Source organism: Pongo pygmaeus, chromosome 20, assembly GCF_028885625.2.
Source record: "Pongo pygmaeus isolate AG05252 chromosome 20, NHGRI_mPonPyg2-v2.0_pri, whole genome shotgun sequence".
Classification (NCBI taxonomy): Eukaryota; Metazoa; Chordata; class Mammalia; order Primates; family Hominidae; genus Pongo; species Pongo pygmaeus.
This window is the reverse complement of record NC_072393.2, coordinates 57,586,875-57,657,685: the sequence shown is the minus strand read 5'-3', so window position 1 is coordinate 57,657,685 and position 70,811 is coordinate 57,586,875. Positions and strand designations below refer to the sequence as shown.

The 70,811-nt window shown below is 48.3% G+C and overlaps 3 protein-coding genes across 4 annotated transcripts; 2 read left to right on the top strand and 1 right to left on the bottom strand.

Moving 5' to 3' along the window:
- The first annotated feature begins 18,926 nt into the window (after positions 1-18,926).
- Positions 18,927-29,223, top strand: SIGLEC12 (sialic acid binding Ig like lectin 12). Its single transcript, XM_054465294.1, has 8 exons — positions 18,927-19,420; positions 20,432-20,812; positions 21,016-21,294; positions 21,515-21,562; positions 22,466-22,735; positions 23,308-23,404; positions 23,777-23,873; positions 28,622-29,223. Exons 1-8 carry the CDS (start codon positions 18,994-18,996, stop codon positions 28,808-28,810), a joined length of 1,788 nt encoding a protein of 595 aa, XP_054321269.1. The 5' UTR covers positions 18,927-18,993; the 3' UTR covers positions 28,811-29,223.
- A 587-nt stretch (positions 29,224-29,810) lies between these two features.
- Positions 29,811-41,779, bottom strand: CEACAM18 (CEA cell adhesion molecule 18). The gene is given in 7 exon segments (XM_054465304.1): positions 29,811-29,876; positions 35,294-35,429; positions 37,118-37,280; positions 37,283-37,396; positions 38,750-39,022; positions 39,728-40,075; positions 41,728-41,779. Coding segments are annotated over 7 exon segments (1,152 nt in total).
- Positions 41,780-58,578: 16,799 nt separating this feature from the next.
- On the top strand, positions 58,579-65,427 carry LOC129020342 (sialic acid-binding Ig-like lectin 8). 2 transcript variants are annotated; one of them, XM_054464527.1, is made up of 7 exons: positions 58,579-59,032; positions 59,227-59,505; positions 59,735-59,782; positions 60,747-61,016; positions 61,649-61,745; positions 62,114-62,210; positions 63,796-65,427. In XM_054464527.1, exons 1-7 carry the CDS (start codon positions 58,579-58,581, stop codon positions 63,982-63,984), a joined length of 1,434 nt encoding a protein of 477 aa, XP_054320502.1. In that variant the 3' UTR covers positions 63,985-65,427. The 2 variants fall into 2 exon arrangements, with proteins under 2 accessions (XP_054320502.1, XP_054320503.1); XM_054464528.2 differs by lacking the exon at positions 59,227-59,505 and having other exon boundaries at positions 63,796-64,164.
- Positions 65,428-70,811: the final 5,384 nt, after the last annotated feature.

Sequence of the window (70,811 nt, the reverse complement as noted above, 5' to 3'; positions counted from 1 at the left end):
CATGCTCCACCGTGCCCAGCTAAGTTTTGTATTTTTAGCAGAGATAGGGTTTCACCACATTGGCCAGGCTGGTCTCGAACTCCTGACTTCATGATCTGCTCACCTTGGCCTCCCAAAGTGCTGGGATTACTTATGAGCCACAGTACCTGGCTAGGCACATACTTCTTTAGGGTGGAAAACAGGTCTTATGTGACCTATATTTACAGAAATCAGCACTCTGTGGATGTGATGAGTGAGAAATGGCATCACACAATGACACATAGAGGGATCCTGAGGGTCCCTAGAGCATGGCCAGGCTCTGTCCCCTGCATCTCATCCTAGGAGGGACCTAAGGGGACTGGGCACTAGGTCTGGCTGGGGGAAGACAGCTGCCTTAGGCAGAAGATGAAATTAGGGCCACACTTGGGGTCCCCACCTGCAGAGCCTGGGTCTCTGCCTCTCTCCTCCCCAGCTGTGACTCAGACACTACATGCACATCCAGGAAACCCTAGAATCTGGACACTCCAGGAGCATAACCCCATAGTCCCATAGGCCTGTAAGAGGGAGTACTCCCACCTTCTCCAGGATCTGGGGTGGCCTCCACCTCTCTGGGCCCCAAGACTCCCCACTCCTTGGTGCTCACACTCAACCTGGGCTGCAAGACCACAGCACCAACCTCACCTGTGGAGAGCTGTTCCCCAGCGCTGGTGTGACTGTGGAGAACCACCCAACACAATGTGTCCTGACAGTGCTGGGTCAATATGCGGGTGTCCCTGAGGGCAGGGGATGCCGGGGAAGTGGAGCAGGGCCTGTGATTCTGAGGAATTCTTCTTGGGGGACTGTTCTTAGGGGCCTGGCTGGGGTCTATGGGGAGGGAACACTCAAACTCCACCCCCTTGCTCAGGACTGCCCATCACACAGCAGGTGGTCAGTTACTGATTTCTACTCCAGTTGCTCCATGGAACCTGGGCATCCATGTCTTGGGGACGGCAGCACGGGTGGGAGAGGCCCTCAGCTCTCTGAGCGGGGTGGGTCTCTGCCAGCCCTGGGGAGAATTGAGGTCTTAGGGGTCCAATAGGGGAAGGTCATTGAGTGTGACCAACACAGCCCCTCACTCTCAGGCTGTCCAGTCTCGCTTCTGCCCCCTCTCCAGGCAGGGGCTTTCTAGGGTCACTGTGACTTCCCAGCTAACAACCCACTATCACTGCCGGTTGTTGGGAGCCCAAAAGACCAAAGGGATTGTGACCAACTCAACATTCCTCTGGAGGCTATATGATCAAACAGCAAACTGTTTGTCATGAATGCAGGATGTGGGCAAACTCACACTGCACCTGCTGAGGGCAATCACTTCCTGGTGCCAGGCTCCTTGAGCTTATCTACTGGGACATCTAGAGCCTTTTGTTTGAGGAATGCAGTCTTGCAAGCCTACTCTGGATCAAGCAGCAGACCAGCAATCACCCCCCTTTCTTGCTGTCTCCTTTACCAATAAATACAAAGGGCTGTGGAAGATCAGGGCCCTTGTCCACTAGAGGCAAGGTGCTCCCTAACCCCTTCTTCCAAACATATTCTTTTGTCTTTTGTCTTTATTCCCACATTTGTCCTCCTTTGTTCAGTCCAATACAGGGTCATGGGGCCCGTAACAGCTGGTGCTTCCTCTCCCCCGTCCTTCCCTCTCCCCTCACTTTCCCATGACAGCCTCCTCCTGGTTCCCTGCCACTTCTCTAGCCAGGCCATCCCAGTCTCCCACAGGAACCTTAAGTTCAGCAGTTCCCGCAGTGGGGCCCCAGCCTCCAGCCACTCTCTGCATGACTCCTCCAGGAAGCTCCTCCACCCTGGTGGTCCCAGTCCTACCTCTGCCCTGAAGACTCCCATAAATCTCTGTCTGGTTCAGCTGGTGCTGAGTACGTCCCACTCTCTTGGGAGGCCCCTCCCACCTGAGTAGCCGGAGTCAATATCCTGGAAGTCTCTTTGCACATCCCTGTATTTCCCCAGTACTTCCCATGAGTTGGTGAGTTTTGCAAACTTGACTTCCGGAAACTGTCTCAACTCACTCCTTTCCTCCAAACCCACCTCTGTCCTCGCTCACCTGGACTGGGGTGACGCCTGGACCTGCAGCAGCCTCCCTCCTGGCCTAGCAGCCTCCGGTCTTGCTCTCTCCAGCCCACCACAATTCAGACCCCAAAGAGGAGTCTCTCTCTGACAAGATCTTTCCCTGTCACATCCCTACTCAGCTCCTCCCTTGGCTCCTGTGGCCCCAGGAGAAAGACCAAGTCTGTCACCTGTCTTGGTTCTTCCAAGTGGCCAGAACTACGAGGGTTAGCACCCTCCATGGTTTTGCACATCAAGGCTGGTCATCCCAGGACACTCTCTCCATGTCCTGGTGCAGCCAAGTCCTCCCCATGCTTCCATGCCCCTGTCCCAGGATCATTAAGGTGCCTCCCCACTCCTGTATGCTGGGGGTCTTTGCCCCTACTTGCCCTTGCTTGCAATGCTTCTCTCAGATATGCTGTTTCCTTTCCTGAGTCTAGAGGGAGGACACAGGGAGAGAATGGCCTCTCAGCCCTGCCCTTCTGGCTCTCTGGGTCTTCCTCGTCCCACAGGTCCTGGGCAATGCCCACTCCTGGTGGGTGCAGGAGGGCAGTCCCTAAGCCTGGTCTGTGCTGACAGTAGCCCCCTGCCAGGCTGAGCTGGTCCCAGCACAGCCTGACCATGAGCCCCTCCCAGCTCTTGCATCCCCAGGTCCTGGAACTGCCCCAGGTGGTTTCAGGGGATGGAGGAGAATTCACCTCCTGGGCTCAGCTCTTGCTGGGCTCCTACCCCATCTTCCAGAGCCTGGCTGTGCAGGGTGAGTGTTAGGAGAACACCTGCTTCCAGGGAGCCATAGGCAGGGGAAGTGTGGACTCAGGAAACTCCCACCTCTTTCCCCCTCCAACTTTTCCTATGCCTGGTACCCCCTATTACTGAGCCCAAATCTCTGAAGAGGAGTGAGGCTCCTGACCTCTGACCCTCACCCTGCTAAAGGAGGCCCTAAGTGGGGGGCGGGGGGTAGCTTCTGTTTAACCTGTAGCCTCACCTGGATCTACTGCACCAGGGGAGAAGCTCTTCTCAAGGTGTCCTGGAATTTGAGCCCCCAAATTTTGGCTGATCTCACCCATCTTCTTCTCCCCAGAGGAACCTTCCACAGCGCTGGTCTCCCCTCTCAGAACTGTGTTTACCCCGCAGGTTCAGGGTTTCCCAAGGGGCAGTACTGCTCTGGGTGACAGGAGCTCACTCCTCACGGCAGGGCTGAGGTCTGGGCTTCAGAGCACGACAGGGGTGAGGGTCCTTCAGACCACATGTCCTGAGACTTACCCTGCACAGGGCTGGAGCAAAGAGCTCCTGGGTGCTCCGGCCCCGCCTCCCATGCAGAATAACCTCTCTCCACCCCTCACCTCTGTTCCCCATGACTCTTCCTTATGGCTCTACAGGAGCGGTTGTCAGGACACGTGAGGAAATAGATTGATATGCTTTACTACAATTTCAATTATTCTTCCTGTAATACCTTGCTTCTGTGTGCTTACTTTAATGTGGGTTTCATGAGCTCCAAATTCATTCCCATAACATATTTTTACAAATTCTGCAATATGTTTATTTTAAACAGTCAATTTTTAAGTAGATTTTTTATTAGGAAAATAAACTATTTTATGTTTATCCACATAGTAAACATGTGTTCACTTCAATTGTTCTTCATTACTTTGTATACAACCGAGTTTCTCTATGGTATCATTTTCCTTTTGCCTGAAGATCTCCTATATTTCTTCAAGTGTAAAGATGGTGATGAATTCCCTCAGCTCTGGTTTGTCTGGAAACATTTCATATACATTCATTTAAAAATATTTTTATTGAAATTTTTATGGAATTCCAGGTTAACATTTTTCTCTCCAGTAATTTAAATTGTTTTGGCTTGTGTAATTTCTGACGGGAATTCTGCCGTAATTTTTATCATTATGCCTTTGTTTATAGTTTGTGGTTTTCTCTGACTGCTTGTAATTTTTTTAAAATTAGAGGTGGAGTCTTACTCTGTCACCCAAGCTGGAGTGCAGTGGCCCAATCTTGGCTCACTGCAACCTCTGCCTCCTGGGTTCAAGTGATTCTCCTGCCTCAGCCTCCTGAGTAGCTGGGATTACAGGTGCATGCCACCATGCCTGGCTAATTTGTGTATTTTTAGCAGACATGAGGTTTCATCATGTTGGCCAGGCTGGTCTCGTACTCTTGACCTCAAGTTATCCACCCACCTTGACCTCCCGGAGTGCTGGGATTACACTTTTTTATGATTAACTCTAACCCTTCTCAAAGTTTTCTGAAAAATAGAAGAGGAGAGAATATGCCCTAACCCATTCTATGAACACAGTATTGCCTGATAATAACAAAGACATCACAAGAAAATGCAACTACAGCCCAATATCACTTATGAATATAGACACAAAAAGTCCTCTAGAAAGTGCTAGCAAACTGAATCCAGCAGTGTATAAAAGACTGTACAGCATACTGAGTGGGATTTATCCCAGGAATACAAGGGTGGTGTACATACGAAAACCTATTGATGTAATACAGTAACATTAATAGAATGAAGAAAAGGCATAGAATCGTTTTCAATTGATGCAGGAAAAATATTTGGCAAAATCCAACACCCTTCCATGTTAAAATGATTAGCACACAAGGAATAGAAAAGAACTTCCTCAACATGATAAAAGGCATTTGTGAAAAACCCAAAGCTAACATTATGTTCAATGTCGAAAGACTGAAACCCTTTCCTTCTAAGATCAGGAACAAGGCAAGGATCCCTACTTTCACCACTTCTAGTCAAGACTGTGCTGGAGGTTCTAGCCAGAGCAATTGTGCAGAAAAAAAATAAATTGTATCCAAATTGGAAAACAAGAGTTATTGTAATATATAAGAAATCTTAAGAAATTCACAACAATCTACTAACCTAATAAATTCAGCAAAGTCGCCAGATACAAGATCATCATACATAATTCAGTTGCACTTCTATACACCAGAAATGAAAATCTGAAAAGGAAATTAAGGAAACAACTCCATTTACAGTAGCAACAAAAAGAATAAAACACCAAGGAATAAATTCACCCAAGAAAATGCAAGACTTTTACACTCAAAACTACAAATAATTACTGAAATAAAATAAGGAAGACCTAAATAATGGGAAAACATAGTGTTCATGATCAAAGGACTTAATATTAATTTATCAACGTTCTCCCATCTAGAGATTCAATGCAAACCCTGTCAAAACCCCAATTGCCTTTTGCAGAAATGGAAACACACATCTTAAGATTCATATAAAGTTGCAAGAAATCTGAATAGCCAAAATAATCTTGAACGTAAAACCGTTGAGGGACTCATATTTCCTGGCATCAGAACTTACTACAAAGCTTCAGCAATCAAACAGGGTGGTACTAGCACTGATCAATGGATTAGATTTTAGAGTCCAGAAGGAAACCCATAAGTGTATGGCCCGCTAAGTTTTTGGATAAAGGTACCAAGACCATTTAATGAAAAAGAATAATCTCTTCAACAAGTGGTGCTGGGGCAACTGGAAAGCCATATGAATAAGAATAAAGTTGGACTCCTTCCACACAACATACACAGTACACAAATTAATTTTAAATGGATCAATGAACTAGATATAAGCACTATAGTTATGAAACTCTTAGAAGAAAACATAAGCGTACATCTTCATGGCCTTAGATTTACATGGGTTTCTTAGATATGACACCAAAAATACAAGCAACATAAGAAAAAAATAGATAAATTGAACTTCATCAAAATTAAAAGCTTTTGTGTGTGAAAGCACGTTACCAAGAGACTGAAAAGAATGGAACCAGATATTTGCAAATTATGTATGCGATGAGTCAAATATTAAAACATACAAGAACTGTTACCGCTCAACAGCAACAAAGACAAAAAATGCCAAATTAAAAATGGGCAAAGGATTTGAGTAGACATTTATTCAAAGAAAATACACAAATGGCCAACAAAGCCCAGAAAACAATGCACACACACATCATTGGTCACTAGGGCAACGCAAATCAAAAGCGCAATAACAGAAGGGAAAGCTTTACCGTACAACCCCTAAGATGGCTATAATCAGTGAAACAGAAAAAAGAGGTTCTGGTGAGTTATGTGGAGAAATTGGAGCCGTCATACCCTGCTGCTGGGAGTGTAAAAGGATTCAGTAGCTGCAGAAAACCATTTGGAGGTTTCTCAATAAGCTGAACATTGACTTGTTGTATCAACTACCAATGACATTCTTTGGAATATATCCCTAAAAATTTAAAATGGATGTTCAAACAAAAACTTGTGCATACATTTGTGATTTGGACAACGTTCATGTTTATGTCTGTGTTGAGACATGACTGTGGAGTGCTGTTGTTCATGTCTTGACCATCATGGTAACCAAGTGTCCTTCTCTGGTGTTGATGTGCTCTGAAATAATGAACAACTGGAGTTACAGCAAAGCCTGGCTGTGGGTGCCAAGCCACCTTCTGCACATCAGGGGCTGTGTTATTCTTTCTCAGAGGAACACTTGAAAAACACTGGAGTAAGAACAGATGGGGCTGGAGAAGCCAACAGGCATCAGATCACAGACAACCTTGGGTTTTGACATAAAGAACTGAAAGTTTATTTTGGAAAATAATAATTCACAGAGTGTCTAATCCCACTCACACACCAATGAGTAATTATTACATTTGATAATAAAGTATCGGACTTGCACAATTTTTTCCTCACTAAAAACTGGGGTGAATCCAAGTTTCTCCTCTGGTAATATGACACTCTCCTGCTTGCCTTGTAATGTGCCATCTCGACTTGAGGAGGAGAGAATGGAGGCCCAGCTAGGAGCTCCTGCAATAATATACATGACCCCAACCCAGACAAAGCAAAAACGTCTGACCTGAAGAATCATCCAGGAGCGTATTTTCTCATGTGGACATCTCATGTTTAGTGTGCCTGGGTGGAAATTATTTGACAATGATGCTGTACTATTGAAGGGCTTTATATTTTGGGGAGGGTGGGTTTGGGGTGAGGGAAGTGGGGTGACCGTGATGACGTCGTTTTTGCTTTCATGTGATTCCCCTGGAAGAGATTTGGTTCTATCGAGGTGCAGTGAAAAGTAGCCTTTTTGAAGAGTGCTGTCTGCAGTGTGTCCAGAGTCTGGGACTCGTTCCCTTGGGAGCCTCCCTTCTGCAAGACCATGGACAGCGCGGGCTCTGGGGCCTGGGACTCCGCGGTGCCGCCTGCTCTGGTGGGTGGAGCGCTCCCTGGGGCGGCGTCCTGAACTGCGGCACAGCTAGAGGTGGGAGGAGCCCGGGACCAGGTCCGGACCCCAAAGGAGCAAAGACACTGGTCAGGGAGGTTTCAGATCCCCTTTCTCCCGGCAAAGCCTTCTGGGCTCCCCCGGGGTCTCAGCTGCAGCCACTCCTGGGCTCTCCATCCTCGCCAGGACCCTGGCACTCGCCCTTCCCTCCTCAGGAAGTGGTCCTCAGGCCACACCTGTGCCCCCCAGGGCGGGATCCTGCCCCGACCCCTGTCAGACACCCTGCCTCTCCCTCCCGCACCTCCTACGGTCACCGCCCTTCCTCTCAGTGCCCGCCTGTGCCCTCGTGGAGCTCCGGGGTCTGGAGTTTGGGTCGAGCTTCCCAAGCTCTTCCGTGTGGCATTAAGGACGAAGAGTAGGCGCGCACCCCCCGGTGAATGAAAGAGAGGAGGGGGGCGTGGGGAGCTGGTTTCGGAGGGAAGAAGCTCAGGGAAAACTCGACCTTTCTCAGGCCAGAAGACAAGAGTGAGGCTGAGCAGACACGAGTCCTGGGGCCCCAGGCAGTCTCTCCCGTTCTGCGTGACCAAGGCTGGGAGGGCGTCTTGGGCGGGAAGGGCTGGGAGCAAGTGCAGGCGGCTGGGGCTCTGGCTTTGCTGGAGAAGGGGACGTGATGAGGAGGTCACAGATACTATAGGAACTCAGAAAAGTGAAGAGGGGGATGATGAGAGGGAGTAGCGTGGTTTGTAGGACCAGGAAGGCGTTTCTGAGGAGACGGCCTCTGAGCTGAAACAGACAGACGGGGCCGCCTTGGGGAGAGCATTTCTGCAGGAGGGACCTGCAAAAGCCATGCACCTGGGGGAAGATGTCTGAGAAACTCGGTGCACACCGGTGCAGGGAGTACAGGCACACAGTGAGGGGTGAGGTGCCTCTGGTGAGGTCCGCAGGGGCTATGTCCTGTGCAGCTGGGTAGGATGGGGAGTGCTAGGGTTTTCTTCTACATAAGAAGAACAGCTATAGAAATGTTTTAGCGAGAGAGGGATTGGTCTGATTCGCAATTCAACAAAGGGCCTGGATGCTGCTTGAGAGGACACTGTGGAAGGGATGGGAGGGTCACCCCTGGTCCTGGCTTCCTGCGTATGAGTGAGGACGGCGGTTGGACCAGCACGGGCATTCTCAGTCGGAGACATGTTTAATTCTCACAGCAGGGATGGGAGGGAGCTCCTGGCATCTGGTGAGGAGAGGCCAGGGAAGTTGCTCAACATTTGCCATGCAGGGAAATCCACAGAGAATCCTCTGGCTCCAAAGGCCAACAGTTCTGAGATGGAAAATCCTGGCTAGGACAGTGCAGTTTGGGGTGCAGATACCTGGATGGAATTTTAAAAGATATTTTAAAAGTTCACAGCCGGGCGTGGTGGCTCATGTCTGTAATCTCAGCACTTTGGGAGGCCAAGGCGGGTGGATCACCTGAGGTCAGGAGTTCAAGACCAGCCTGACCAACATGGTAAAACCCTGTCTCTACTAAAAATACAAAATTAGCCAGGCGTGCCAGCATATGCCTGTAATCCCAGCTACTCGGGAGACTGAGGCATGAGAATCGCTTGAACCCGGGAGGCAGAGGTTGCAATGAGCTGAAATCACACCACTACACTCCAGCCTGGGTTACAAGAGCAAAACTCCATCTAAAAAAAAAAAGTTTAACTGACAGGCCGTGTGGATAGATTGCATATGGGAATTGGAAATCAGGATGACACTGGGATGCAGGCAGATGCAAACAGATACCACTTGATACTGATGCTCAGACATCCCAAAGGGCCAGAGGGAACGCCCCCTGCAGGAAGTTTGAGGAGAGAAACACTAAGCGCTGCCTGGAACATGTGAGGCTGGAGACGCCCATTTTATTTCCCTGAGTAGATATCACAGAGACAAGAAATGGTCAGGGTTTGGCATCCAACTTTACCAGTCATCAGCGAGTCTCTTGGCTGTCATTGTCACGTGCCTTCATGGTCGTTTTTTGTTTTTTTGTTTTATTTTTGATTTGGAAACAACTATAGATTCATAGGAAGTTGCAAAGAAATGTACAGGGAGGACCCACACACCCTCCCCTCAGCCTCCTTCACTATCATCATAGGATACGAGAATATGATGATCTGAAAATCAAAGAATTGACATTGGTAGCTTGTGTTTTTAAAACAGTATATGAAATAGGACCCTTTTCATATTTCGCGTTTCAAATAGGACATGTTGGAATAGGATGGATTCCAACACTTAGGTGTCAGGAACAGAGAAGGAACACTTAGAAATATAAGGAAGATGGTTAGGAAGGTAGAAGGAGGCATGAAGCTTCTAGTATGTTACATATAGTTTGATCCAGGCAGGTGACTTAGGAGTATGTGTGTGTTGCCCACGACTGGTGCAAGGTGGCAGCTCTAGGTGGCCCAGAAGCCAATCTATGAAGTGTTTGAAACTGGAATGAGTGACTGAGCCTAATGCTACTGAGAGGGAGGCATCAAAGTGAGATGAGAATAGAAATCGTGCAGGTGGTTCAGCACTTTGGAGGTCGTTAGTAATCCTTACCAGAACCGTTTGAATGATGTGGTGGGGACAGAGCAAGATGAAATAGAGTGGAGAGGAAATGAAGAAAGACATTTCCTCAGAGAAATACTCCTGTGAAGAGAAGAGGGAACCCACAAGGTTGCAGGGAGAGAGGCACAGGGGCTGATGCGCTCAGAAACTTTTCCAGAACCCTCTTGGCAGCACCTCCAGGAGCGAGAAGGGTCAACCCACAGCAGAGCCACTGAGGGCCCCTGACCCCCTCTCTCCCTTTCTCTTCCTATCAAACCCAGCTCTGCTTCAATTCAGCTGTGCACACAGATGCTGCCTGACCCCACAGTGTCCTCCCCTAGTGCTGAAGTCCATAGGTCCTCAGTCTCACCACGGGGATCAGCTCTGAGGTTAAAAGGGAGATCTAACCCAAGGGGGGCCACACGGTCAGTGGAGATGGTGAGGCCTCTGAGTCCACTGGGGAGTCCCAGATTGGCACCTTTCAGCCTCAAGGTGGCAGAGGGTCTTCTTTCCCTTCTCTGGCCCATGGGCAACTAAGAACAATGGCATAGAAAAATCCACAGGAGGATGGAGACGTTACTACTTTCCTGGTTCCTGTCAGCTTGTTCCATATGGGTATGAAATGCCCAAAGGCAGAAGTGGGGCTGGGCCTAGGATTGCAGGACCTCAGGGGTCAGCTCTGAGGTCTGAGAGAACCACACCCACACCCTCCTCCGTTTACACCTTCCTGTGAGAGGCCTTTTTTCTGAGCTCTGTGGATGGAGGGGAGGGTGTGATGTTTCCCAACATGAGCGTTCCCAGGAAAAAGATAACTTTTTTTTTTTTTGGAGAATACACAGGTGGGTGGCTCATGGGAAACCAGAGATCAGAGAAAAGGGGAAGGTAAATATTAGGGTCTGAATTGTGTTCCTTTCCCCAACCAAATTTATCTGTTGATATCCAATGTCCAGTACCTAAGAATGTGACTGTATTTGGAGACACATCTTTTAAGAGATACATCTGTCCCTTGGTATTAGTGGGGGAGTGAAGCCTCTTGGATACCAAAACCCATGATGATCAAGTCTCTGATAGAAAACGAAAGAGTATTTGCATATAACATAAGCACATCCTCTTCTATACTTGATACAGTTTGAATGTTTGTCCCCTTCAGAGCTCACGTTGACGCTGGGTGCAGTGGCTCATGCCAGTAATCCCAGCATTTTGGGAGGCCGAGGCGGGAGGATCCCTTGAGCTCAGGAGTTTGAGACCAGCCTGGCCAAATGGCGAAATCCCATCTCTACTAAAAACATAAAAAGTAGCTGGATATGGTGGTGCATGACTGTGAGGGTTGGGGACACTGGCCCTCTCTCCCTAGGAGCCATATAAATGGAAAAGGTGGAGCCAGCATCCTCCAGACCCCCGACTCCCAGCCCAGATTCCAGGACCCAGATCCCTGTGTCCAACCCTGACCCACATCCCACTGCCCTCAGGGAATCCCAGTCAGGGGCCTGGGCATCCTGGCCCAACACTCACAGAACACATTGAGTTGGAGAGTCCTGTTCGTGGTCACACCAGCCCCAGGTAAAGTCACCTGACAGGTGAGGCTGGCACCGTGGTCCTGGGCTGTGGGATGAGGGTGAGCACTGAGGAGGGCACCGAGGTGGGGCCCAGTGGGGACATAGAGGCCTGCATCCAGGTGATAGTTGGGGGCATCCTCTGCTAACAGGCCCAGGGCACACAGCAGGTTAGATTGCTGTGGCAGCCGACTCCAGGGTTATTGGGATGAAGATGTCAGGCCTGTAGGTTGGACCTGTGGGTCAGGGCTGGTGAGGAGAGGGGGACAAGCAGGATTAGGATGGAGATCCAAGGTGCCACCCAGGGGGAAGCTCAGGCTCTGGTCCAGTTCTTCTCCTGAGCCCATCAACCATGCCATCCCAGGATGGAGATCCAGTCCCAGCCCTGCCCTGCTGCACCCAGCACTGCCCTGCCGCACCCAGCACCTTTGCTTATGGCCTCTCCTGGAGCCCACGTCTTAAGCATCACATGCATGGACAACTGGTTAATTTTGTATCTCCATTTCATATTTCCTCCCTCCACGTGAAAGAAGTATGACCCCTCAGGGAGCAGTAATTGATCTGTGGGTCCCTGGGGAGTTGCAACTGGCCCTGGGTCTCCTCCTGCGCTTTTCTATCTGGGTTGTTTGTGGCCACTGGAGCATCCAAGGCTGGAAGGGCCACTTCCCCTAACCAATAGCCGTGAAGCGGGTCAGAGTCAGTCCAGCTGTCTTGGGGGTAGCAGAAGGAGCAGGGCACATGGACACCGCCAAAGGTGGAAGGACTCCTTTCCCTTCCTCCCCACTCCCCAGCCCACCTTGCCACTTTTCCTCTGGGTCTCCTGGGGGCTGTCTGGCCTCGGGTTTGCTGAGCTGGTCCTTCCAGAGCCCCCTCTAGGGAAGAGAAGAGGGAGACCTGTGTCTGTCCTGGGGGCATGGTTATGTGTGCAGAGGGGTTTGGGGGCTCTCCCTCTGGCCCCCAATTTAGAGGTCATTGAGGAAACAGAAGTGAAAGTCCACAGGGAACTCCCCTTATCTGGGCTACCAGCAATGGTGGTGATGGATGCAGGGGAGGAACAATTGCTAGAGGGGGCTGGTCTTCTCAAATAAAATACAGGATGCCTGCTTGAAATGGACTTTCAGATAGAGAATAAATAATATATTTTTTAGCATAAGTATGTTCCAAATATTGCATGGGGCATGCTTATGCTAAAAAAAAGTTTTTATCTGAAATTCAAATTCAACCGCATATGTTGCATTGTCTTTGTTTTTTGTTTTGATAAATCTGGCCGCCTTAGGCTGGTGTCAGCCCCACCCCTTCATGCTTCCTGGTGAACTCACTGACCTTTGGTCTCCCAGAAGTACCCTCCCACCCCCACTAGGCCTTAGTCCACTTCCCAGTCTCCCTTCCTCCTCTGTCATTCAACTGGGCAATGCTTGTAACAGCTTTTGAGATCTGAACGCTTGTACTCAAAGGTAACACTGATGGCGGGAGTTTCAGGCAACATGAAGTGCTTGAGGTATGTGGGGTGAGTGGAGTAAACTCAGCAAGATATTGTCCCCTCACTTGGCACTTCCTGAAATGACTCTGTTTTGGTCATGGAGAGACAAGGAACTCATCCCTCAACCTCCATGCACCGGGAGTACCAACCAGATGCTGAGTTAAAGAGGGTAGATGGAGGTGAATCTTACATGGCATATGAGCTCCAGGGACTGCAAGTTGGTAAATGAAGACTCTTAAAAAAAGAAAAGCACTGGAGGTCTCTTAAGTGACCCAGATGCTGGACAGATATTCAGGACAGGACCTGGGAAGGGAGTAGTCAGCTCTTTGTAATGGAAGAAAGTCAGGAGAGGCCTCCTGGAGGAGGTAACCCCTAGCTGTTCCTGTCTCCGCCTTGTCCTTGTTCTCTTATCCACTTTGTTAGTCACTCAAGCTCTCATAACAACATGCCACAGGCCGAGGGGCTGAAACAACAATTTTTTTTTCTCACAGTTCTTGTGCTGAGCATGTCAGCAGAGTTGGTTCCTTCTGAGAACTCTCTGCTTGGCTTGTAGCTGCTGACTTCTCTCTGTGTCCTCACATGGTTTGTGTGTCTCTGTGTCCTAATCTTCTCTCCTAGATGGACAGAAGTTATATTGAATTAGGACCCACACAAGTGACTTCATTTCAAATGAATACAGTGCACCCTCCATATCCACCCATTCCATATCCTTGGATTCAGCCATCTGGGGATCAAAGATATTCAAAAAAACAAAAACCAATAAGAACAACAACACAATCATGAAAAATAATACAATTAAAATACATTATAACAACTAGTTGCATAGCGTTGACATTGTATTAGGTATTATCAATAATCTGAAGAGGACTTAAAGTATTGTATTAGTCCATTTTGCATTGCCGTAAAGGAATACCTGAGACTGAGTAATTTAGAATGAATAGAGGTTTATTTGATTCACAGTTCTGCAGGATGTACAAGCAAGGAATCAGCATCTGCTCAGCTTTTAGTGAAGCCTCAGAAAACTTCTAATCATAGCAGAAGGTGAAAGGGGAACAGGCATGCCACAGGGTGAGAGAAGGAGCAAGAAGAGACACCAGGCTCTTTTAAACAACCAGCTCTTCTGTGAACTAATGGAGTGAGAATTCATTGTCATGGGAGGGCACCATGACCCAAACACCTCCTACCAGGCTCCAACTCCAACATAAGGGATTACATATCAACATGAGATTTGGAGGGGACAAATATCAAGACTTTATCAGTCTGCCTTGGCTCGTCAAATCTCATCTCTTTCTCACATTGCAAAATACAATAATCTCTTCCCAGCAGTCCCCCAACATCTTAACTCTTTCCAGCATCAACCGAAAGTGCAAGGTCTCATCTGAGACTCAAGGCAAGTTCTTCCCACCTATGAGCCTGTGAAATAGGAAACAAGTTATTTAATTCCAAGATACATTGGTGGTTCAGGCATTGGGGAAATATTCCCATTCCAAAAAGGAGAAATTGCCCCAAAGAAAGTGGCAACATGCTCCATGTAAATCCAAATTCCTGCAGGCACACATTAAACCTTAGAGCTTAATAATAATCTTTGACTTTGTGTCCCACATCCTGGGCACATTGGTGCAAGAGGTGAGCTCCCAAGCCCGTGGGTGGTTCTGCCTGTGGCTTTGACAGGTGTAGGCCATGTGGCTGCTCTCATGGGTTGGAGTTGAGTGCCTGTAGCTTTTCCATGTTGAGGTTGCAAGCCGCTGATGACTCTACACTTCCCTATCACTCCCCTAACACTCTTCCACACACACACACCTCAGCCCCACAGCAAAGGCAGGGGGACATTCACAACACAGGACCAGGCTTTGAGGCCTGTTTTCTTCCATCTCCTGAATACACCACCTACCTCATCTTTCCTTTTCCCCAATAGTTTTGAGCTACGTTCTTTTGGATACATGCTATGGTCACATGGGCGAAAATTCAAAATGCACAGTAGAGTCTGTCCCCAGAGTCACCCAGTGTCCATCTAGGCTGCCTTGGGCCTTGGTTTGCTCACCTGGAGGATCTCAGAGGTGCTCCAACATCAGTAGTGAGACTGCCCACACCCTCTTCTAGGGCTGTGTGTGATTCCACTGCATGGATGGACTCTGATTGTGTAGCATCTCCCAATGGAAGATCATGGCACTAATTTTATCATACTGCAGAAACACTGTAATGAATAATCATAAATCTACTTCCACAAGCAATATCTGAGTGCATAGGATAGTTCCTAAAAGCAAAATATAGCAGTGTTATATGTTCTTTCTAATTTTAATAGATAAAGTGAAGTTGTTCTCAATTAAAAGTGGGCAAGTTTACATCCCCAACAGTGAGCAGAGAAGGTGTGTATGTCCCTGCACTTCAGCCTGTATGAGTGTCGGTTCCATCCACCAGTCTCTTTCTGTATCATTCCTCTTTGTCTCGATCACTGTCTCTCTGACCCTCTGTCTCTTTCTCTACAGCATCCACAACCTTGGGGAATGGCTCAGCCCTTCCAGTCCTGGAAAGCCAGTCCCTGCACCTGGTCTGTGCTGTTGACAGCAATCCCCCTGCCAGGCTGAGCTGGACCTGGGGGAGCCCAACCCTGAGCATCTCACAGCCCTTGAATCCTGGGCTGCTGGAGCTGCCTCAAGTGTATCTGAGGGATGAAGGGGGATTCACCTGCAGAGCTCAGAACCCTCCGGGAGTGATGCTGCAGGCTGTCGGGGGAGCTGGAGCCCCAGCCCTGGTCTTCCTGTCCTTTTGTGTCATCTTCATCGTGTAAGCATTGACCCTGGAGAGGAAGGGAGAGCCCTGGGGGAGGGTGGCCTGGGAGCAGAATCCCTGAAGCCAGAGCTGGAAGGACCTGGATGAGTCAGGAGTATGAAGCAAGGGAGAGGATGAGCATGGGTGCATGGGAAGAATTTCATGAGTGCTCTTGTCTGTGGGGCCGCATATCTGTGACAAACCTCAAGCCCCACTGTCCAGGAAAAAAGAGCCTCTGTTTTCAATGTTGGGGTCTCTGGGACTACAGCCTGCTTGAATTCCTCCCCTGAAAATGGGCTTTTCTTTTCTGCCACTTAGCCAGGCTGCAAATTATCCAAACTTTTACACTTTGCTTCCCTTTTAAATACAATTTCCAGTTTTCAGTGATTTCTTTCTTTGCTCACACATGAGCATATGCTGTTAGAAGCAGCCAGGCCATGTCTTCAATGCTTTGCTTCTTAGACATTTCTTCCACAAGATACTGAAGATCTTCACTCTCATGCTCAAAGCTCCACAGATTCCTAGGGCAGGGGCACAATGCAGCCAAGTTCCTTGCTAAGGCATGACAAAATGGACCATCGCTCTGGTTTCCAATAAGTTCCTCATTTCCGTCTGAGACCTCTTCAGCTTGGCCTTCACTGTCCATATCACTACCAATATTTCAGTCATAACCATTCAACCAGTCTCTAGGAAGTTTCAAACTTTCCTTCATCTTTCTGTCTTTTTGTGAGCTCTCCACACTCTTCCAACTTTTGCCGTTAACCAGTTCCAAAGCTGTTTTCAAATTTTCAGGTGTCATTGTAGCAATGCCCCACTCCTCTGTACCAATTTTCTGTATTAGTTCATTCTTCCATTGATATAAAGAAATACCTGTGACTGGGTAACTTATAAAGACAAGAGGAATAATTGGCTCATGGTTCTGCAGGCTGTACAGGAAGCATGATGTTGGCATCTGCTTGGCTTCTGGGTAGTCCTCAGGAAACTTACAATCATGGCAAAAAACAAAGGGGAAGGCAGCATGTCACATGGCCAGAGTAGCAGGATAGAGCAAATGGGGAGATGCCACACACAGACGACAACCAGATCTTGTTAGAACTCACCCACTATCACAAGAACAGCACCAAGAAGATGGTGGTAAGCCATTCATGAGAAATCCACCCCCATGATCCAACCACCTCCCACCACACCCCACCTTCAATATTGAGGCCTACAATTCTGCATGAGATTTGGTGGAGACACAGATCCAAACCATATCAGGCTCTAATCTTATTAGGCTAATCCAAACCACCTACCCAAACACCATGCCTTCTAATACTATCACATGGAGGTTCAAAGGTCTACAAATGAATTTTGAGGAGAGACATGTAGCTGTAGCACTTGTCACTCTGGTCCTTAATATCTTCCTCTCCAAATTGTGGAAGTGGGTCTAGAGGGCCCATCAGCTCCTCTGAGTCATATGTGGTTTAAACGTTCTTGCTTTGCAGATTCTCTGTGGCTTCCTCATGTCTGTCCTTCCCATTTTTCTGCTTTTCTTTGCCAATTGGGGACCGTGGGAAAGAGATGGGCCATGGTCGAGCCCTTCTTCCCACTGAGATGCTGCAACTGCCCTTACGGGAAGAAAGTGAGATGGCAAGGATGGGGGCCCAGGAGCAGATTGGTCTGCAGGATGAGATACCAGCTGCAAATGCAGAAATTAGTGGTGTCAGGGAGAGGAGCAGCTATGCATGCCCCAATCCTGCACCTTCCCTTCTCAATTATCACAGCCGACTGACTCTACTCTAGATTATGGGCAAATAAGGGACAACATGGGGATGGGAAGATCCATGAAGCCGAGTAAAATAAAACAGATTGTTGTTTTTATGTAAAAATAGTCTTTAGAAAAACCTATGCAAAGCCATAGTATTGAAGACAGTGCGCTCAGATGATAAAACTACATAGAAAAGCAAGGAGACCGTTATCATTAAAGTGAGGCTGGGGCCTCTTCAGGAGGAAGCGCATGTGGCCTATAGGAAGGGGAAACACAGGGCTGAATAAATGAATGCAATTTCTTTCTTCATCTCATTGAAGAGATTTGGCAATTATCCTCTGATGTTCTATTTCTTGAACAGTGATAATTTGGTGAAAATCACTGAGTCATTTTTTTAGGTGACACTTTTATTTACTTGTATTACATTTCCCCAAAAAACATTGTTTCAAGAAAAGCTGACATGGGTCTAAGGAGGGCGAATCTCCCAGGATTTTCGCCACCTTCCCGCCAGCACATACCATACAGTTTCAAAAAATCTTCTGCTGAATTCAGGTGCATTTCTTCTCCCATGAAATCCTGTCCATCATTGAGCATGGACACGCCAGGGCTGGTGTCCTCGCTCCAGGTCTCCTATTCACCTGAAACCCTGGGAGCAGAGCCTGCAGGAACAAAGGGCCAGCAGACCCCTCATGCTCTGGAGTAAGGAGGACTTGTGAGAGAGCAGTGGTGAAGGAATCCGTCCTGATGCCCAGAGAGCCATGGCTGAGAGAGAAACGCCTGCCCCTTTAGAAATCTGTCCCTTCCCATCCAACGTTCCTCCCTTCCAGACCTCACTGTACAACAGTCACAGCCTCAGTTTCTCAGGCCTCCTGTGAACTGGGCTCTTCTCTGTGTCTTTGGTGTGTATCAACACATGGAATCCTCACCTCCACAACCCTGTGTCTCTCTGCTCGGTCCTCCGGAGACTGATTCCCCAGCATAGGGTAGAGCGACCACACCCTGCCTGGTACCCCCACTGAAGCTCCTGCCATGGAGAGCTCAGATATCAGGAGCCTCAGTGTCTCCCCACTACACAGTGACTCTTTGGGGACAGTGTCTAGCTCTGCTGTGTTGAACTCCACCTCATGGCTGCTGAGGGAGGAAGGAGAGGTTGCCTGCTCATCCCACCTGCACCCTCATCTCTTATATCCTGGTGTCACCTCCAACCTACAGAGACATCCACAGCCTGTAATTCATAGGTCTGGCCATATGGGATTCATTTTCATCTTGTGGAAAATATCGCCCAAGGGGAAGGGCACTGAGAGAGAGGCAGTGGGTGGGGTGGGCCCTGCATGGGGTGGGAATCTGGGTGAGTCTTTCATCCTCTCTGGCCTCAGGGTCCCCAGAAGTGGACGGGGTATTGGACGGTGGATCTTCCACAGGTGACCCTGCCCTGACAGTGTCTGTGTGTGAAGTTCCTCTTGTGAGGTCACTGTTCAGACCTCACCCCCAACTTCCTGTGGGGCCTCCTCGAAATCTTGAGTTCTCAGTTCCTGAGAGAAGAACCCTGAGGAACAGACTTACCTCGGCAACCCTGGCACCTCCAACCCGACACATGCTATTGCTGCTGCTACTGCTGCCACCCCTGCTCTGTGGGAGAGTGGGGGCTAAGGAGCAGAAGGATTACCTGCTGACGATGCAGAAGTCCGTGACAGTGCAGGAGGGCCTGTGTGTCTCTGTGCTTTGCTCCTTCTCCTACCCCCAAGATGACTGGACTGACTCCGATCCAGTTCATGGCTACTGGTTCCGGGCAGGAGACCATGTAAGCCGGAACATTCTAGTGGCCACAAACAACCCAGCTCGAGCAGTGCGGGAGGAGACTCGGGACCGATTCCACCTCCTTGGGGACCCACAGAACAAGGATTGTACCCTGAGCATCAGAGACACCAGAGAGAGTGATGCAGGGACATACTTCTTTCGCGTAGAGAGAGGAAATATAAAATGGAGTTATAAACATGACCAGCTCTCTGTGAATGTGACAGGTAAGGCACAGGCTCCAAGAGAGACCAAAGGCAACTGTGATGGGAGCTTTAGGGCACGGCTGAGACGCGGCGCATGTCCTGGGGGGGGGCTGGGGGTGATGGACTCAGGGGAGGAGCTGGACCAGAGCCTGAGCTTCTCCAGGACCACACCTCGGATGCCCCTCCTGATCCTGCAAGCCCCTCCCCTCACCAGCCCTGACCCACAGGCCTGACATCCTCATCCTGCTCTGACGCTGGCATTGTGGCATGTGGGGCCTTATGACTCCTTGTTTTGGGGCCTGTGCTGGGCATGACAGGGGTTTAGCAGCATCCCAGGCCTCTCCCCACCAGATGCCAGAAGCACCCGCTCCACCCATGCAGTGAGACAATAACAATTATCTCAGCACATTGTCAAACGTCCTGGGGGGTTAAGTCCTCCCCACTTGAGAGCCTTAGGTCTACACAACCCCATGACTGTCTCAGGCCAGGCCAGGGAGGAAGCACTTCCTGGTGCAAACCAAGGGCAGCAGAGGCACCTGAGCCTGGACAGGGAGACTCAGCTCATGGCCCCTCCATCTCTCATGCCCTGAGGTCCTCGGAGATCCACATTTAGATGCTCAAAAGACCGAAGGGACCTCCACAATGGTCCAGAGGCTGGGAGGGCAGGACCCACGTGTCTGGTGCAGGCCCTGGTGCTTCAGGGAAGCCCGGAGGTAGGAGGTGGGACACGGTCTCTGCTCCTCCCTGGGTGGGTCTCTAGGGTCTCTGAGCTTTAGGGTTTCCTTCACTCTGTACAGAGGGAACCAGTTCCTATAGTGTGTGGGTTTGCAGTTTCTCTTCCATGCAGAGCTGAGGTCTCCAGCTCCTCTCCAGCTCCCCATGTGTCCCACAGCCCTGCCCCTCCTCTCCCTCCCCCTTCTCTGCTCACACAGGGAGCCCAGGAAGCCACTGCCTCAGAGATGCTGCTGCCCCTGCTATGGGCAAATGAAGACAGGGACAGTAGGGTCTGGGCTGACTCTCGTTTCTCCACAGCGTCCCAGGACCTACTGTCAAGATACAGGCTGGAGGTTCCAGAGTCAGTGACTGTGCAGGAGGGCCTGTGTGTCTATGTGCCCTGCAGTGTCCTTTACCCCCATTACAACTGGACTGCCTCTAGCCCTGTTTATGGATCCTGGTTCAAGGAAGGGGCCGATATACCGTGGGATATTCCAGTGGCCACAAACACCCCAAGTGGAAAAGTGCAAGAGGATACCCAAGGTCGATTCCTCCTCCTTGGGGACCCACAAACCAACAACTGCTCCTTGAGTATCAGAGATGCCAGGAAGGGGGATTCAGGGAAGTACTACTTCCAGGTGGAGAGAGGAAGCAGGAAATGGAACTACATATATGACAAGCTCTCTGTGCATGTGGCAGGTAAATCTCCGGCTCTAGGACCAGCCAGAGGGGAAGGCCTGAGGGCCGCAGGGTAGGGCTGAGATTGGACCCCCATCCAGGGAGGGAATTGGAGGTGAAGCATGTCTGGCTCAGGGGAGGAGTAAGACCAGAGCCTGAGCCTCCTCAGCACCACACTTCAGACCCCAACACCCTCATTTTGCCTATCTCCCTTTCATCGCCAGCCCTGACTCACATGCCTGCCTTCTCCATCCCGGGGATCCTGGAGTCTGGTCACCCCAGGAACCTGACCTGCTCTGTGCCCTGGGCCTGTGAACAGGGGAAGCCCCCAACAATCACCTGGATGGGGGCCTCCGTGTCCTCCCTGGACCCCACTATCACCCGCTCCTCGATGCTCAGCCTCATCCCAAAGCCCCAGGACCATGGCACTAGCCTCACCTGTCAGGTGACCTTGCCTGGGGCCGGCGTGACAACGACCAGGGCTGTCCGACTCAACGTGTCCTGTGAGTTCTGGGCCAGGACGCCCGGGTCCCTGATTGGGATTCCCTGAGGCCAGTTGGATGTGGGACCCAGACACTCGGTCTGGGTCCTGGAATCAGGGCTGGGAGTTGGGGGGCAGGAGGATGCTGACTCCACCTTCCCCATTTATGGGGCTCCTGGGGAGACAGGGTCAGTGTCCCCAGCCCTCAAAGTGATGGGGGTCTCCGTGTCTTTCTGTTCCAGACCCTCCTCAGAACTTGACCATGACTGTCTTCCAAGGAGATGGCACAGGTAGGACGGAGCCCTCTCCCTGGGGCTGGAGGAGCAGAGCCTTCAACTCAGAGGAGAGCCAGGTCCCTCCTCATCCTGAACTCACCCTGGTGACCTGAGACCCCTTTGTGGGTGAGCCCCGGGCCCCCCCTCCCTCATCCTCAGCCTTGTGGCCACCTGAGCACCTTCTCATCACCCCCTCACTCCCCTTGAACTCCTCCACACACACACCTATTTTGGCCCCACAGCAAGGGCAGAGGGACATTCACACAGCAGCATAAGGATTTGAGGCCTCTTATCTTCCAGCTCCTGAATACGCCTCCTACCTCATCCTTTTATTTTCACCAATAGTTCTGAGCTATATTCTTTTGGATACATACTATAGTCACATGGGCAAAAATGTGTAATGCACAGCAGAGTCTGTCCCCAGAATCAATCAGTGTCTGTCCAGGCTGCCCTGAGCCTTGGTTTGTGCACCTGCAGGGTCTCAGAGGTGGTTTGATGTCAGTAGTGAGACTGTTTGCACTCTCCTCTAGGGCTGTGTGTGATTCCACCCTCTGAATAGTCTCTGATTTTGTGGCATCTCCTAATGGAAGATCATGGCACTAATTTTATCCTACAGCACGAACCTGCAAGGAATAACGTTGTATCTACTCCCACAAGGAATATCTAAGTGTATGGAATAAAGTCCTAAAAGCAAAATATAGCAGTGTCATATATCTTTCTGATTTTGAAAGATACAGTGAAATTGTTCTAATTAAAGATGGACAAGTTTACATCCCCAACAGTGAGTGGTGAACGTGCATATGTCCCTACACTTCAGCATGTATCAGTGTCTGTTCCATTCACCAGTCTCTTTCTGTATCCTTCCTCCCTGCCTCGATCACTTTGTCTCCCTCTGCCCCTCTGTCTCTTTCTCTACAGCATCCACAACCTTGAGGAATGGCTCAGCCTTTTCAGTCCTGGAGGGCCAGTCTCTGCACCTCGTCTGTGCTGTCGACAGCAATCCCCCTGCCAGGCTGAGCTGGACCTGGGGAAGCCTGACCCTGAGCCCCTCACAGTCCTCGAACCTTGGGGTGCTGGAGCTGCCTCGAGTGCATGTGAAGGATGAAGGGGAATTCACCTGCCGAGCTCAGAACCCTCTAGGCTCCCAGCACATTTCCCTGAGCCTCTCCCTGCAAAACGAGTACACAGGTGGGTAGGGGAGGGGCTGGAGGAGGAGAACACACCTGTCCCACCCTCAGGGTCCAGCTGGGAGACCTGGAATTTCCCTGCCACCCACAGCATCACAGTCCTCTTCCTGCCAAGCAGTGAGTGCGGGGTGGGGAGAGGAGAGGAGTTGATCTTGGAGGGGAGGAGCTGGGGCCTGGACAAGTGTGTTTGGGGAGACAAGGGCCTTGCTTTCCAGTGCCTGGACTAGTGTGAGGTAAGTGAGGCACTCACTTTGGGCACACAGTTTAAGAACCAAAAATAAAACAACTCAGCAAGCAAGAGAAATAATATTGCTATGTGATTATCTTTTTGAAAATTAAAAATTATTGTAAAATAATTCCATGGTGAACACTAATCAAAATTTTAAATAAAGGCAGACTGCACCCAGCACTCTCACGCCTCAGTGACCTCAGGAGAAGTCCCCTCCCGTCCTTGTTCTTTGTGTCCAGGAAGCGGAACTGGGGTACCCAAGTCTGGGGCCCTACAGGGAGTGGGAGGAGAAGAGGCCCAGTTCTTGGAGGGTAAACCCCAAAACAACTCCAATCCATCCTCAGGCAAAATGAGGCCTATATCAGGAGTGACGCTAGGGGCGGTCGGGGGAGCTGGAGCCACAGCCCTGGTCTTCCTGTCCTTCTGCGTCATCTTCGTTGTGTGAGCACTGACCCTGGGGAGGAAGAGCCTTGGGGGAGGGCAGGCTGGGAACAGAATCCCTGAAGCCAGAGCTGGAAGGACCTGGATGGGTCAAGAGCTTGAAGCAAGGTCCAGAATGAGGTCATGGCTGCATGGTGAGAATTTCACGAGCGCCCTTGTTTGTGGGGCTCCATGTCTGTGGCAAACCTCAGACACCACTGCCCAGGAGAAAATAGCCTCTGTTTTCGACATTGGGGTCTCTGGGACTGGACCACCCTCCTCCCACCTCAGTTACCCCTCCAGCTCCCCAATAGGAAATACAGGGCAGGGGTTGGTCTGCCCACTGCACCCCAATCTGACCACACTGAAAGGCTCTCTGGTCTCTTCACTCAGAGTGAGGTCCTGCAGGAAGCAATCGGCAAGGCCAGCAGCGGGCGTGGGAGATACAGGCATGGAGGAGGCAAACACCGTCAGGGGCTCAGCCTCTCAGGTCAGTGAGCATTGAATCACAGCCCTTCTCCCCTGCTTTCTCCCAGGCCAGGCATGGAAGGGGATTACCTCCTCTCTGTCCTTCCTTTCTTCCCCTACAGCTGAAAAATCACGTCCTGTCCACTTTTTCCTCCTAAGAACAGCTTTCATTGCCCTCCCCATCCCATCCTGACCCGTCTCACTGCTGAAGCCTCTGGATCTCCGTCTGGGACCTCCTCACCTCCCTGCCTCTTGCCTCCCCTTCCCGGCCTGGAGGGACCATTCCGCAGCCATCACTGTCTGGTTCCTCTGCATGTTGAATAGCTTTTGCTTCAAGTTCCATTTGGCTCAGCAGAGCACTGTCACTAATCTGGGTTTATTTAAATCTTTGTTCTCCGTGAATTTTTTGTATTTATTTATTTATTTATTTATTTATTTTGAGACAGAGTTTTGATCTTGTTGCCCAGGCTGAAGTGCAATGGTGCAATCTCAGCTCACCACAACCTCCACCTCCCGGGTTCAAGTAATTCTGCCTCAGCCTCTCGAGAAGCTGGGATTACAGACATGAGCCACCACGCCCGGCTAATTTTGTATTTTTAGTAGAGATGAAGTTTCTCCATGTTGGTCAGGCTGGTCTCAAACTCCCGACCTCAGGTGATCCACCCGCCTCGGCCTCCCAAAGTGCTGGGATTATAGGTGTGAGCCACCGTGCCCAGCCTTTCCATGGACTTTTTATATTAATTTTGATTTTTTAAATATTGTGTTAAAATTGTATTCATCTTCATTGCTGAGATTTGGGGCACCCTTTTAATTTTGTGCTCTGGGTAAGGGCCTCCCTGGCTTTGCCTCAATCCCAGCCCCGCCTCCAGCCACTCCTGCCTCTGCTCCATGCTCCATCAACGCTGGACTCCAGTGTCATCACCAACAAGGTTATTTGTGTCTCTACGTCTTCACATTGGCTGTTCCTCCTCTTCAGATGCTTTTTTCTCCGCACTCCCTGATTCCTATTCATCCTTCATGCTCTGATATAAATATCACACTCATCATTTATTGATTGTATTGAATGTGACTGGAAGCCTGTGGAAGGTTTCAAGTAGCAGAGTAACATCCATCCCTTCATTCATTAATTCATTCAGGAAAAGTTACAGAGCATCTCCTACGAGAAGAGTACTATAGGTGCCAGCGACCCATCTGTGGAAAACATTTAAAAACCTTGGGCTCATCGAAGTTTAATTCTATACAGAGGGATATGGCCAAACCAATCAACCAATCAAAACTAATAAAACACAAATGAATATAATATAAAGATAGATATATACTTTAGGGAAAATGCAATGTAGAAGAAATAGGAAGTTCCAAGGAGAAGGCTTGTGGGTTTATTTTTGTTTATTCATCCATCCATTCATCCATCCATCCATCCACTCACCAGTCCATCCATCCATCCATCCATCCATCCATCCATCCATCCATCCATCCAACCATCTACGGTGGAAAATAACACATAACATAAAATTTACCACCTAAACTTTATTAAGTTTATGGTTGTGCTAGATCTCTAGAACTCTTTATCTTGCAAAACTGAAACTCCACATTCGTTGAACAATAACTCTGCCCTTTCCCTCCCACCCTCTTCATCCTCCTGCAGCCACTGGAAACCACCAAATTTACTTTATTTTCCTATGAATTTGACTACTCTAGATACCTCATATAAGTGAAATCATACAGTATTGCTCATCTTGTGACTGGACGATTTACTTAACGTATATCCTCAAGGTTCACCCACATTGTAAGGTGTGACAAGATTTCCTTCTTTTTAAAGGGTAATTAATACTGCATTGTGTGTATGTTTACTGCATTTTCTTTATCCATTTATCTGTTGATGTACACTTGGCTTGCTTCCACCTCTTGGTTATTGTGCATAATGCTGCCATGAGCACGGGCATGCAAATATCTTTTCAATATCCTGCTTTTCATTCTTTTGGGTGTATATCCACAAGTAGGGTTTCTGGACTCTATGATTATTCTGTTTTTTAATATCTTAAGGAACTGCCATACTGTTTTCCACAGTGGCTTCACTATTTTACATTCCCACAAATGTCACACAACGGTTTCCATTTCTCCACATCCTCACCAACGCTTGTTACTTTTTGGTTTTCTTTTGTTTTTGACAGTGGCCATCCTAATGCGTGTGAGGTGATATCTCATTAAGGCTTTGATTTGCATTTTCTAATAATTAGTGATGTTTTCATATGCTTCTTTTGATTTGTATATCACCTTTAGATAAAGTCTATCAGAGTTTAAGCCTATTTTTGAAACTGCGTTGTTTCTCTGTTGTTGAGTTCTAAGAGGTTTTTTTTATATATTCTGGATATTAAAACTTTTTTCCGATGTATGGCTTGAAAATATTTTCTACCATTCTGTAGGACGACTTGTGTTTCTGTTAGTGATGTTTGAGCACAGGAATAAAGGAGGCTCAGATCTGACACTGACTGTGAGATTGAAGAGCATTCCAGACAGAGGGAAGAACAGGGTGAGGCTCAAGCACAGGAGGGACCAGTGAGAGGGTCCACAAGGACATCTGTGTGATTAGACATAGGGAAGCAGGGCCAAGAACAGGAAATGAGTTTGGAGAAGTTGAGCCTGTGTGTGAATCGTGTCTGGCTGCACAGGGCACTGTGAGCATTTGTAGAGTTTTGTGCAAAAGACCATGATCAACTTTCATTTTCATGGGATCCCTCTGGCCATTGTGTGCGGAAGAGACTGTGTGTGGTAGAGGAAAGACAGAGCAGAGAAGATAGAGAGGAGGCTGGTGAACATCCCAGGCAGGAAGTGGTGCTGGCTGGAACCAGGATGGCAGCGGTGGTGGACATGGCTGTCTTCTGGGTAAATTCTGAAGTTAGACTTATGAGAATTGCCAATAGATTGGGTGTACAATGTGAATGACAGAGAGGGAGCAAGAAGACTTCCAGATTTTTGCCCCAAGCCATGGGTAGAATGGAGGTGTCAGTCATTGAGGCAGAAAAGATTGTGCAAAAAAAGAGATCTGGGGGAAAAAAGGAGGAGTTCAGATAGAATAGGTTGCAATTTTTGTGCCTTTCGACAAGAATGTGTGGGTTTGAAGTATACTATTGGATCAAGGACTATAGTCAGCAGAGGGGAGAGGGCTGGGTGTAAATTTGGAAGTTGTCAGCCTATTGATGGCATGAAGACAACACAGTGGATGAGATCGCAAAGCAAAAGTAAAGAAGAGCTCAGGGCTGCTCTGATATTTAGGGTCAGGGAGACGTGGAGCATCTGGCAAAAGGGCTGCCAAGAAGGTGAGATGGAGCCAGAAAGCACGATGTCCTGTAGTTAAGTCAAGAAGGGCTTCTGTGTAGGGAAGGTGAGCAGCTGGGTCCTCTGCTGTTGCAAAGTCCAGGAAGGAAAAGACTGCAAGACGGACATTTGGACTCAGCCAAGCAGTGGTCACGGTGACCTTGATAATAGCAGTGCTGAGATGTAGTGCGTGTGTGTGAATGTTCATTTGAGTAATCAAGACAGAATGAGGGAGTGAAATCACAAACAGTTCCATGGAGCGTCTGCTGTGCAGGGGAGTAGCAGGGAGGCTCGGAGATGAAGGAGGAGCCTCCCAGGCAGCCTCTGTCACTCTCCACCCTGTGAGTCTGTATTAGTTTCCTGTGGCTGCTGTGACAAATTACCACGCATTTCCTGGCTTCCAACAACACACATGGATTAAAGTTCTGAAGGTCACAAGCCCAAAATGGGTGTCACTGGGCTAAAATCAAGGCACTGGCAGGCAGGGCCGGTTCCTTCTGGAAGATCCAGGGGAGGATGCGCTTTCTCACCTTTTCCAGCTTCTAGAGGCACCTTCATTCCTTGCTTCAGGACCCTCCCTCTGTCTGCAAGGCAAGCAGCCTGGCGTCTTCCAATCTCTCTATGCCCTCCTCCTTTCACTGCTTGTAAGGACCCCTGTGATTCCAGTGGGTCCACCCAAGTAATCCAGGATAACTTCCCCATCTCAATATCCTTAACCTAATTCCATCTGTAAAGTCCCTTTAGCCATGTAAGGTAACAGATCCACAGGTTCCAGGGGATTAGGGCATGGACATTTTGGAGGGGTCATTATTCTTCCTATAAGAGGGATATAATTTATTTTACTGACTTGTCTTCCCCACACCACCAAACTGTGAGCTTCTCAAGGGCAGGTGCCACATCTGAATCAAGGCCCTGAATTCTCTCTCACTTGCCTTCTTCCTGCCCGTCTTATCATAATTCACACACAGATATTCATTTGTTTGGCAGTCATTTATTGCCATCTCTTTCAGTTAAAGAGTGAGATGCAGGAGGTCCGAGCCCATGCCTACCATGTCCACCACAGTCCATCCAGCACCCAGCTCAGGAACTCACTCACAGGAGGCCTCAGCAGGACTCCAGGCTTTGGGGTCAGAAGGAACTGACTGGATTGGGTCCTGGTATAAGAGGGAGTTTGCACAGGGTATTTAACCATTTCTACCTCAGTTTTCAAATTTATAAAATGGAGACAGTAATAATATCTTACTATGCAATTGTTGTTGGAAGTTAATGAGATTAGTAAACACCAAATAAGGTGATAATTGAGTATTAAACATTAGCGGAACGTATTAAAGAGATTTCAACAAAGTGCACATGGGATGAATGGAGGAAGGAACTCCTGGGCCTCCTTCCTGGATGCTCTCTGGTGCATGCTGGCCCCACTTGTCTGCTCTGACTCCCTTCTCTTCCTCCATTCAGGGACCCCTGATTGAATCCCCGGCAGATGGCAGCCCCCTACACCATGCTCCGCCAGCCCTGGCCACCCCCTCCCCAGAGGAAGGAGAGATCCGGTATGCATCCCTCAGCTTCCACAAAGTGAGGTCTCAGTACCCACAGGAGCAGGAGGCCATCGGCTGTGAGTACTCCGAGATCAACATCCCCAAGTGAGAAACTGCAGAGACTCAGGCTTGTTTGAGGGTTCACAACCCCTCCAGCAAAGAAGCCCGAGGCTGATTGCTGTAGAATTAACAGCCCTCCATGCTGTGCAACAGGACATCAGAGCTTGTTCCTCCTGTCTAACTGAAAATGGGTGCCTGATGACCAAACTCTCCCTTTCTCCATCCAATCGGTCCACACTCCCCACCCCGGCCTCTGGTACCCACCATTCTCTTCTCTACTTCTCTGAGGTCGACTCTTTTAGGTTCCAAATTTAATGAGATCGTAGAGTGTTTGTCTCTCTGTACCTGGCTTATTTCACTCAACATAACGTTCTCTAGGTTCATCCGTGTTGTTCCAAATAACAGAATAATGTATTAAATATTTCAAAATGGCTAAAAGACAGGAGTTTGAATGTTGTCACCAAAAAAAAAAAAAAAAAATTAAATATTTGAGCTGACGGATGTGCTAATCATGCTGACTTGATAGTTCCACTGTGCATCCAGGTGAGGGAGCCTCACTGGGGCTGCGTTCAGGTCGCTCAGGTCGCTCAGGTACTCAGGGCAGGGCTGGAATTTAATCCCTGCCTGATTCTGAGGTCTCCTCTCTCATCCGGCACTGAGTGAAACAACCACTGATTGGCACCCCTTGGCCATAAGTTTACAGCATCGCTGTTGATTCCATGGGTGAAGAAATCTGAGAAGCTGGAAGAGCAGGAGCTGAGGGAGGAGGCGCTTGGAATTAGAGCCCAGCTTTGCGCATGGCCTGCCCCGACCTGCACCCCATTGGCCAGCTCTGACTGGCAGATGAAGCGCCCAATGGCCACGCTACCCACGACATCATCTTCAGGTCCCGGGTGGGGTCTGTAGACCTCCTACTGGAGCCTCCATCTCCAGGCTTCCGTTGACTGGGCTGGGTCCCTCTCTTGCCAGTACCCTCCAAAGAGACCCTAGACCCTTTTCAGCCTCGCTGGCCCTATGGGGACCCCCAGCCCTTCTCCATCACCCACTCCTCACCTGCTTGCCCTTCTGGTCTTGTCCTCAGGTCTGAGGTGGACACTCATGGAGCGCGATTTGTCCTATGGGGAGAAATCAGGGAAGAAGCCACATCTCAGGTCCCTAAGAAACATGGGAGAGTCCTGGGTAGAGAGAGGTGAAGGGGCCCAACTTCCCACCAAGTCCAAGCCCAAGTCCTCCTCACATGGGACCCTATGGAGGAGATGGTCTGAGGGCTTCACCTCTGCACCGAGAGTCCTCAACATCTCCATACTTTTAAAGATTTCCGAGAACACTGGAGGAAGATACCATTGTGTGGGGGGGAAAGAGGCCGGGTGAAGCTGAGGAAGGAGTTGGCACTGCTGGCCTAATTACGAGTGATCACAACAATGATGGAGGTAATAATAGTAATTTACTTCACACCAATTATATGCCAGGCACTATAGCTTATGACAGGGTTATCTTTAACCCTCCCAACAGCCAAGCAAGACAGATACTTTAACCCATTTGCAGATGAAGAAATGAGGGTACAGAGAGGTGATGTTACTTGCTCCAGGTCACACAGCCAGAACATAACAGATGCCAATAGTCCCAGCCTGGCTTCTCCGATTCCAGACCCCTGCTCTCACATCAGACGGGAGGCCTCAGACCATAGAGACCGTGGCGCCTTTGAAAGGAATGGGACAGTGGCATGGAGGTGGTTCTGCCAGGCCAGGGGGGTTCTTCCAGGTGGTGGAAGATGAGATGATTCAGATACACTCTGAAATACCCTTGAACTTTCTTGAGCTTATCACAATCAGTTTAGAATTGCACATTGAATAATATGATGGCATTAATAATAATATCTGAGATTTTATGAAGTGCTTACTGTGTACCAACCCTTGTTCCAAGGTATTTACTACTAAGAGCTTACTTTATCCCCATAGGAGATATCCCTGTGAGGTTTGGACCAGTGTTAGTCCCATTTTACACATGGCAAGTAAAGCACAGTCAGGCCGATTGCCTGCTATCTCACTGTATGGTCGAAATTGTAGGCTCCTTGGTGAAGGGACCATATATCATAAATAGGCTCAGTATCTAAATACTAAGATAATTTAAGATGTATCTTCTAAAGTCTTTAGACAATTTAGTGAAAATGCATACACGTATGCTGTGTGTCTCCTCAGCTCCCTCTTGCCCCACCATTTATTCTAGGAAATGCCACTCCTGTGCCTTTTGGGTGGTATCCAGATCCAATCATGATTAAAATATGAGTAACTCCAGGGTGATCTTTGGGGGAGGGAGAAGGGGAGCTGAAAGGAGGGGGCTGGATCGTGGTAGCTGTGACATTACTGAGGGCAGGGAAAGCAGTTTGTTCATCTTTTGTTCATCAGAGGTCCAAGAATAAAGCCAGGAGCTTGGTGAAATGTGGGGGGACCGAGAAACTGAATGAGAGAGAAATGAGTGAGGCACTGAGGTTGACTTAATATCAACCTCATCATCCAAAGTGAAACTTTGGATGTCTCCATTAAGTCAACTCAGTGACTCATTCATTTGTCCTTCATTCAGTCTCCATCAATGGCTTTGAACACAAGGATAGAAACCCCTGGAAACTTTTCATCTGAAGAAATTCAAGTGGAAGCAGGATCATTATGGACAGAGGCACTAAGGCCCATTATACTTTTAGGGCTCACAAAAATGTTTCAATTTCTTCTAAAATCAGAAGAAAAAAACTGAATACAACCCACCCTATATTTTATACATGTTTATATCAACAGAGTTGTAAAATATAATTTTTAATATTTTTCTAGAGGAGGGCCCACTAAAGCAAAAATGCACCCCTGGAGGGAGTCCATTCTGTAAAACAGAAATGGCCCTGCTCTTAGGGGAATGAGGAGGGACCCTGGAGCCCTGTCCACATGAGTTCCCTGCCCCACTCCAAACTCTGGCACCTTCTGCAGCCCTTCTGAAGAATGTGCTTCCAGGTCCAGGAGGGGCCTGCCCCCAGGGAGGAGCCCACCCTAATGCAGGGGCCCACCCCTTCTCAGCTGAATTCTCTGAGACCTTTTGTCTTGAGACCTCTCTTGAAGACTAGCCAACAACCCTGCATTTCCAAGACCTCGCTGACCTCCCAGGCGAGGTCTAGTATTTAGATATTGAGCCTATTTATGATTATTACATGGTCCCTTAGCAAAGGAGCCTGCAACATTGACCATACACTGAGATAGCAGGGAGTCAGCCTGTCTGTGCTTTACTTGCCATGTGTAAAATGGAACTAATACTGGTCCCAACCTCACAGGGATATCTCCTATGGGGATAAAGTAAGCTCTTACTAGTAAATACGTTGGAAGAAGGGTTGGTACACAATAAGCACGTCATAAAATCTCAAAGGTTATTATTAATACCATCATATTATTCTGTTTCTGCCCTTGACCTGAGCCCCTTCGCACTATGTCATGGCCACTCTCTCCATCTGCTTTTGCAATCCCCTTTTCTCTGCTCTTTCCTGAATATGAGAATTCTGTTTCCATCTCGAGCTCTCTTCTCTTCCCATGCAGCATAGTTCCTGGAGTTGGGGTGAGGGACAGAGGAGGGTTGTCTCTTTCTACTTTTTCTGGTTTTGTTTGGTTTTGTTTTTACTCTTTAAGAACATTCTACATAATTGATTTACAGCAGTGCTGTCCAGTAGAACTTTTGGCAATGACGAAATGGTCTATATTGGCACTGTCCAATACTCATAGCCACAAGCTGGTGTGACTGAGGAGCTGGATTTTTTACTTATTTAATTTTAATTCATTTTAAACTTAGTCACATATGACTAGTGGCTACCATATTGGTTAATTCATGTTACAGGCCTTTTCTTCACAGATTATTTACTTATTTATTTTTGAGACGGAGTCTCACACTGTCCCCCCGGCTGGAGTGCAATGGTGTGATCTCAACTCACTGCAACCTGCCCCTCCCAGGCTCAAGTGATTCTCCTGTCTCAGCCTCCCGAGTAAGTGGGATTACAGGTGACAACCGCCACGCTTGGCTAATTTTTTTCATTTTTAGTAGAGACGGGATTTCACTATGTTGGCTAGACTGGTCTCGAACTCCTGACCTGGTGATCCGCCCGCCTCAGCCTCCTAATGTTCTAGGATTACAGGCTTGAGCCACCGCGGCTGGCCTATTTATTTATTTTTTATACAGGGTGTCTGTTGCCCAGGCTAGAAGGCAGTGGCACGATCTCGGCTCACTGAGCCTCTGCCGCTCAGGCTCAAGAGATCCTCCCACCTGAGCCTCCTGAGTAGCTGGAACTCCAGAAGCACTCCACCACTCCAGGCTAACTTTTGTATTTTTTGTAGAGATGAGGTTTCACCATGTTGCCCAGGCTAGTCTCGAACTCCTGGGCTCAAGTAACCTGTTTGCCTCAGCCTCCCAAAGTGTTGGGATTACAGGCATGAGCCACCATGCCTGGCCATTTCTTCACAGTTTAAATTCAGTTTAATATTAGATGAAACAGGCACTAAATCTTACTTAATGTTTAATCTTTCAATTAGATGAACTTTCAATATAATTTTGATCTCACAGTTTATGCTTCAATTACATTTTCATTTAGTTTAAAATTTTAGATAAAAATTAGCTCAATAAGGCCGGGTGCGGTGGCTCATGCCTGTAATCCCAGCACTTTGGGAGGCTGAGGTGGACGGATCACGAGGTCAGGAGATCGAGACCATCCTGGCTAACATGGTGAAACCCCGTCTCTACTAAAAAAAATACAAAAAAATTAGCTGGGCGTGGTGGCGGGCGCCTGTAGTCCCGGCTACTCGGGAGGCTGAGGCAGGAGAATGGCATGAACCCGGGAGGCTTGCAGTGAGCTGAGATCGCACCACTGCACTCCAGCCTGGGCGACAGAGCGAGACTCCGTCTAAAAAAAAAAAAAGAAAAGAAAAAAGAAAATTAGCTCAATAAACAAAAGTTTTGTTCTGCAGGACACCTAGACATATGTGAGAGTCCTTGAGGATTGAGCTGTCACTAGGCATGTTGATCTCAGGTGAAGGAGACTGGCCCCAAGAGATGAGGGCTCTCCTTCCTAGACCAGGGGGCTCAAGTAGTTCCATCTGATGCTCCTACTACAGTTTTAGTAGGAAGGAGATGCATTCCCTGACTCTGGAAAAATCCCCTAAGAAACAGCTTCCTCCTGGGCACAATGATGCAACCTGCTGACCCAGCTGCACCCTTGGTCTAGGATTGTTTTTAAGGCTCAGAGGCCTGCCTGTCACCCCAGAGCTCACAGAAAAATATAGGCATTGTGCTTCATCATAATCATCACCATCAGCACTGCATTTGTTACCGCCATCATTAGCACCACCATCACCATCATCATCATCATAATACTATTGCCACCATTATGGCCATCATCATCACCATTGTCATCATCACCATCACTACCAATGTCACCACCATCACTAGCAACACTAGCATCATCTTTGTCATCATCATCATCATCATCACCACCATCACCATCACCACCATTACTATCATCACCATCATCACCATTACAATAATGCCATTTCCACTATTGGTCTCCATCATCATTGCCATTCCCACTATAATCACCACAATCACCATTGGTACCATTATCTCCATCCTTAACATCACCATCCTCCCAAGCATCACTGCACTTTCTAACATCTACTCCACTGACTCTCAACCATGGCAAAATTCCCTTCCATGTGATCTTCGTAGAGTCTAGAGACATTTTTGGTTTTCTGAACTGGGGTGGTGGTGGTTGTTACTACTAGCATCTAACGGAAAAAGGCCAGTTATGCTGCTAAACGTCCCACAATGCACAGGACAGCCTTACTACCTCCTCTTCCCCATCAGAGAATTATGGTCCCAATGCTGATAGTGCTGATGTTGAGAAACTGTGGTCTACTCTATGCTGAGAATGCTGCAAGTCCCCTTTTCCTCCAAGATGTGTCTCTAATCCCCACATCACCCTTCAGGCAGGAGTTGCTCCTTGCATTCTTCAGCTGGGCTGAGGATGAGCTATAAGGAGAAGTGACCTACCCAAGGTAACCTAGCCTACAGGTAGCAGAGCTGGGGTTTGAACCCAGACCTTAACCATCCCACCGCCCAATATCTTCTCCCTGCATAGTTGACCGCTGATACCTGTTTCTCCAACTTCACTTGGTAGCAAAGGATGACTATCTACCAGGAATTGACATGTACACGTCTCATTTTTTTACCTGTCCCTCTAGGTAAACCTTAATATCCCTTTTAAACACAAAAAGAAGGGAAGTTGCTAGAAGAAACCCCACAGCTATTTAGAACCATGGCTGGCTCTAAACCATCTCTTGCTCCCATCAGCTTCAGGTCCTGGGGGCTGATCTGTCTGCCCCAGATGATCCCTGACAACCCAGTTCCTGACTTATCCCTTTCCCTTTGGCGCTGCTTCCCCTTTGGAGGGAGGGCTGGCTCCTGAGTCCCAGCCCCCAGGCAACATCCCACCCTTGTCCCAGAGCAATGAGGGCACCTGATTGAGTAGTGGTTGATCAGAGCATGGATCAGGACTCCACAGAGGTAGACACCACCCAGCACTGTCAGCATGATGAGGAACATCACTGTGGATCCCGAGATGGAGAAATCTCTGTGGGCAACAGGTAAGATCCCTGGAGGGAGAGGACACCTGGGGGTCAGGACCACGATTGACCCATTCATGCATTCACTCATCTCTTCACCCACCCACATATCCGTTCTTCAAATATTTGTCAACATCTATTATCAGCAAAGCACTGTTCCAAGTATGAGGGATTCAGCAGCCAGCAAAACAAACTCCCTGCACCCATGGGCCTGACATTCTAGCTGGGAAGTGGACAGTGGACAATTAGGCAAAGAGATGTCTCACACTGCAAGCAACCATAAGTGAATAGAGAAGAAAAAACCCTCATAAGGAGAGAGACAGTGACCAAAGAGGGGTGTGTGACACAGGGTCATTAACTCATTGCATAAATGTTCACTGAGCACCAGCTATGTGCTACACACTGTACCAAGCACTGAGGACAAATGGAAAACAGAAAGCTCGCCCAGGGTGGATCACCTGAAGTCAAGAGTTCAAGACCAGCCTAGGCAACATGTTGAAACCCCATCTCTACTCTATTTTGTAAAAATACAAAAATTAGCTGGGCACAGTGGCATGTGCCTGTAATCCCAGCTACTCAAGAGGCTGAGGCAGGAGAATCACTTGAGCCCAGGAGGTGGAGGTTGCAGTGAGCCGAGACTGCACCACTGCACTCCAGCTTGGGTGACAGAGCAAGACTGTTAAAAAAAAAAAAATGCTTGCCCAGCTTCTGCCCTCCTGAAGCTTGTAGTCCAGGGGAAGAGAAAAACATGAATCAATGACTCAGAGGGCTGCATGCACACATCGTGTCTGGTGCATAGTAGGTGCTTAGGAAGTAGTGTGGCTGAAGTAAAGTCTGCAGACCACATCCTGTAACGTCTCCTGTACTTTCTTGCACAGTTTCATTTTATTCTCACAGCACCCTTTTCCTGCAGGGATTCTTATCCTTTCATTACAGTTGAGGAAACTGAGTCTCAGAATGATGGAGCTGCTTGTCCCGGGTTCATGGAGACAGGCAGCAGAAGAGTGCGGATTTGGACCCAGAACCTTGGGCTGCAGAGCCCCTGCGTTTACCTGCCGCACTCCTCTGCTCTCTCCCTGAGCATGTCACTCTATCTCCTTGATGCAGAAGATTGGACACATGGTTGCTGAGAAGATGCTTTCCCCATTTATTTCACTCCCAAGCCAAGTTTCTGATGCCATGGCCGTGCCAAATCTCTACTCCCCCTCCACCCATCCTGTCCCTGCGTCTTTCTAATTCCTCATCTTGGAGCAGCTGAGAGGAGCAGTTGAGGGCATAGGCTGTGCCTGCCTGGGCTTGAATTCCACCTCTTCCATGGGTTATGGAGCAATAGAGCCTTGAATAAGCACTCAAACTCCATGGGGCTCAGTTTTCTCACCTGTAAAATGGAGGTGATGCTAATCACATTCACTTACTCCATAGAGAAATGGTGAGGGTCACACAGGTTAGAACAAAGGCGGGCACGTAGTAAGTGCTCAGCCAATGTCTGCTACTCTTATCCCCCTGGGAGTCACCCTGACTCTGATCTGAGGACTCCAGAGGATTCACAGAGGAGGCAGCTTTGGACCCAGACCTCAGAGAACTGGGAGATTTCACCCAGAAGTTGTGAGCATGTCATGGCAGGGTGGAGATGGCACTCCTGAGGGTGGGCACTGCCTAGCAGGGCATGGAGGCAGGGAGATGTGCAGAGTGTGAACCTGGATGGGGAGCTGCTGCACTCACGGGGGGCCTGGATCCTGACGTCCGTGTACATGATCAGTTCTGTCACGGGGTTCTCCACAATGCATCGGTAACGGCCCATCTGCTCCCAGGCAAGACTCGAGAGGTTCATCTTTGCATCTGAGAAGTTCAGAAGGGAGCTGTTGTGGATCCAGTGGTACTGAGATCCGGGAAAGAATAGCAGATACACTCCATTTCCACTTGGGAGCCGATCTCAGCTGTCACAATGCCGTTGAAATCATCAGGATTGCTCCTCAGCAGCACATAGTCGGGCCCATCTGTACAGGCAGGGTGGGAGGCCCAGGCTATGTTTCTGACCCCTCGGCGTCCCGTCTCATGAAGTCCTCCCCCAGCCAGGAGGTTCCCCACTGTGCACCTCGGGCTAACCCATAGACCTGCCCCCAGCAAGGCAGCTGTGTCAACAACAATAACCATAAGAGCATCTTCTATGATTAAGGAACTACTAGAGGCCAGGCCCATGGTGCCATTTACATTGTAATAAAATTGGTGGAGTAAAAGCCAACACATGGGGCCTACTGTGTGCCAGGCACTGTTCTAAGCTCTGTGCCTGTCCCCACATTTGTTGAATTCCCAGAACAACCCATGTGACTGGTTCCACCATTGATCCATTTTATAGATGGAAAACAATGAGGCTTGGAGGAGAAGATTAGGACTTTATGACTCCAACTGACACAGAAGGATTGAGCCAGTCTCAGGGCCCAGGAGCAACCACCCTGAGCAGCTGCAACCTCTGGATCCTGGGTCTTGGTTCCAAGCCTCTGACCTGTAAACAGCTGTATGGAGGTCAGAAATTGTTCACCCCTCAACCCCAGCTTCCACAGGACGGGTGCCATAGCCTGTGCTTTAGGAAATCTGACAGACCGCTGGAGTAGTTCCAGGAGACGTGAAAGTGATTTTAGATGTGTGATTATGTTTTTCAGCTGGAAGATGTGGAAGAGTTTATTAAACTCTGTGAGCAGTCCTGGAATATTGGGAAAAAAAATCTAAGTGTTAATGTATTTCTAAGTTCAGCATATTCGATTTCCAAAAGCTGTCTGAGAATTTGTGGAGGTCTTGCTGGGTGGTGAACTTGCCCCGCTAGGCAACTAAAGGGCTATAAAGAAAAAAGAATGTATGGAACGCATAATTGAGTCTTTAAATTAAGCTCTCTGTTTAAGGGAGCATAGTCTGTTCAGTGTCAGTGAAAGAGAGTGACAGTGACTATACTAAATTTAGTAGAAAAGAAGAAAGAAATTAATGAGCAGAATTTGAAGGCTCAAGGGGCTTGAAAACTTAATAATTGAACATCAATTTAAGAAACAATGGTATTAAGTAGTCCCCTCTTTACACAAAAGCAGACCTCAACAAAAGCACACTGACCATTTCTAATCTGAGAAGTGGGGACTGGCGTCTCCATTTCAAACTCGAGTGTACCACGGTTCTGAGTAGCAGGGGCAGCTCCCAAGTTCACAGGGCTCAAGAGCCTGAGCTGATTCCAACCCAGAGTGAGCTGGCTGCAGGCTGGCCCAGGATGCCCCCTCTCTCCAGCTCAGCATGTCCTAACCAATTCCTATCCCTAGAAAGCCCTGAGAACAGCCCTGGCTTCAGTCCCAGGAGCCCAGACCACTCACAGGCCACAGTCAGAGAGATGCGTTCACTTCTCTGAAAGATCTCTGGGAAACTCTCTATCACACACTGAAGTGTTCTGTCATAGCGGCTGACCCTGTGGATGACGAGGGTCTTTCTGTCCAGGGAAATTGTCATCCGGTCACTGCCAGAGGTAGGCACGTCGTTCACATACCACGTGATGTTGGTGACATTTGTGTGGCAGTCGGCAGCCACGGAATCCATGTTCTCCACCAGGACCTTGGCATTGACGGAGATGCCCGGATTGCTTCCCAACTCTGGGTGAAGCAGGAAGGAGAAAAAAATTACAAGTGGGGTCTGCTTCCCCAGGCTCTGCTCCTCTCCAGGGGACTTCTGGGCATGTTGGAGAGAAGCCAAGAGCTGTAAGATAAGATCTGGCATCCTGGCAAGGGAGCTGAGAAGGGCAGTGGAGTAGGCACAGGGCAATGAGGCTGCCGAGGTGTGGGCCTTGCCTGAGCCACTGCCGTGCTGTCTGCTGCCATAATGGTGAGCTCTTGGCATAAACATGTGGCCTAATCATTGTTTCTGATCCCCCAAACCAGGACCCTCATCCAGGAGCCATGAGAGGCTCTGAGTGAGAGGTGGCATTTGGCTACACAACACTGCTCCATTATTTGAGTCCCATTCACTTTACGAATACTCCCTCCAACGCTACGACAAACCACAATGGTGGGTTCCTCCCCACTCTACAGATGAGGAAACTGAGGAACACAGAAGGAACACAAATGGGCCAGGGTCATGCAGTATGTATTTGCAGCCACTGTCAGGACTGCTTGCCTTCCAACTCCGCCCTCTCCTCCACTAGCCCTCAGATCCCCCAGGAGCTGTCCATGGTACACATGATTCCAGGGCGGCTCCATGATTTCCACTCCCGGTGTCATGCTCTGTATACTGTCCTTCTCTCAAATGTGTCACATCTAGCTCTCCTTGGGGGTTGGGAAACAGAGCACCTGCTAACCCACCTAGAACCTCCAGCCAGCCGGTTGCTCTTTGGGTCTCATTGCCTGCAACCACCCGAACAGTGTAGTTTCCCGTGTCATTTAATGCAGTCGGCCTGATCAACAGGCTGCCTTCTCTGTTCACTCTCTCCCTGCCAGTGTACATGGGCCCAGGCTGCTGGGCATTGGGCGGTTTGTAGCTGATAATCATGTTTCCCACGCTGTCGTTTGCACCCCGGTACCAGCTGTATTCCTGAACATTCTCAGGGACGTTATCCAGGGCCAGGACAGTCCGATATCCCTTGATCCCCAGGGTTTGGGTGATGAAGATTTGGCCAGAGGCCTGGCAGATCCCACAGGCCAGCAGACTGGCTGAAGAAGACAAGGAAAAAAGACACAGAGAAATTCACAAAGAGACTCAGACTGGCTGAGAAGACAAGGAAAACAAGACACCATCCAGGGAACGATTCCCAGAAACGCTGGTGAATCAGGCAAGAGTTTCTGGCTCCTGGTAGAGTTCCCAGCTTGTCCCCTCCTGTGCCTCCCCTCAGTCCCTGCCCTGGTCCATTTTACCCTTATCTTCTCCCAGGCCCTCCTCGCTAGCCACACAGCCTCCAATCCATCCTCACATGACAGTTATGTAAATGTTAATAAGCCCAAGTTGTGACCCGTTCTCCTCTGCTCGAACACCTTCTATGGATCCCCAGTGCTCTTAGGATAAAGTCCAAACTCTTAGGTGGGCATATGAAACACTCTCAGCCAGAGCTGGTGTTTGTGACTCATCGAGCCTCCTTGTGGAGCACACCAACCTCATCCTGTCCCCACTATGCACCTTTTACTCATTTATTCCTGTAGTTATTTATCAGAAGACATGACTGCCACGCTCTATGCCCCAGGCCTCTACATAGCTCTCTTGGTGCACCACACCTTCTCCTAACTCCAGGCTTCACACACGCTGTTCCCCATTCCCAGCAGGGACTCCTTCTCCCTCCTCTCCATCTGCACCCTCCTTGCTGACTCACTTCTATTCATCACTCAGGTCTCAGCTTGGATGTCTCCTCCACCCCAGCCTGGGTCAGGTGTCCCCTCTGGGCTCCCCCAGCTCCTCCTGGGCTCCCCCTATCCCAGCCGTGACCTCTGGGGGTCCTCAGAGTCTGGTCACATATCTATATCTCTCCCTAGACTGTAGGCTCCAGGAGGGCAGGGCTGCCCTGTCTCAGTCACCACTGAGTCCCCAGCACCCCCGAGCACAGGCTGGACACAGGGGGAGCTCAGTAATGATTGTCTGGGTGAGAAATACTCCCCCAAGAATGTCCACATGTCCTTGATTTTGCATCTAAATTCACTGGAGTGGGTGTGAATGGAGGCGGGAGCCTGTCACCACATATGACATGGACAGGTGTCCACTGCCCTGTGAACCCCAAGCCTGGGCTATGTGGAGGAGGCAGAGATGCCTGAGACTCCGGCTCCAGGCCTCACGTATGGACACACTGGACCTGTTCAAGGACAATACACGTGGTAAAGCAGGACAGTTGTGCTTGTAGGGGGCACAGAGGGTCCCGGGCAAATGTGAGGGGCTGGGAAGGAATCTGGCCTGAGAGTTGGGGGAGGGGATAGGGCAGATTGGGGCACCTAGTGGGAGGTGAGTGCAAGGAGGTGAGGGTGAAGGTCCAAGCTCCTGATTCCTGGATGTGGATAGAAATACAGGTTTTCTCTGTGTGTGTGTGTGTGTGTGTGTGTGTGTGTGTGTGTGTGTGTGTGTGTGCGCATTGTGCGTGTGTGTGTGTGTAACATCACATCTGTGGGTCTGTGCAGGGGTGTGTCTAGGGGCAAAGTGTGCCCACATGTGAACTCATGAAAGTCCTGCTGAGGGTCCTGCCCCTTCCCCTCTCCCTGAACCCTGCTCTGGAAGTTTCTTGCTGTACCCCAGGATGGGGATGGTCCCAGCCCCCTCCCCGCCACTTCGCTCCTAGCTGCTCTTCCCTCAGTCCCAGGAAGCTTGTCCAGCATCCAGCATCTCTTACCCACGAGGAAGAGCCTCCTCCACAGGCTCCGTCTGGGTCTGGAAAGGTCCATGAGCTGCCTGGGGTCCTCCAGGAGGAGGGGTCCCTCCAGAGACACAGCCACCTCCTCTGCTCCCTCCCAGACCTGTGTCTCCTGGCACAGAGGCTGCCGGTCTCATCTCCCAGCCTTCAGGGCAGCCTTTCCTCCCCAGAGTGGACTCTGACCAGCAGGGGTGGGGCCTGGGGAAGACGGCTGTTGAGAGCCCGACCTTATCTTTATGGCTTTATGTTGCCTTTAGTTCATTATTTATATACTTATTTTTATATTAATTTACATTTTTTTCTCTGGTCATGAAAAAACAGAAAAACACAGGCTCACTGTTGGGAAAATAAGGAAAACCAGAAAATACAGCCAAGTGCCTCAAAGATGGGCACATCAAACTCCTCAATTGTATGTCCTGTTTCTATTTGGTTTGGTTTTCCTATGCAGGGCCCAGCTTTTTTTTTTTTTTTTTTTTTTCCCACAGAGTCTCGCTCTGTCGCCAGGCTGGAGTGCAATGGCATGATCTTGGCTCACCGCAACCTCATCTCCCGGGTCCAAGTGATTCACCTGCCTCAGCCTCCTGAGTAGCTGGGACTACAGGCCACCACACCCAGCTAATTTTTGTATTTTTAGTAGAGACGGGGTTTCATCATGCTGACCAGGATGGTCTTGATCTCTTGACCTCGTGATCCGCCCACCTCGGCCTCCCAAAGTGCTGGGATTACAGGTGTGAGCCACCGTGCCTGGTGCAGGGCCCAACTTTTAGACTGCCTGGGGCTGTTTTACAACTGGCTGCTTTCCTCCTCAACCGTGGACTATTTCTCTACGCCACTAAATATTCCTCCCATGAGCATTGTGAGTGGCTGCAGGGAATCCTCTTCTAGACCTGAACCAGTGTGTGTATAACCAGGTCCTTTTGTGAAAGTTCTCACAAGCCAAAAAAGCCCTGAGAAATACAGTGGGGAAGGCTATGAAGTGAGGGCTCTCTGACAACAAAAACTTTCACAGAAGACGCTGCAGAAACCATAGCCTTGCACAAAAGTGTATGTGCGTGCGTATGCCAGCTATAACATACTCAAACTGAAAAGATACATAGAAAACAGCTGGTTGTATCTCTGGGTGGTTTTAAAAAAATGGTATTCATTAAATGACAATAAATAATTTTATATTTATTTTACATACTTATATAGTTGCAACCTTCCACCAAAAAAATACTTCTGTGACAAGTATTTGGACAGCAACCTCCTGTCCAAACTTGGACTGACGTCACCCTCGTTAGGGATCCTTGTAGCCTAGGATAATTATCTCAAAACATTTATGGGGTCCTCCTCATTTTTCCATTGAAAACTCTTTGTGTTCTTTTACCTCCCTGAATATGCACGTAGTTTACTATAGCACCCAGATTCCCATTGCAATGCCCCATTCCTGAATACATATCATTTTCTTTTAGACAGCTTCTCTCTGTTTGTTATTTAGGTTGACACTTTGTTGTTGGAGGGTCAGGCTGTTTCTAAAAACAGGGATCCAGGACAGGGGAGTTGTGCACAGAAGTAATGAGGTGTGGGCGCCTTGAAACCTGACAGAGAGACAGACAGACAGGGACCTAAAAAAAAGATGCAGGCAGAGTGAGACACAGAGGAAAGACACAGAAAGAGACAGAGAGAGAGAAAGAGAACAACTCAGAAATGCCCAATTGACAAGGTCTTTCTAACTGTACTTGGGAATGTGTTTGTCTTTCATTTTGATAACACACCCTACTTTTTAAATTACAAAAGGAGTGAATTTGCATTTGTTATAAAAATTGTTGATTTACATACTTACATATTTATGTAATATTATTATTTAACATTTACATATTTATACATACATTTTATATGTATAACTATATAAGTATGTAAAATAAATATAAAATTATTTATTGTCATTTAATGAATACCATTTTTTAAAACCACCCAGAGATACAACCAGCTGTCTTCTGTGTCTTTTCAGTTTGGGTATGTTATAGCTGGCATACGCACGCACATATGAATCTCTTTTATTGTAGCAGAATTATATCATTAAATTTTTGTTTTTATTAGGGCTTTTCAAATGTTACACCCAAGTTTTGTCAGAGTAAGGTGAATATGCACCTCTGGATGTCTACTGGTTTATAAAATATCTTTGAAGTCTTCTTCTGTGCCCTGAAAACCCATATGAATATTTGCAGCCTACAGCCAAACACCTACATGTTAGTTTTAATAGGAAAATAACGCATTCATTACCACTGACGTTAGTTAATTGGCCTGCCCCAGTATTACAGTGTAAATGGTGCCTCTGAAATATATAAAAAGTGGATCTTCTGGCTTTAGCTCCCCTGAAGCACTCCCCACATTCTGCCTCAGGTCCTGGACTCCCATGGGAGAAGCACGGCTTTGCACCATCACTGTTCATTATTCATGGCTGTGTAGTATTCCACTGGATCAGATATGGGTTGAGTTATTCATCCAGTCCTCTTTGTGTCCTTTCAGTTTTTTTTTTTTTTGAGACAGAGTCTCACTCTGTCCTCCAGGATGGAGGTCAGTAGTGTGATCCAGGCTCACTGCAACCTCTGCCTCCTGAGTTCAAGTGATTCTCATGCCTTAGCCTCCAGAGTAGCTGGGATTACAGGCGTGTGCCATCATATCGGGCTAATATTTTTTGTATTTTTAGTAGAGACGGGATTTCGCCATGTTGGCCAGGCTGGTCTTCAACTCCTGGGTTCAAGCAATCCATCCCCCTCGGCATCCCAAGTGTTGGGATTACAGGCATGAGCCACTGGGCCAGGCCAGGTTCTTTCAATTAAAAAACACGATATTTTAGAGCAGTTTTAGGTTTACAGCAAAATGCAGCAGAAGGTACAGAGGTTTTGCATATATCACCTGCCTTCCCGTATGCACAGCCACCCCCATTATCAACAGCCCCACCACAGTGGTACATTCATTGCATTTGATGAGCTCACATTGACACAATATTAGCACCCAAAGCCCATAGTTTATATTAGAGTTCACTTTTTTTTTTTTTTTTTTTGAGATGGAGTCTTGCTCTGTCACCAGGCTGGAGTGCAGTGGCACAATCTCGGTTCACTCAACCTCCACCTCCCAGGTTCAAGCCATTCCCCTGTCTCAGCCTCCCGAGTAGCTGGGACTACAGGCACACACCACCACGCCTGGCTAATTCTTTGTGTTTTAGTAGAGACGGGGTTTCACCACATTGTTCAGAATGGTCTCAATCTCCTGACCTCGTGATCCACCCACCTTGGCCTCCCAAAGTGCTGGGATTACAGGTGTGAGCCACCACGTCTGGCCCACTTTTTTTATACACAGCAGCATGAACAGCTTTTGCCTAGTCCCATTTGTAGATCTGTGATTAATCCCAGAGGTGAACTTGCATAGGAAAGAGCTCAACCCCACTTAAATAGAGGTCTGGCCTTTGCTCTCAGCTACTGGGAGGGAACTCTAAGCCCCTGGAATGTCTCACCTGATAGGAATGTCTTTATTTACCTTAGAGCCTTGTCCAATAATATGACTAATATTCATAATAATATGACTAAATAGTTATATTCATCTAATAATATGACTACCAAATAGTCTAATAATATGACTAATGGTAAGGACTTTGGGTCATTGTTATCAGCTCTATCTCTAGAGCAGTTGAAGCTAAGATCAGCCATGTTAACAGCCATCTATATCTACATGGCAAAGCCACAATAAAAACCTGGACATCAGGGCTTAGGTGAGTGTCCCTGGTTGGTGATGCTCTATGCATGTTGTCACACATCATGTCAGGAGGGATTACTGCTCTCTGTGATTGTACTGGGAGGGGACAACTGGAAACTACACATTTGGAATTCCCTGGACCCTGCTCCATGCTCTTCTCCCCTTGGCTGACTTTAATTTGTATGCTTTTGCTGTAATGAGACATAACATGAGAATAATAGCTTTCAGTGAGTTCAGTGAGACTTACTCATGAACTGTTGAAACTGAAGGTGGTCAGGGGACCCTTGAGTGTGAAGCTGGAGTTAGAAGTGAGGACGGTCTTGTGCACTGCTCCCTAATTACTGAGGACTGCTGGGTCAAAGGCTGTACAGGCTGTTTGAGGAGAGACTCTGGTTAAGAGGGGGGATTCCTGGTCACACTGCCTGGTTTGAACCTAATGCTGCCACTTACCTGCCATGTGATCTCAGTTAAGTTGCCTATCTCCCCTAAGCTTCACTTTCTACACCTGTAAAATGGGGACATTACCTTAGAAAATTAATGCAGAAACAGAAAACCAATACCGCATGTTCTCACTTAGAAGTGGCAGTTAAAAGATGAGAACACTTTGGACACATAGAGGGGAACATCAGACACTGGGGCCTCCTTGAGGGTGGAGAGTAACAGGAGGAAGAGGAGCAGAAAAAATAACTATTGGGTACTAGGCTTAGCACATGGGTAATGAAATAATCTGTACAACAAACCTCCGTGACACAAATTTACCTATATAACAAACCTGCACGTGTACCCCGAACCTAAAATAAAAGTGAAGAAATAAAAAATTTAAATAAATTTAAAAGAATCTTGGGGTCTACACCTACTATGTACCCACAAAAATTAAATAGAAAAATAAATTGTTTTTAATCAGGATATGAAATGTTTCCTCTTCATAGGGCTGTTCAGAAAAAACTTCAGAAGAAGGTGTAGAATGTAGAATGCAGACTCCTTCTTAGCTAGGCTCTCGTGTCTGAGGTCCTTATTACTAAGGAAAAAGAGGGGGTGGATACTGAGAGAAGACCAGCAACCACAGCCATAGAGAGCATCTATTTGGTTGCACCAACACGGAGCATTCCTTTTAGACACAGCATCGTGCCAAGTCCCTGCAGAAACATGTCCCTTCCTCCATCTAGACTGTGCATGGTCAGTGATGCCTAGTCTGAACGATCAGGATGAAGATGGCAGAACTGGTTTCGTTCAGAGCCCATGGCATGACCCTGACTGTCTCATGCAACGAGACCCTCATGAGGACTCTGCTTTCAGGAGAGGAGTGCAGGTTTGGAGGGTGCCTTGAACTTCAAAGTCTCACTCTCATTTCCTTAAGTAGACCCCAGAGCTAGACCTGGCCCATCCCATCTGGGATCCCCCATAACTTGGAGAATTTCTTCTGAAACCCTGTCTCTCCAGTCAGGAATGGCAGCATCCACTGCTCACCTATGGGCAGGAGGCAGCCTGTGGAGCAGACCCAAAGGGCCCCTCAATCTATTTCTGGAGCCCAGCTTTGTACCTTTTTATTAAGAGAGCAGAACGTCATAGTCCCTCCCAGGGCAAAGTTCTGCCTGGCACAGCCACAGTGAAGGCTAATGAACAGCCACTCCTTCCTGTCTATCGTTCTTGGAGACCACAAAACATGTGAAGCTGGAATCTCTGAGGCGCTGTACATAAGGTGGGTTTCTCACAGCCCCCTACTCTGGTTTTTGCTGTTACAGGAAGTAGCTGTTACGATTTAATGTTATTAGTAACGTTATTGTTATTGTTAATGTCATTATCGTTATTTTCCATCTCACTCCCATCTTTGGAAGCTGACTGGAGGCTCCAGCCTCTCACCCTCTCTATCCACTTCTTACCCCTACCCCCAGGAGGTTGTACAAAGATTAGGGTGGATGCATCGCACAACTCTATGGCTCCCCCTGGTGGTGTGATGCATTTGAGGTGATGGGTTTGCCCAGACACCGCCGCCTTCTGTGTGCATCAAATCTCCATCTGTTCCTCTCCCAGCAAGACACTTCTGATTGGATTTAAGGATCAACTCGATAATTCAGGATGATCTACACTGGTCAAAAGCCTCTATATTATATACATACAATGAAATACTATTAAACCTTAAAAAGAAGGAGATTCTGACACGTGTTGCAACTTAGATGAACCTTGGAGACACTATGCCACATGAGATTAGCCAGTCACAAAAGTTACCAATACTGTATGATTCCACTTATAGGAGGTATCTAGAATAGGCAAATTCATAGACAGAAAGTAGGAAGTTGGCTGCCGTGGGCTGGGAGCAGGATGGAATAGGGAGTTATCATTCAGTGGGTACAGAGTTTCAATTTGGCAAGATCAAGAAATTTCTGGAGATCAATGGTTGATAATTGCATAAGAGTGTGAATGTACTTAGTGCCACTTACCTGTGCACTGAAAAATGGTTAAAATGGTAATTTTTTGTTATGTGCATTTTAAGACGAATTTTAAAAAGCACTAAAGATTTGATCAGCCTCCTCATCAAAGAAGAAAAACTCATGGCAAATAATCACATGAATGGAAACATTCCTGATGCCATTTGCTGTTATGAAATCGCGGATTAGAACCAGAATGAGGTGGCAATACATACCTATTAGAATGGCTACAAAACAAACCAAAAGAAAAATAAATTTTACACATTCCTGATAATACCAAGTATTAATGAGAATGTAGAGCAACCAAAACTCACATGTTTTGCTGGTGGGGATGTAAAGTGGCACTCACACTTTGGAGAACAGTTTGGCAATTTCTTTTTCTTTTTTTTTTTTAAACAGTCTCACTCTGTCACCCAGGCTGAAATGCAGTGGCCCTATCTCGGCTCACTGCAGCCTCCGTCTCCCAGTTTCAAGTGATTCTCCTGCCTCAGTCTTCTGAGTAGCTGGGATCGCAGGCACCCACCACACCCAGCTAATTTTTGTATTTTTACCAGAGATGGGGTCTTGCCATGTTGGCCAGGCTGGTCTTGAACCCCTGACCTCAAATAATCCACCCGCCTCAGCCTCCCAAAGTTCTGGGATTACAGGCATGAGCCACTGTGCCCAGCTGCAATTTCTTATAACTTACACATGTGACTAAGCACCCAACTCGTAGGTATTTATGCAAGAGAAAAAAAAACACTAGCGTCCACACACAGAAATCTGCATGGGAATATTTATATTAGCTTTATTTTATATTCACCAAAACCTGGAAACATTCTGAGTATCTGTCAAACAGTGAATATATACAAAATGGGAGATCTGTGGGAAACAATGAAGTATGAGTCAGCAATTTAAAAACAAAAACAAATTATTCATATATATATATCCAATCACATAGCTGAGCCTCAAATGCATTACACCGAGTGAATGAATCCAAGCCACATTCTTAATTTTAAAATAACTTACAACAAGGTATTATATTACTTATTAAAACCTCAATTATTTATATATTAAGTGAGGATACAAATAGTTCTCCATGTTAATAAGGACAAATGAGCATTTATCTAGATAATACTGTAATAAATATTTTACTAATATATGGTGACAAATAGTATTATGTCCTAGATTTCAAGAGTTCGTTGGAAATTGTTTTTAATTGGGATATGAAATGTTTCCTCTTCATAGAGCTGTTCAGAAAAAACTACAGAAGAAAGTGTAGAATGTAGAATCCTTCGTAGCTGGGCTCTCATGTCTGAGGTCCTTATTACTAAGGAAAAAGAGGGGGTGGATACTGAGAGGAGACCAGCAACCACAGCCACAGAGAGCATCTGATCAGCTCCATTTGGCTGTTGAGGTGTTTGAGTTCCTTGTATAGTCTGGATATTAATCCCCTGACAGATGAATAGTTTGCAGATATTTTCTCCCATTTTATAGGTTGCCTTTTCACTCTGTTGATTGATTCCTTTGCTGTGCAGAAGTGTTTTAGTTTGACAGAATGTCATTTGCTTATTTTTGCTTTTGTTACCTGTGCTTTTGAGGTCTTATTTATAAAATCTTTTCCTAGACAAATGACCTGAAGCATTGCCCCTGTGTTTTCTTACAGTAGTTTTAGAGTTTGGGTTCTTTAATTTAGCTATTTGATCCATTATGAGTTGATTTGTATATAGGGCGAAAGGTGGAGATGTAGTTTCATTCTTTTGCATATGGGTAATTTTCCCAGCACCATATTGAAGAAACTGTCCTTTCCCTAATGAGTGTTCTTGGCATTTTTGTAAAAATCAGTTAGCAGTGGATAACATGAATTAATTTATGTGTTCTCTATTATGTTCCATTTGCCTGTGTACTGGTTTGTATGCCAGTACCATGCGTCTGGGTTGCCACAGCTTTGTGGTATATTTTGAAGTCTGATCGTGTGATGCCTCCAGCTTTGTTCTTTTTGCTCAGGATTGCTTTGGCTATTCAGGTCTTTTGCAGTTCCATACAAATTTTAAGACTTTTTTCTATTTCCGTGAAGAATGTCATTGATATTTTCATAGAGATAGCATTGAATCTGTAGATTACTTTGAATGGCATGGTCATTTTAACAATATTAATTCTACTACATTTGTTTGTATCCTGTTCAATTTCTTCCATCAGTGTTTTGTAGCTTTCCTCGCAGAGCTCTTTCACCTCTTTGATTAAACATATTCCTAAGTATTTCATTGCTTATAGGTATTGTAAATGGGATGCTTTCTTGATTTCTTTCTCAGCTAATTTTTTGTTGGCGTATAGCAACACTACTTATTTTTGTATGTTGATTTTGTATCCTGCAAATTTGCTGAATTCGTTTATCAATGCTCAGAGTTTTTTGGTAGTCTTTAGGTTTTTCTATAGGTAAGATCATGTTTATCTGCAAACAGAGACAATTTGACTTCCTCCTTCCAAATCCAGATGATCCTTGTTTTTTTGTTTTTTGTTTTTCCTCTTGTGTAATTGCACTGGCTGGAAATTTCAGTACTATGTTGAATAAGAGTGGTGAGAGTGGATATATTTGTCTTGTTCCACTTCTTAGAGGAAAAGCTTTCTACACTACTCCATTCACTATGATGTTAGCTATGGGTTTTTCTATGTGGTCTTTTTGGGGTTGAGTTACTTTACTTTCATAACTAATTTATTGAGAGATTTTATCATGAAAGAATGTTGAATTTTATCAAACCCATTTTCTACAACAATTGAGATGATCCTATAGGTTTCGTCCTTCATTCTGTTGACATAATATATCATGTTTATTGATTTACATATGTTGAACCATCCTTAACATTCCTGGGATAAATCCCATTCGATTACGGTACATTATCTTTTTGGTGTTTTGCTGGATTTGGTTTGTTAGTATTTTTTTGGAGATTTCTGTGTCTATATTTATCAGGGTTATTGGCCCGTAGTTTTTCTTTTGTGTTGTGTCCTTGTCTATTTTTGGTATCAGGATTATGCTGGCCTCACAGAAGGATATAGGACAAGTTCCCTCCACTTCAATTTTTCTTGAACATTTTGAGAAGAATTTATGTTAATTCTTTAAATGTTCACTAGAAATCAGCAGGGAAGCCATCCAGTCCTGTTCTTTCTTTGCTGGGAGGTTTATTACTGATTCAATCTTGTTGCATGTCATTGATATGTTCAGGTTTTCTGTTTCTTCCTGTTTCAATCTTAGCAGATTCTATATGTCGAGGAATTTATCAGTTTCTTCTAGGTCTTCAAATTTATTGGCATATAGTTCATATATTCTTCCATGATCTTTTGTATTTCTGTGGTATCCATTGTGACATCTTTTTCATTTCTGATTTTATTTATTTGCGTCTTCCTTCTTTTTTTCCTAGTTACTCTACCTGATGGCTTATTGGTTTTGTTTACCTTTTAAAAAATCCAACTTTGTGTTTTGTTGATCTTTTGTATTATTTTTGTCTCAATTTGATTTGTGCTCAGTTCTTTTTTTTTTTTTGAGACAGAGTTTCGCTCTTTTTGCCCAGGAGGCTAAAGTGTCATGGTGCAATCTTGGCTCACCGCAACCTCTGCCTCCTGGGTTCAAGCAATTCTCATGCCTCAGTCTCCCGAGTAGCTGGGATTACAGGTATGTGCCACCACACCCAGCTAATTTTGTATTTTTAGTAGAGGTGGGGTTTCTCCAAGTTGGTCAGGCTGGTCTCGAACTCCAGACCTCAGGTGATCTACCCTCCTCAGCCTCCCAAAGTGCTGGGATTACAAGCATGAGCCACCACGCCCAGCTCTATTATTTCTTTTTTTCTACTAATTTTGGGTTTGCTTTGTTCTTGCTTTTCTAGTTTCTTGAGATGCATTGTTGTTTATTTGAAATCTTTCTAGTTTTTCACGTAAACATTTATTGCTATAAACTTACCTCTTAATACTTCATTTTCTCTGTCCTATAGTTTTTGGTATGTTGCGTTTCTGTTTTAATTTGGTCAATGAATTTTTAAATTTCATTTTTAGCTTTGTCCTTCACCCATTGGTTGTTCAGAAGCATGTCGTTTAATTTTAATATATTTGTATAGTTTCTAATGTTCCTCTTTTTACTGGTTTTGAGTTGTTTTCAACTATAGTCAGGTAAGATACTTGACATTTTGATAAATGGTGCTCTGTTATTGGGTGCATATACATTTAACATATTCACATCTTTAACAAAGTGATAGAAGCCAGATACATAAATACTGTGTGAGTCCACTTATATGAAGCTCCAGAATAGAAAAAACTAATAGATAGTGATGGGAATCATATAAGTGATGGCTGCAAGTGAAACGCTCACCGGGATAGAAAATAAGAAAGCTTGGAGGGATGAAAAAAAGATTCCCTACCTTGATTGAGGACATAGTTACAGGGTGTTTACATTTGCCAAAACTAATTTAACTGTATGCTTACAATGGGAGCTTTTTGTTATACGTAAGGTATGTTTCCATAAAGTTTATATTAAGTTAACACTGTAGTAGATTTGAAAAATGCAATATAATAGTGATGAATAGTAATGACTTTGGGTTGATTTGGGCGCTCTCTCTCTCTATTTCTCTTTCTGTCGATGAAATCTGCTTTATTTTCTCACACTTTACCCACTGCACACTTTCGAAACACTTCTTGCTACTCAACAATATTTTTGTGGCCGCCCCACTAGGATATAGGCTCACTGCAGGCAGAGTTTTTGCCGTTTTTGCCGTTTTTTTCTCACCGCTGTTTCCCCCATGGCCTTTGGCTGCGCCCTGCTCGCTGCTCTGGGATGAACTTGCCTTTCAGGCAGCCCTGACCATCTCTCACCTCCCGGTTCACCTGTCCCACCTGCCCGCGGATCCTCGCCCTCTCCGCTGGGCTCCCACAGCCCCGTCCTCCCCGCTGGCTCAGCCCGGACCCCGCCAGGCTGTGCCCGCCTCTGTCTCCCCTGCCCGTGGCGGGTGCCCCTCCAGGCTCTGCCTCGCCCAGCCCAGACGCCCAGGAGGTTCTGCCCCATAGATGGGAGGCAACTGCCCAGGGTGCAGGGGCAGTGAGGGGCTGCGGCTGAGAGCCCTGCCCGGTCCTGGGGAGGGAGGGTGAGTGTGGGTGGAGGGTGCAGCCCTGCAGATGTCAGAGACAGGGCGGTGGCAGCACTGGTTTCCTCTGGTGAGGAGCCCTTCCCTTCCCTTTTCTCCTTCCATCCTCTGAGCAACCACATGTTACAGGCTGTCCCAGACACCTCTGGGACTCTGCATCCACCGCGGTCCACACTGGGCTGTGCTCACAGGAACACATCGAATCCTCTCGACCACTCTATGTACTCTCTTGCCAGGGCTGCCTTGAGAAAGGAACACAGACCGAGTAGCTTCAACAAGGCCTTCGTTTTCCCACCCTTCTGGAGGCTGGAAGTCTGAGACCAAGCTGTGGTCAGCGTTGCTTCCTTCTGAGGCCTCTCGGTGGCTTGCGGGTGGCATCTTCTCCCTGTGTCCCATGTGGTCTTTCTCCTGAGTATGTCGCTATCCTAATCACCCCTTCTTTTTTTTTTTTTCTTTTTTTTTTGAGACAGAGCCTCACTCTGTCACCCAGGCTGGAGTGCAGTGGCACCATCTTGGCTCACGGCAGCCGCCGTTTCCCAGGTTCAAGCAATTCTTCTGCCTCAGCACCTGGAGTAGCTGGGATTACAGGCACACGCCACCACGTCTGGATAATTTTTGTATTTTTAGTTGAGACGGGGTTTCACCATGCTGGCCAAGTTGGTCTCCAACTCCTGACCTCAAGCCATCTGCCAAAGTGCTGGGATTACAGGCCTGAGCCACCACACTCCACCCCTAATCACCCCTTCTAATAAAGACACAGCTTATGTAGGATGAGAGCTAACAACTTCATTTTAACTTAGTCAGCTTTTTATAAGTCCTTGTCTCCAAATATGGTCACATTCTGAGGTGCTGGGGGTTAGGACTTCAGCATAGGAATTTGTAGGGGACACAGTTCATCCCTGACACCCTGTAAGTGTGGACATCCAATGATGCACAGAGCAGGTAAGCCCCCTCCCAAGACAGCACCGTGGGTTTTACAGAGCCCAGCTCAAGCCAGTAGCCATCCAGCTACAGAGCCTGTACCCATGAACTCTCTCTGTGAGACCTCAGCTGAGGAAGCCCCAGGGCAGTGTGGACCACCAGGAGCTCCTTACTGAGGGCAGGACTCTGAGTGACCCCTGAGGATGGTTAGGGCCAGACACGTGGATGCTCAGGGCCTGCCCAGGGACACAGAGCACATTGGCCATGCCTGAGTCTGCAGAGAATGTCGCCTCCTCGTGCTGGGTTCTCTCTCAGGTTGAGGGGTGGGTGCTGTGATCCCTCCAGGGGACAGATGAAGAGACTGAGACTTGGAGGGAGAGGGCCCAGGACCCTCACACTCCAGAGCCAGGGCCTCCCCTAGCATCTTGGGCTCAGTCTTTCTCCCCATGCTGGGCTCACAGGGCCAGGGCTGTGCAGTCACCACCAGGGATGCTGGGCAGCGGGCACTGAGAAGGTTAGGAAGGCCGGGGACCACCTGTGAGGCCACATGCTCACAGTACCTCAGAGTCCTGGTCCTGTCCACTCTGCCCGAGTATACCTGAGACCACACCTTCTAGCTGCACAGGGCCCTCGGGGTTCCACAAGCCCTGCCTCTGTTTCCAGCATCACAGCCCTTACTAACAGGAGCTGGGGTGGCCCAGGGCTCCTCTGCCCCCTCGTTCATTAGGGAACTTCCCAAGGAAGGAGACAGTCTGTCACACTCTCCCCCTTGCCTCCACCCCCCTGAAAGGAGGAGATCCTCCTGGTGTGGTTGTTGTGCTCATTCATTAAACATCACCTCCCCCGCCTCAGGGGACCCCTCCCCATCTCTCATGCCTCATGGTTCCTCCGCCAGCCCCTCCTTAGTCCCAGCTCTGGCAGGACTGACCCTCCCGAGCACCTAGAAGCTGTAATGGCCAGGCAGTGCCTGCTTCCCTGGTGTGGACAGTGCTGCGGGAGGGAAAGGCTGTGGGCAGAGAGCCTGAAGCTGTGGGTCGGGGTCTCCCTGCTGTGTGTGGCCCACACTGAAGACCCATCCGGAAAGTAGAATTGGCCACTCCCCAGGAGCCCTGACAGATTTGGCAGCGTCGGGGCCAAGGTCCTCTTTTGTGGTCAGTTATTTTTCTGATCTTACCCCCAGGGTAAGATCTTACCCACAGGGTTCCTGTGGGGCCCTTCTAGGGCCCTGCGACACCAAGTCTCACCCTAAAGAAGCTCACACTGCAGTAGCTGCTGCCCTTGCTGTGGGCAGGAGAATGGACCTCAGGGAGAGGAACCATGCGGCTGGGCTGGGCTGACCCTCGTTTCCCCACAGGGGCTCTGGCTCAGGATATGAGATCCCGGCGGGAAGCCCGGGAGTTGGTGCAGGTGCAGGAGGGTCTCTGTGACTACACACTGCTCCATCTTCCACCCCCATGGGTCCCTGTATGACTCCAGCCCTGTCCAAAGCTACTGTCCCAGAAAGGGGACATTTCCATCAGGATCCTCAAGTGGCCAAAAGCAATCTAGGTAGAAAAGAGCATGAGGAGACCCAGGGCCGATTCCACCTGCTTCAGACCCCAGGCCAGCACCTGCTTTCTGGACGTCAGAGACACACAGAGGCGAGATGCAGGGACAGACCTCTTTAGGGAGAAAAGAGAGATCTATGTGAATGTAATTACAGAAATGCTGTATGTGCATGTGAAGGGTAAGGAATGAGGTTAAGAAAGGACACACGAATGGGGGTTCCCAGGGCAGTGAAGCTGACACATCAAGTTAACTGTCACAACTGCCCAAGGAGGCAGTGCTCAGCTCATACACAGAAACACACAGGTACGCACAGACACTCCCTCTCCCTCACACACTGGGTCTCTCTGTCTCTCTCTCTCTCTCAATCACTCACACACACACACACACACACACACACACCCAAGCATTGGGTATTCTGGGTACTGAGATGCGCTGTGTCCTTCCCTTTGCCCTAGGAAGCTGGGGCTCCCCTGAAAAGGTGAATGGCACTAGTTGTCAGGTCAAAGAGACCCTGGGACATCGTCTTAGGATGAGAGAACTATTTGGGATGCCATTTGATGGATCCCTTGCCTGTCACTGTATGTTGATGGATCCCTTGCCTGTCACTGTACGTGTCTCTCTGGGCCACCTGTGTCCACGTGGGTCACCAATCCCCATGTCAGGATTCAATGATTCTCTGCTCCCTGAGGCACAGCCCATGGTGTCCCACATGCCCTCCTTGCCGTCCAGCAGGTGAACAGGTGAGCGGCTTTCGTGTCTCCCTATGAGATGGGCCAGTGGTCAGTGTCAATATGTGAGAGCTGCAACAGCTCCTGCCCCTACACGGACCCCTCAGGGCTGCTGCTCCAACTTCCCCCTTCCCTTGTGGTGAACTTTCTCTGGGAAGCAAACAGGGAAGGGGATTCTGGGAATTGTAGTTCCAGCCTGGCTAAGTTGCTGGAGAGCAAGGCCTGCACAGGAGTCTTCACTGAAGGCTTCAATTACCACTTGGGGACCATGGAAAACACCTGTGTCGTGGCTCAGCCCTTCTGACTATTGAGATGCTGCAGCTGTCTCTACTGGGCAAGGATATGAGGCCCAGGATGGGGAAGTGGCTGCAGGATGAGATACCAGCTACAAATGCAAGCTTTGGTGATGGGGGTGGGAGTCGGCTATGCACGCCCAAGCCCTGCACCTTCCCTTCTCAATTATCACAGCCGAATGATCTACTCCAGTTTATGAGTAGTGAGGGGAAGATAGGAGATGGGCAGATCCATGAAGCTGAGTGGAGGAAAGTAGAGTGTGATTTTCTGTGTATACAAAGTCTTCAGAAAAACGTGCAAAAGCTTAGTAAATGCAGCCTGCTCAGATAATAAAACTACATACAAAAGCATTGAGGCAATTTGCACCAAAGTGAGGCTAGGGGATCTTTTGGAAGGGAGTGGGGTGTGACCAATAAGAAGGAGAAACAAATGAGCAGTGCTGGGGACTTTGTCAATGTGCCATTTCTAGGAGCGGGCTCATTGGATGTAAATCACTGAGGTCTTCTTTGGGGGTTGTTTTTATCTATATTTCTTATATTTACCCCCCAAAAAATGTTTCAAGAAAATTGACCTGAATCAAAGGAGGCTCCACCTCCCAGGATCCCCCTCAACTTCTTCCCAGACCCCAGCCACACAGTTTAAAATAATCTGTTGAGGCCAGGCACGGTGATTCACACCTGTAATCCCAGCACTTTGGGAGGCCAAGGCGCGTGGATCACGAGGTCAGGACATCGAGACCATCCTGGCCAACATGGTGAAACCCCGGCTCTACTAAAAATAGAAAAATTAGCTGGACATGGTGGCATATGCCTGTAATCCTAGCTACTTGGGAGGCTGAGGCAGGAGAATCACTTGAACCAAAGAGTCAGAGGTTGCAGTGAGCCGGGATCGCACCACTGCACTCCAGCCTGGCGACAGAGAGAGACTCCGTCTCAAATAATAATAATAATAATAATAATAATCTATTGAATTCAGGTGCACATTTCTTCTCTCAAGAAATCCTGCCCATCGCTGAAGGTGCACACCCCAGGGCTGGTGTGCTCGTTCCATGACACCTGTTCACCTGGACCCCTGGAAGCAGAGCCTGCAGGAGCAAAGCCCTGGGGCCAGCAGACTCCAGCTGTGGAGTAACCAGGGGAAGTGTGGCTGAGTAAGACATGGGTGGTGAAGAAACCCATTCTGATACCCAGATAGCTGCAACAAAGGGAGAAGTGTGTGCCCTTTTCAAATTGACCCTTTCCCTTCTGACATTTCTCCCTTCCAAACCCCACAGTACAACAGTTACACCTCAGTTTCCCAGGCCTCCTGCAAGCCAGGCTTCCCCCAGCCCCCTGTCCTTCGTGTGTATCAACATGCAGAATCCTCACCTCCACAGCCCCATGTCCCTCTGCTCAGTCCTCCTGAGACTGAACCCCTGACCTAGGGGAGAACGACCCCTTCCCTGTGCCCCCCACTGAAGCTCCTGTCCTGGGGAGCTCAGGTGTCAGGAGCCTCCGTGTCTCCCCTCTGCACAGTGACTCCTTGAGGACAGTGTCTGCCTCTGCTGTGTTGACTTCGTTGTGCAAAGAGGAGGTGCCCACTTCATTGCTGCTGAGAGAGGGAGGAGAGGCTGCCTGCTCACCTCACCTGCAGCCTGGTCTCTCATGGCCCTGAGTTCCACCTTTGGCTGGTATGACCTCCACAAACAGTGACAGCCACAGGGGTGATTCAGGGGTCTGGCCAGATGGTACCAAATTTCACCTTGCAGAAAATGTTACCCAAATGGAAGGGCAAGTCCGGGAAGCAAGAAAGAGGGTGGGCCCTGCATAGGATGGGAATCTGGATGAGTCTCTCACCCTCTCTGGCCTCAGGGTTCCCAGGAGTGGACATGGGGTGGTAGACGGTGGATCTCCCAGGACTGACCCGGCCCTGACAGTGTCTGCATGTGAAGTTCCTCCTCTGAGGAGGTCACTCTTCTGACTTCACCCCCAACCTCCTGCGGGACCTCCCCTAAGTTTTGAGCCCTCAGTTTCTGAGAGAAGAACCCTGAGGAACAGACGTTCCCTGGCGGCCCTGGCACCTCCAAACCCAGACATGCTGCTGCTGCTGCTGCTGCTGCCCCTGCTCCGGGGGACAAAGGGGATGGAGGGAGACAGACAATATGGGGATGGTTACTTACTGCAAGTGCAGGAGCTGGTGACGGTGCAGGAGGGCCTGTGTGTCCATGTGCCCTGCTCCTTCTCCTACCCCAAGGATGGCTGGACTTATTCTGACCCAGTTCATGGCTACTGGTTCTGGGCAGGAGACAGACCATACCGAGACGCTCCAGTGGCCACAAACAACCCAGACAGAGAAGTGCAGGCAGAGACCCAGGGCCGATTCCAACTCCTTGGGGACATTTGGAGCAACGACTGCTCCCTGAGCATCAGAGACGCCAGGAAGAGGGATAAGGGGTCATATTTCTTTCGGCTAGAGAGAGGAAGCATGAAATGGAGTTACAAATCACAGTTGAATTACAACGTTAAGCAGCTGTCTGTGTTTGTGACAGGTAAGGCACGGGCTCCAGGACAGGCCACAGGGGAAGGTCATGGGGGGCTGAAAGGCAGGGCTGGGATGGGGCCTGGGAGGGGGTTGGGATTGAAGCAAGTCGGGCTCCAGGGAGGAGCTGGACCAGAGCTTGAGCTTCCTCCAGGGCTGCACCTGAAATACCTCCTCCTGATCCTGTGTCCCCATCTTCACCAGCCCTGACCCACAGGCCTGACATCCTCATCCTAGGGACCCTAGAGTCTGACCACCCCAGGAACCTGACCTGCTCTGTGCCCTGGGCCTGTAAGCAGGGGGCGCCACCCATGATCTCCTGGATTGGGGCCTCTGTGTCCTCCCCAAGCCCCACTACTGCCCGCTCCTCAGTGCTCACCCTTATCCCAAAGCCCCAGGACCACGGCACCAGCCTCACCTGTCAGGTGACCTTGCCTGGGACAGGTGTGACCACGACCAGGACCATCCGACTTGATGTGTCCTGTGAGTGCTGGACCAAGACGCCCGGGTTCCTCATGGGTTGGGAGGTGTTCCTGAGGGCAGGGGATGGGGTTCAAGCCTGGACACTTGGTTCTGGGTCCCAGAATCTGGGCTGGGAGTGGGGTCAGGAGAATGCCAGCTCCATTTTCTCTGTATTTGCAACTCCTGGGGAGACAGGGCCAGTGTCCCCAGCCCTTATAGTAATGTGGGTCTTCATGTCTTTCTGTCCCAGACCCTCCTTGGAACTTGACCATGACTGTCTTCCAAGGAGATGCCACAGGTAGGACGGAGCCCCCTCCCTGGGGTTGGGGGAGCAGGGCCTCCAGTTCAGGATGGGGCTGGGTCTCTCCTCATCCTGGACTCACTTTGGGAAACAGAGCTACCATTGCACGTGAGCCCAGGGCACAAGAGCCCACATCTCCAGCCCGCGTGGCCACCTGAACTCCTGTCCCCATCCTGTCCCTACTCCCCTCAGACTCCTCCACACACCCCTTCCTTGGCCCCACAGCAAGGACAGGGCGACATTCACACAGCCGGACCAGACTCCTGTTTTTTTGGTTTTTGTTCGTTTTTATTTTGGGACCAGACTTTCAAGTTTCTTGTCAGGCATCTCCTGAATACTTCCTCTGTCTGATCTTTCTATTTTCCCAGTAGTTTCGATCTAAGTACTTCTGCACAGATGATACAGTCACATGGGCAGAAATTCAAAATGCACAGCAAAGTCTGTCCTCCGATGCCCATCCCCCCCCACGGAATTGACCAGTGTCCGTCCAGGCTGCCCTGAGTCTTGGTTTGTGCACCTGGAGGATCTCAGAGGTGGTCTGGCATAGTAGTGAGACTGTCCGCCCCCTCCTCTAGGACCGTGTGTGATTTCACTGCACAGATGGACTCTGACTTTGTGGCATCCCTTAAGGAAAATCATGGCACAAGTATCCTTCCGCAGAAGCTGTGCAGTGGATAGTCTTGTATCTACTTCCACAGGAATATCTAAGTGTATGGGATAAATTCCTAAAAGCGAAATATACCAGTGTCGTATGTTGTTTCTAATTTTGAAAGACTCAGTGAAGCTGTTCTCAATTAAAAGTAGACAAGTTTACATTCCCAACACCGAGCCGTGAAAGTGTGCATTTTCCAGCACTTCAATCTATGTCTGTGTATCAGTTCCTCTCACCCGTCTCTTTCTGTGTCCTTCCTCTCTCTCCAGATCCATTTGTCTCTCTGACCCTCTGTCTCTTTCTCTGCAGCATCCACAGCCCTGGGAAATGGCTCATCTCTTTCCGTCCTGGAGGGCCAGTCTCTGCGCCTGGTCTGTGCTGTCGACAGCAATCCCCCTGCCAGGCTGAGGTGGACCCGAGGGAGCCTGACCATGTGCCCCTCACGGTCCTCAAACCCTGGGCTGCTGGAGCTGCCTCGAGTGCACGTGGGGGATGAAGGGGAATTCACCTGCGGAGCTCAGAACGCTTGGGGCTCCCAGCACATTTCCCTGAGCCTCTCCCTGCAGAATGAGGGCACAGGTGGGTAAGGGAGGGGCTGGAGGAGAACACACCTGCCCCACCCTCATGGTCCACCCACTGCCCCGGAGCTTCAAGGGGGAGCTCAGCTCTGGTCTGTGCTCAGCTGTGAGGCCTGGAACTTCCCTGCGACCCAGAGCATCACTGTCCTCTCCCTGCCAGGAAATGGGTGTGGGGTGGAGAGGGGAGGAGTGGGTCTTGGAGGGGAGGAGCTGGGGCCCGGATAGATGTGTTTGGAAGGACGAGTGCCTTGCTTTGCAGTGCTTAGACTAGGATGAGGCACGTGAGGCACTTGCCTTGGCACCAAATTTAAGTAGCCAAAGAAAAATCCAACTCAGAAAGCAAGTAAAGTAATATTGCAATGCCATGATCTTTTGAAAAAAATAAAATTGAATGCAAAATGATTCCACAAGAACATAATATCAAAATTTTACATAAAGGCAAGACAAGCTGCATCCAGCACTCTCATGCCTCACTGGCCTCAGAAGTAGTCTCCTTTCCTCCCTCCCATTCCTGTTCTGTGTCTGGGAAGGAGAAGAGGGGAATGGAAGTCTAGGGCCCTGCAGAGAGTGGGAGGGGAAGAGACCCAGTTCTCCGTGATATAAATCCCCAAAGCAACTCCAATCCATCTGTAGGCACCGCAAGGCCTTTATCAGAAGTGACACTGGCGGCGGTCGGGGGAGCTGGAGCCACAGCCCTGGCCTTCCTGTCCTTCTGCATCATCTTCATCACGTGAGCATCGACCCTGGGGAGGGAGAGAGAGACCTGGGGCAGGGCAGGCCGGGAACAGAATTTCTGAAGCCAGAGCTGGAAGGACCTGGATGGGTCAAGAGCTTGGGGCAAGAATGAGCTCACAGGTACACGGTGAGCATTTCACGAGCGTCCTTGTTAGTGGGGCTCCACATCTGTAGCAACCTTGGGCCCCACCATCCAGGAGGCAGGAGTCTCTGTTTTCACCGTTGGGGTCTCTGGAACTGGACCACCACCGTTGCACCTCAGTCACCCCTCAAGCCCCCAGTAGGAAATACAGGGCAGGGGTTGGTCTGCCCACTGCACCCCGATCTGACCACACTGAAAGGCTCTCTGGTCTCTTCTCTCAGAGTGAGGTCCTGCAGGAAGAAATCGGCAAGGCCAGCAGCGGGCGTGGGAGATACAGGCATGGAGGATGCAAAGGCCGTCAGGGACTCGGCCTCTCAGGTGAGTGATGTGGGCATCTCCACACCCAGCATCCAGCCTGGACACCTCTCACAGGATGGCCCCCAGGATTGCTCTCTTTGGTATGGCCAAAGTCACTTCCTCATCTCCTCCTCCTTCCCACAAGCCAGCTTCTCCCACAGGACTCCCCATCTTGCTGACAGCATGGCAGTCCCTATCCCCAATTTTTCCCAGGCCAGACACTGAGTAGGAGTTATCTCCTCTGTCCTCCCTTTCTTCTCTATAGCCCCGATTCACCATCTCTCCTTCATTTTTCCTCCCCAAGAATAGCTGGCATCTCTTCTCCCTGGCCCCAGTCATCCTGACCCCTCTTATTATTTTTCCTATTGGTGGGACCTGATTTCTTTGACCGGCTTGTCCTCCTTATGCCACTAACCTGTGAGCTTCCCCAGGGCAGGTATCATGTCTCAATCAAGGCCCTGTAATTCTCTCTCATTTACCCTCTTTTTGCCCATCGTATATAATTTACTTGTAGATATTCATTTCTTATTTTTATTTTTTTCTCAAGGCAAAGTCTTGCTCTGTCACCTAGGCTGGAGCGCAGTGGGGCAATCTCGGCTCACTGCAACCTCTGCCTCCCAGGTTCAGGCAATTCTCCTGCCTCAGCCTCCCAAGTAGCCGGGATTACAGGCACGCGCCACCAAGCCAGGCTAATTTTTGTATTTTTAGTAGAAACGGGGTTTCACCATGTTGGCCAGGCTGGTCTCGAACTCCTGAACTCGTGATCCACCCTCCTCAGCCTCCCAAAGTGTAAGGATTAGGGGCGTGAGCCACCACACCCAAGCCGGTATTCCTTTCTTTAACAGTCATTTGTTGCCACCTCCCTCAATTAAAGACTGAGCTGCCACTTTGGGAGGCCAAGGCAGGAGGATCGCTTGAGCCCAGGAGTTTGAGACCAGCCTGGGCAACATAATGAGATCCCATCTCTACAAAAAAAATGCAAAACTTAACCAGGCATGGTGGTGAGTTCCTGTAGTCCCAGCTACTTGGGGGGCTGAGATGGAATGATCCCTTGAGCTCAGGAGGTAGAGGGTGCAGTGAGCTGGGATTGCACCACTGCACTCTAGCCTGGGCAACAGAGCCAGACTCTGTCTCAAAAAAACAGAAAACAAAACAAAACAAAACAAAAACAGTGAGCTGCAGGAGGTCAGGGCCCACACCTACCATGTCCATCACAGTTTATCCAGCACCGGCTCAGGGCCTCACACACGGAGGCCTCAGCAGGACTCCAGGCTTTGGGGTCAGAAGGAACAGACTGGATTGGGTCCTGCTGCAACAGGGAGTTCAGGCGCAGTGCTGACTGTTTCGACCTCAGTTTTCATATTTATAAAATGGAGATAATAATAATATCTTACTATGGAGTTGTTGCGGGAAGTTAATGAGATTAGTAAACACCAAATAGGTGCTCAGTAAGTGTTAAATAGTGGAGGAAAGCATGAAAGACACTTGGACAAAAATGCAGGTGGGATGAATGGAGGACGGATCTCCTAGGCCTCCTTCCTGGACTCTCCCTGCCTCATCCTGGCCCCACTGCTCTGCTCTGACTCCCTTCTGTCTCTCTGTTCAGGGACCCCTGACTACATCCTGGAAAGATGGCAACCCCCCAAAGAAGCCTCCCCCAGCTGTTGCCCCCTCCTCAGGGGAGGAAGGAGAGCTCCATTATGCAATCCTCAGCTTCCATAAAGTGAAGCATCAGGACCCGCAGGGACAGGAGGCCACTGACAGTGAATACTCGGAGATCAAGATCCACAAGTGAGAAACTGCAGAGATTCAGGCCTGTTTGAGGAATCACAACCCCTCCAGCAAAGAAGTCAGAGGCTGATTCTCATAGAACAAGAACCTCTAGAGCCCCACGCTATGCAGTAGGTCACCAGGGTTCCCTCCTCCTGTCTAACCAAAACTTGGACCAACGTCTCCCCTTTCCACCGCTACCCGGGACCCATCCCTGCCCCTAGCTTCTACTATCCACCATTCTCCTCTCGACCTCTCTGAGGTTGACTATTTTAGATTCCACATAGAGATGAGGTCATGTGGTACTTGCCTCTCTGTGCCTGGCTCATTTCATACAACAATATATCCCCTAGGTTCATCCATGTTCTCTCAAATGACAGAATCGTGCATTGAATATTCTTTTTTCTTTGAGAGATGGAGTTTCGCTCTGTTGCCCAGGCTGGAGTGCAGTGGTTCGATCTCTGCTCACTGCAACCTCCACCTCCCGGGTTCAAACGATTCTCCTGCCTCAGCTTCCCGAGTAGCTGGGACTACAGCCATGTGCCACCATGCCCAGCTAATTTTTGTATTTTTTAGTAGAGACAGGGTTTCACTATAAGTGGGCCAGGCTAGTCTCAAACTCCTGACTTCAAGTGATCTGCCTGCCTTGGCCTCCCAAAGTGCTGGGATTTCAGGCATGAGCCACCGCACCCAGCTTACACTGAATATTTTCAAGGAGCTAAAAGATTTTAAATGGTCTCACAAAAACAGAAAAATATTTGCGCAGATGGGTGTGCTAATCATTGTGACTTGATGGTTCCATGGTGTATCTGGGTGTGGAAATCTCACTGGGTCTGTCTCAAGGCCACTCAGCTACTCAGGGCTGGGCTGGAATTTAAAGCCTGTCCGGTTCTGAGGTCTCTTCTCTCATCTAGCACTGAGTCAAGCAATCAGCAGGCCGGGCACCCCTTGGCCATAAGTTTTCAGGAAATAAATTCCTTGAGGGCATTGACTTTTACAAAAGAGGGAGCAGCAATGGCCTAGAGTCTCAGGAACGAGACAGGTGCACTGAGGAGATGAAGGCCGGGACCCCCTGCCCAACCTGTATGGCGGGTCTGTACTTATTTTGTTTACCCCCAATTTAAAAATTTTTTTAATTGCAGGTTGTTTGTTTGATACGGTTTGGCTGTGTCCCCACCCAAATCTTATCTAGAATTGCAATCAGAATTATAATCCCCATGTGTTGGGGGAGGGACCTGGTGGGAGGTGATAGGATCATGGGGGTGGTTCCCCCATGCTGTTCTCCTGACAGTGAGTGAGTGATCACGAGATCTGATGGTTTTGTAAGTGGTGGTTTCCCCTGCTCTTCTCTCTTGCCTGCCACCATGTAAGATGTGCCTGGTTCCCCTTCTGCCATGATTGTAAGTTTCCTGAGGCCTCCCCTGCCATGTGGAACTGTGAGTCAATTAAACCTCTTTCATTTATAAATTACTCAGTCTCAGGTATTTCTTAATAGCAGTTGAAAACAGGCTAATACATTGTTCTTTGAAATTTAAAAATAGCATTAGCTTTTCAGTTGAATCACACAGCTCTTACGTGTGCCATTCCATGAGTTTTGCCAAACATCCACCCCTGTGTAACCAGCTCCTCAATCAAGGATAGAGAAATTTTCCTTCACTCCAGAAAGATCCTGGTGTCCTTCCCAGTCAATCTCTAGCCCTGAGAGCCACTACTTTCTGATTCCTATCACCAGATATTTTCCATGTCCCTTGAACTTCATATAATTGGCATCACCCAGTGTGTATTCTTGTGGCTTTTGTGTCTTTTGTTTTTTACTCAGTGTTGCCTTGTTGTTGTTGTTGTTGTTGAAGACAGAGTCTCACTCTGTCTCCCAGGCTGGAGTGCAGTGGCGTGACTTCCGCTCACTGCAGCCTCCACCTCCCGAGTTCAAGTGGTTCTCCCGCCTCAGCCTCCTGAGTAGCTGGAACTACAGGCGCATGCCACCACACCCAGCTTATTTTTGTATTTTTAGTAGATACATCGTTTCACCATGTTGGCCAGGATAGTCTCGATCTCCTGACCTTGTGATCCACCCACCTCGGCCTCCCAAAGTGCTGGGATTACAGACGTGAGCCACGGTGCCCGGCCACATTGCGTGTTTTGAGATTCATCCATGTTGTGTGTGTCAGCATCTGTTCCTCTTTATTGCTGAGTAGGACGCCATTGCATTGTATGAGCAAATCACAATTCATTCCCTTATTTTTTCCTATTCATTGATACTGTTTTGGTTGTTGTGATTATCAATATAGCTACTGTGAACATATTTGTATGATAGTGTATTGAGGTGTTTCCATTTTCTCTGGGATTTGGGGCAGGGCTGAGATGGGAACAATGAGGTCAGATTCGCATGCTGGCCATTCGAGGGTATCCGGGATGTCCTGTGGAGATGGCATTCAGCAACTCAGGAGGGACGGAGGGAGGGGCTGGAGATGGACACGGGAAACATCAGAGGGTCCCGTCATCCTGATAATGGGGTCGTTGTGGGTTGAATCTTGTCCCCCAAAGAGGTATGTTCAAGTCCTAACCCCTAGTATCTATGTCTGTGGCTTTATTTAGAAATAATCTTTGCAGATGTAGCCAAGCTAATATTAGGAGGTCATACTGGATGAGGTGGGCCCTAAGTGCCATGATTGGTGTCCTAATGCAATAAGGGAAATTGAACACAAGACACACATAAGGAGGAAGGTCACGTGACAGCATAGGCAGAGGTTGGGGTTTTGCTGCCACGGCCGCCAGAAGCTAGAAAAGGCCAGGAAGAGTCTTCCCAGCACTTTCCGAGGGAGACAGCCCAATGACACCATGACTTGGGACATTTGGCCTTCATAACATCAAAGAATAAATTTCTGTGGCTTTGAGTCACCAAGTTTGTGGGAATTTGATATGGAAGCCCTAAGAAGCCAACACACCTGACACCAACACACCTGCTGGCGCCTGCTGTGCACTGGGAACTGGACCTGTCCTGTCTCTGCAGGCCTCAGAGTGACTCTTGAGAGGGCCGGCTCTACCCAGGCCACAGAGGAGCCCGGGTGAGCTGCTCAGCACCACACAGGCCAGCAAGTAGAGGGTCCAGGTTGAATTCACGCAGCTGCCCCAAGGCACAAAGGTCACCTTAATCAGGGGAACAGAGGCACCTCTCATCCAGTGCTCACTTTATGTTTCCTTTAGTTTATTATTTATTTACTTATTTTTATATTTGCTTACATTATTTTGACGTGGTTATAAAACAAGCAAGAAAACAAACAAAAACACAAAAATCAAAGCTCACTGTTGGGAAAATTGGGAAATACAGAAAAGCACAGCAAAGCCTTAGATTTTCAGGTGCCCTGTTTCTGCTTTTTTCATTTGGTTTTCCTGCTCAGGACCTCACCTAATTTTTATTTTGTTTTATTTTTTTGAGATTGTCATATTGGTTACTTTTATTTCCTCTAAAAGTGACATTAAAGGAAGAAATTGAAGAGTCATGTGTACTGGATTCTCACATAATTGCCAAGTCACAGGATTCAACCACTTTGATAATTTTTTTTTTTACTGATAAACAGGACATGCATATTACAAGCCTCACATTGAAGCCTGATTTCATATGAAAATGATATTGAAAGAAGGGGTTGAAGAGTCAAGTGCAGTGGATTAGCACACATTTATCAACTCACAGGATTCAACCACTTTGATAATTTTTTTATTGATAAACAGGAAATGCATATCACAAGCCTCACATTGAAGCCTGAAACACAAGTCCAACCCCGACAACAGTGTGCAAATGAATGCACAAAACAATCTCTGGGAACTCAGGTCTCCTGGATCACCTACAATACGACCTTTGTGCCCCTGGCTATGACACAGTTCATCCCCTAATAGTGCACACGCTTTTGCAGAGACTGAGTCCATTTCCAAACCTCCTGCAGGTTTGTTCTCTTGGCCAGGATGGCGCCTCAAGCAGGTCCCTTTGTGGTTTTCGCCGGCAGTGGTAGAAGCCTTGATTCAGAGGGAGTACAGAGCAATTAAAAACAAAACCAACACAGTTCACAGATAAAGAGAAATTCACAACAGTTCCAAGGAGGCAAACACTGACTTTTCTTAGCATGGGAGGCAGGTCGAAAGGAAGACCTTCAGACTTGTCACAGATTGCTTCTTCATGTGTCCGGCCAGAAACGTACAAACCAGGCAAGTTTAAGACAACTCCCCAAGGAGGAGAACTGTTAGCTTTCTGGCATAATTTTAAGTTCCGCACCAAGGATCCTATTTTATCACTTGGGTGGTGAGTAGAGAAACAAACACAAATGCCAACAAAAAATCCAACAAGCTGGTGCCATCCTGACCATTCCCAGCATGAGTGCTGCCTGCACCGCACGGCCGCACACACAGTCTCCCCTGCCAGGGGCTGGCTGCCTCGTGTTCCCTGCACTTTCCCAGAGGTGCCCAAGGTCCAGACGCTGCTCTCCTATCTTGTGATTGGTATCCCCTCTCTTCCCACACACCACCATCAGCATCAAGCTGCCCGAAGTATCAGGCTACCAAGATGCTGCTCGTCTCTTACCCAGGTGCTATTTTTACATGGCTAATTTGGCTGGATCAACAACAATAAATCAGTACCAAGACCCTGAGGCACCCAAGAGTTTCAAAATAAAATTAAAACAGGAGAGCAACAAAGTGAGAGGTGAAGTCAGCCGGACTTCCTGGGTCCAGTGGGGACTTGGAGAGCTTTTCTGTCTAGCTAAAGGTTTGTAAACGCACCAATCAGCACTCTGTAAAAATGCACCAATCAGCACTCTGTAAAAACACACCAATCAGTGTTTTGTTTCTAGCTAAAGGTTTATAAATACACCAATCAGCACTCTGTAAAAACACACCAATCAGTGTTTTGTTTCTAGCTAAAGGTTTGTAAATGCACCAGTCAGCGCTCTGTAAAAACAGACCAATAAGCACTCTGTAAAATGGACCAATCAGCACTCTGTAAAATGGACCAATCAACACTCTGTAAAATGGACCAATCAGCAGGATATGGGTGGGGCCAAATAAGCAAATAAAAGCTGGCCACCCGAGCCAGTAGCAGCAACCCCCTGGGGTCTCTTTTCAGGGGTGTGGAAGCCTTGTTCTTTCACTCTTCAGAATAGATGTTGCTGCTGCTTACTCTTTGGGTCTGCACTACGTTTATGAGCTGTAACACCGCAGAGGTCTGTAGCTTCACTCCTGAAGCCAGCGAGACCACGAACCCACTGGGAGGAACAAAGAATTCCTGACGTTCCACCTTTAAGAGCTGTAACAGTCACCGTGAAGGTTTGCGGCTTCACTCCTGAAGTCAGTGAGACCGTGAACACACCAGAAGGAAGAAACTCTGGACGCATCTGAACATCTGAAGGAACAGGAACAAACTCCGGACACACCATCTTTAAGAACTGTAACACTCACCGTACGGGTCTGTGGTTTCATTCTTGAAATCAGCGAGACCAAGAACCCACCTGAAGGAACCAATTCCGGACACAAAAGGACCACTCAGGAATGACTATTCTTTGGATCAAGATATTCTCCAATATACAATGCATTCATAGTAACTCACAGGGAGGACCCTGTGGCAGCTCTCCCTCCTCCCTGAAACAGTGGCTGCTAGTTTCTAAAAACTAGCTTGTTTGCTGCACTACTCTGAAATATTACACTGCCTAAGCAACACTCCCAATGTTGACACACACAGGCAGGCACGTGCACAGACCCATACACAGATTTGCTAAAAGGGTCAAAGGATGCTTCTTCCCAGACAGCGGGGAGTGTACTGGAAGTCGCCTTTGTTGTTCAGTATACAGATTTCTTGTAGCTTCAGTGTCTAGCGTTAGAGCTAATCCAGACCAAAATATCTTTCTCTGTAAACGTCCGTGTTGTGATCCAAGGGAGTGCACTACCAAATCGCAGGTTCAACGGCAACTCCCTGAAATGACTGCTCGGTAAATTCTTGTTCAGTGGATTGACTTTTTTTTCCCTTCATGATTGAAAAATAACTCAGTACACAGAATTTTAACCCATGTAGTATCCCAAACAACTTCTTAGAAATTGCGAAGTATTCTTAACAAAAACCCTAATTCTACAGGAAGGTAATGACATTTGGCTTCTTTGCATAGCCACACACTTTTCTTTAGTTATACAGGTGGGGACTGAGGAGAGCTTCACCTGACCTGGAAAATCTAAATTTATATATTTATAAATATGTTAAAAACATTGCATTTATAAATGTTTTATAGATTTATAGATCTATAAAACATGGCTTGCTGCAAGCGATTGGTTTGTGTAGGTTCCATTTGCCCCATTGGTCCTGAAAGAACTGTTGATTCCTTTCAGACTCCAAATAAATAAGTGAAAGCCAGTTACCAAGTTCCAGCCTGATGAGAGGGGCCTCACAGGGAGAAACCCAGTCTTCCTTTTCTGGGTTTCATCAGCAGTCGCCTAAACCAGGAGCTGAGGAAGGGATTCATCAGGGGAGTGAGGGGGAGCCACAAAAACAGGCTTCAGCCTTTCGTATTGCAGCCTCTGCTCCCACATGGGCTTCTCATTTTTCCATCTTTCGATCTCTGTCTTGTTTATTGCATATTGAGTTGATTCAGTTGCCAAACAACCACAGTGAAAGTGAAAAACATAGTATTCCATGGTGTATATGTGCCACATTTTCTTAATCCAGTCTATCATTGATGGACATTTGGGTTGGTTCCAAGTATTTGGTATTGTGAATAGTGCTGCAATAAACATACGTGTGCATGTGCCTTTATAGCAGCATGATTTAGAATCCTTTGGGTATATACCCAGTAATGGGATGGCTTTGTCAAATGGTAT

What these genes read in the sequence shown, in the direction of transcription:
- LOC129020342 (XM_054464527.1), top strand. Translation starts at nt 58,579, where the DNA reads ATGCTGCTGCTGCTGCTGCTGCTGCCCCTGCTCCGGGGGACAAAGGGG. An exon ending in GCTGTCTGTGTTTGTGACAG is followed by an intron (nt 59,033 to 59,226) that starts GTAAGGCACGGG and finishes CATCTTCACCAG; the next exon opens with CCCTGACCCACAGGCCTGAC. An exon ending in TCAGGGACTCGGCCTCTCAG is followed by an intron (nt 62,211 to 63,795) that starts GTGAGTGATGTG and finishes CTCTCTGTTCAG; the next exon opens with GGACCCCTGACTACATCCTG.
- SIGLEC12 (XM_054465294.1), top strand. Translation starts at nt 18,994, where the DNA reads ATGCTATTGCTGCTGCTACTGCTGCCACCCCTGCTCTGTGGGAGAGTG. An exon ending in GCTCTCTGTGCATGTGGCAG is followed by an intron (nt 20,813 to 21,015) that starts GTAAATCTCCGG and finishes TTTCATCGCCAG; the next exon opens with CCCTGACTCACATGCCTGCC. An exon ending in TGTCCGACTCAACGTGTCCT is followed by an intron (nt 21,295 to 21,514) that starts GTGAGTTCTGGG and finishes TTTCTGTTCCAG; the next exon opens with ACCCTCCTCAGAACTTGACC.